The sequence below is a fragment of the Cnephaeus nilssonii genome (genome assembly GCF_951640355.1).
Source record: "Cnephaeus nilssonii genome assembly, chromosome: 13".
NCBI lineage: Eukaryota > Metazoa > Chordata > Mammalia > Chiroptera > Vespertilionidae > Cnephaeus > Cnephaeus nilssonii.
Genome location: NC_137084.1, coordinates 20,205,648 through 20,258,742, shown reverse-complemented (window position 1 = coordinate 20,258,742; position 53,095 = coordinate 20,205,648). Strand labels below are relative to the sequence as shown.

The following is a 53,095-nucleotide window of genomic DNA, read 5'->3' as shown; positions in this document are numbered from 1 at the left end:
AGAGAGAGGGAAAGACAGAGAGACTATTGATGTAAAAGAAACACATTGATTGGTCGCTTCCTGCATGAGCCCCAACCAGGGCTTGCACCAGGGAGGAGCCTGCAACCAAGGTATGTATCCTTGACTGGAATCGAACCCTTGACCCTTTAGTCCACAGGTCAACATTCTAGCCACTGAGCCAAACTGGCTAGAGTTAACTTACTGGTTTTTTACTTTAACCTACTTATGATTATTTTAGGTAGAAAGGAAAATGGTGGTAATTTTTACTTTATCACTCACTGCTCAAAGTCCATCTGAAGATCTTGTTGTAAAAGAGTGAAAAACTGAATGTTAGATTGGGTTTATGTTACCCAATAATGAAACAAATATAGAAAGAAATATGCAATCTGCCAGGAGTTAGCCCACAGAGATCAGATGCCACTCAGTTACTTCATTTGCTCAAATCATCCTCAAAGAGGAAGTTTCATGACAGGAAAGACATGGGGATGGAGCAGTGAGGACATCAGAGAAATCCCACTGTGTTTCCAGTCGTGCTGTGTGTGAGGTCCCCTTGTCAAGCTGTTTTCAGCTGAAGCAGAATACAAGAGGCGTTCTTCATACTAGGCTGATGTCATTAGGAAACCTGAGGCAGAGGGGAGGACCTTGGCCCTAACTGCTCAGTCTCTATGGGACTCAGCTTGGAGAGTAGATGAAAAGGGAGGGATGGCTTTGAAGGCTTATTCAGTCAACCAGACTTTTAAAAGAGCATTACATTTGACACTGGGTGATGGGCACCCAATGCAATATACAGATGATATATCATAGAATTGTATGCTCAAAACATATATACTCTTCTAACCAATGTCATCCAAAGAAATTTAATTTAAAGAGAAAATAAAAAATAAAACTTGAACCCTGTGGGGGTGGAGGGAGAGACTAAGTCTTTGCCAGATCAGATTTCCTTCTTTAGTGCCGTGGAAGTATCACCTCAAATCACAAACTTGTATCCTCTGATCCTAAATACGGAAATGGGAAGAGAAAAGAGCAAAAAGGGAAGAGTTGAAGAAGAGAGAAAGAATTAGGACAATTGGGAGGGAAAAGTGTTAGTAGAGAAAAAAATCAAAATGGCTGAAAGCTGCCAAATTATGACCTAGCTTTTAATGGGAACATGCAGAATTTCACATGGGCCTTCTGTTTTTGGCCACAAGATTAATCGGAGTCAAGAAACCATTATGTTCCTATTTATGTGGTCAAGACACAAACAATCTGGATGGGAGAACAGTTTTTGAAGGGAAGAAGTGACAAAACAACTCTATCAGGTTAGGAATCAAGAGTTCAGAAAAAAAATATTGTCACTTGGTTGACTGATACCTCCTAGATTTTTCTAGAACCAAGTTAATTCCAGAGTCTATAAAAGTCATAGTTTTGTGATCCATTTAGCAATTGTTTTAGTGTAAGTTTTCATACTGGTTTTCCAGATTTATGCTAAAAATAAGAAAGGAAACGGTCCCTGAAAACACAACCAGACTCTCCCCCTCAACCCCCCCACACCCCATTTCAAACCACAGTGAAATGCGGAAGTAGGAAACACCTGGACCAGCTCCAAGCCCACACAGAAGTGAACCTCAGGCCTGAATCATGGCTTGGCTCTGCATAAGAGGATGCCAGAAGGTTGCACGCGCTCAAACTGAGAAAGAAAGCAGACATGGGACTTCCCTCTTGCCTCTTTTTGGAGGAAGTGAAATTATTATTCTGTAACACAGATGGAAAAAAGTTAGCTATTTCTTTTAGAGACCAAAATTCAGTTTTCAGACAGGGGCCCTTGAGGGTAGCCATCTGGAGAGTTTATGCGATTGCATAAGCACTTCAATACAAGAAAAAGTAGAGGAAATTTCTGGTGAGCAGAGTAAAGCAAGAAAGAAGTGGGGGTAACACTCAGGTCAAACTCTTTGTTCTGCTTCCTCACCCTTGACCATTGTGAGCAGCAATGCCTGCTGCTGGCATGCAAATTTAACTTGAATTGAAATTTCCATCATTTGCACTTCTCTTTTCATTGTTTCCCAGGGAACATAAAAGAACTTCCTTGAGCACAGCAATCACAGAGTCATAGGCTTTGGGTCATTTTAGATATATGGAAATGTCAGAAATAATTTCTTCTTCTTTTTTAAATGTATACTTGTCAGTTATTTTCTTGAGTACAAAAGTAATGATTACTCAGTACCCATCCCTGTGTTTGGTACTTTGTAGATTCCTAAGAAAAATTTGTCAAATGATTAAAGACATGCTCATTGTTGAAAACTCAAAAACCACAGAAAAGAGGAAAAAGTTTAAATAATTCTTACAACTATAAACCAAAATTAATTTTAGACTAATAAAGAATAAAAAGCATTTACTTGAGGCAAAAGGAGCTGTAGCCTGGGAGCCACAGATTCAGGTAGCAATCTAAATTGTGTTCCACTGAGACAAAGGGGAGGCTACACTTTCTACAGCGAAAATTTCCACCTCAGTTGTCAATTAGATTGTTTTATGTAAATGAGGTAGCTAAATCATAAAGTTCTGATTGGTCTAAATCAGTGGTCGGCAAACTCATTAGTCAACAGAGCCAAATGTCAACAGTATAACGATTGAAATTTCTTTTGAGAGCCAATTTTTTTAAACTTAAACTTCTTTTAATGCCACTTCTTCAAAATAGACTCACCCAGGCCGTGGTATTTTTGTGGAAGAGCCACACTCAAGGGGCCAAAGAGCTGCATGTGGCTCGAGAACCGCAGTTTGCCGACCACGGGTCTAAATCATACAGTTTTGATTGGCTGGTATAGGTGCAAGTGACTTGAACAGTTCTGATTGGACTGGGCATGTCTCATTGATAGAAAGACCAAATCAGTGCTTTCCTGCAGTGGTTGACTCAGATGGTATAAAGGCGGGTGGCGGGCATAGTGTGGGAAGCCAAAGGTCCAGTCTGAGGTTGTTCCTGGTATACAGAGTACATGAGGAACCCCTGTCAGTAAGTAGCCACTAGATTCTAGTATTTGTAAGACTGGGGTCCTCGGTTGAACATGGGGAGTCCACCTCAGCCGATAAACTTCTTGGTGGGTCACATCAAATGATTCTTTTATCTCAGGGTCCACAAAACTTACCAACCAGATATAACTACTGTCAACAGGTATATATTTATACACAGCTGAGATCATGTTGAATGTATACCATGTTTTTTTTTTCACTTAACATTATGGCATAAGAATTTCTCATGTTATTAAAATTCTTTGAATATTTAACTATGCTGGCTATAATATATTATGTCATATGAATGCAATATAATTTCACTCCTATTAGCTCTTTTAGCTATTTTCAATTTTTGCCATGATAAAAATGAAGAAGAAAGCTCTCTAAAAAATGATAATGACTGGGTGTGTTAGGATGTGGGAATACCTGAATATAGAATTATCGATATTCGCCTTACTTATATTCTCATTGCAGAATGTTTATTAACAGGATTTATTAAAGGGATAATAAAGTACAATATTGTTAGCATGTCTTCAAAACTGTATGAGAGAGTTTTCTGATTATGATGAATTAACCCTGAAACAGTTTGAAGAAAAGTGTGTGGATATTTTAACAGACTTATTGGAAGTACCAAAGGGCATTTAATTCTACTTTTTCTAATTCTTGGATTATTCTACTGAGCTATACATTTATAACTGATTTGGAAATTGACCAGGACATCCTGTGCATAGGTTTGCTTCTCTGGCCAAGTACATACTGGGCACTAGTTGATAAATTAATCCTTCTTGGGTATAGGTGAATTCCCTGAAGTGTGATAACCAAGGCATGAATAGACCCAGAATGTCTGTTTCTAGATTTACAGAACACAATATAATTATTATTTTAATAATAACTAGTGAAGCTCACCCTGTGAAACTAGGCAACTGCCCTCAAGATTTCTGAAAACACGGTGACACTCTGAGGTAATTCAGTTCCTTGAAACTGCCTTTTCAGGATGCATACAGGTGATAGTATAATGATACTTAACAAATCAAAGCATAACTTTTTCAACCTCAGCACTGCATCTCCTTCATGGTCTGATTTGGGGAGCCATGAGAGTGCATTGGGAATCCCATTAACTCCACTGGATTCTCTGGCTACCACTAAACATCCTAAAATGCACCCTAGTTGTCCCAAAGAATTGACAGATCTGGGCTTTAGTTAATCCTGGCGCGAGATTAATGAGCCTAAACACACTATTCTAAATTGTGTGCTCTAATGCCCTAACATTAGTATACTAAAAAAAATTTGTGAAGTTGTGTTCTAATGATATAACAAATGAACTGTTGCTTTAAAAAATTGAGTAATGAAGACTTGCATTCTTTTTTTGGGCACCTGTACTGATTACATGGACTTAAGAATGGAATGAGAGTTATAACAGCAGTTACCAAATTATTGCCAGCTACACACACACATACACACACACACGGTGTATAAGTGTGTATATACATACTGTATATTCTTTGGCCACTGTCTGCTATTTCTAAATCAAAATCTAGATTATAGTGTGGATTTTCTCTTTGTTTAAACATTTCTATCTGAAAAGAAACAACAGTACAGAGTGGGACCCCTCACCTTCACTCTGAATGCTGAGGACAATGCAGACTGAGGTTCCCAGTGTGTAGCAAGTGGAATTTCCTTCAGATCCCTTCAACTCTGCCTCAGATAATGCCACCTCCAAAGCCGGGACTATTAGGGCTTATCACAATGAAACTCCACAGGACTTGTGTCTAAGATTTTCACTCCTTTCTTCTGTGGGAACAACCTTCACCCTCAGGTGAATGGGAAACCTGGGCTTTGGCCATGACCTACCTCTAGGCTAGGTATGGAGGAGTCCGTGTCTTGGCAAGAGTGATATTGTCATTTACCTCTGCATTTGCAGTTTGAAGAAACTAATATTGGAGCTCCAGGAAAGAGCAGTCAGAAAAAATTTGAAACATCAAGAGAATGAATCGAAAGCAAAACCAAAGCTTTCTTTTACAGACGGAAAACGCATGTGGAGGAAACAGTAAGGTGTGTGTTTGCACTTCTGAGTACCCTCTACTGCCATAGCGTAACCAACTGGGGGGTTATGGGGGATAGTTAGGGTAGTTAACTGTTAAGGTTATATAGTACACCATAATGTTTTCAAAGTCCTGATGGACCACAGTATTCCAATCCACTCATTTCCCCATTTTGCAATTACAGTAGTCTAAAGCGGAACTGCTGGCTTTAAGAGAACTACTGAATTTTTTTTTTTTTTTTTAGTTTCAGCAATTGCTCTTTCACATTTGGTTCAGCTTGCACCACACTTGCTGGATGCTGCTTAGAGCTGGCTTGCTGCTGAGGCTGTCTGAACCATGACCAGCTTCAGGGGTGCCATCCTCTTCTGGACATTGGCAGCATGGGCTAAGATGGACAAGCCTCTGGGAGAGGCAGATGAGGCTGGATTTCAAAAATGCAAGAATGCCTTAAATCTACCTGTTCTGGAAGTCTTACCTGGAGGTGGCTGGGATAATTTACGGAATGTGGACTTGGGACGGGTGATGGACTTGACTTACGCCAACTGCAGGACCACGGAGGATGGACAGTACATCATCCCTGATGAAATCTTCACCATTCCCCAGAAACAGAGCAACCTGGAGATGAACTCAGAAATCTTGGAGTCCTGGGTGAATTACCTGAGCAGCACCTCCTTCTCCATCAACACGGAGCTCTCCCTTTTTTCCAAAGTCAATGGCAAGTTCTCCACAGAGTTCCAGAGGATGAAGACTCTTCAGGTGAAGGACCAAGCTGTAACCACCCAGGTTCAGGTAAGAAACCTGATCTACACAGTCAAAATCAACCCAGTTTCAGAACTAAACTTGGAGTTTAAGAAATTGCTCTTGGACATCTCTGACCGTCTGGAGAACAACCAGACACGAATGGCCACCTACTTGGCAGAGCTCCTGGTCCTCAACTATGGCACCCATGTTATCACCAGTGTGGATGCTGGGGCTGCTCTCATTCAGGAAGACCACATCAGGTCCTCCTTCCTCCAGGACAGCCAGAGCAGCCGTAGTGCTGTGACTGCATCTGCTGGAGTTGTCTTCCAAAACATCGTGAACTTCAAATTTGAGGAGAACTATACCTCACAGAATGCCTTCACCAAGAGCTACCTCTCAAACCGCACCCACTCTAGAGTGCAGAGCATTGGAGGGGTTCCATTTTACCCAGGCATCACCCTCCAGACTTGGCAGCAGGGCATCACCAACCACCTGGTGGCCATAGACCGTGCTGGCCTGCCTCTGAATTTCTTCATCAACCCTGACATGCTGCCTGACTTGCCAGGGCCGTTGGTGAAGAAGTTGTCTAAGACGGTGGAATCTGCTGTGAGGCGCTACTACATGTTCAACACCTACCCTGGATGCACAGATATCAACTCACCCAACTTCAATTTTCAGGCCAACACCGATGATGGCTCTTGTGAAGGGAAAATGACCAACTTCTCCTTTGGTGGGGTTTATCAGGAATGCACTCAGCTGTCAGGGAATGGGGCTGTCCAAGTCTGCCAAAACTTGGAGCAGAAGAATCCACTCACTGGTGATTTCTCCTGCCCCTCTGGCTACTCCCCAATCCACCTCCTTACCCAGATCCACGAGGAGGGCTACAATGGCCTGGAGTGTGTCCGGAAGTGCACCCTCTGGGTCTTCTGCAAGACGGTGTGTGAAGATGTGTTCCGAGTGGCAAAGGCCGAATTTAGGGCTTTTTGGTGTGTGGCCAGTGGTGAAGTACCAGAAGACTCAGGACTACTTTTTGGGGGCCTCTTCAGTGCTAAGAGCATTAACCCTCTGACAAATGCACAGTCATGCCCAGCTGGCTATTTTCCACTAAGACTCTTTGAAAGCCTCAAGGTATGTGCCTCTCAGGACTATGAGTTGGGATATAGGTTTTCGGTCCCCTTTGGTGGGTTCTTCAGCTGTGCAGTTGGGAACCCCTTGGTGGATTCTGCCATATCCAGAGATTTAGGGGCACCTGCTCTGAAAAAATGTCCCGGGAGCTTTAGCCAACATCTAGCCCTCATCAGCGATGGGTGCCAAGTATCCTACTGTGTCAAGTCTGGGCTTTTTACAGGAGGGTCTCTGCCCCCTGCCAGGCTCCCACCTTATACCCGGCCACCCCTTATGAGTCAGGCTGCCACTAACACTGTCGTAGTGACTAATACTGAGACTTCAAGCTCCTGGATTAAAGACTTCCAGACCAACCAGTGGAGGTTGGGAGAGCCGTTAGAGCTTCGCAGGGCCATGAAGATCATCCATGGGAATGGTAGTGGTCTGTCGGGGGGAGCAGCTGCTGGGGTTACAGTGGGGGTCACCACCGTCCTGGCAGTTGTCATTGCCCTGGTAATCTATCGCATCCGGAAATACAAGAAGAGGGGATACCAGGCAATTGAGGACGAGAGGCAGAGTTTGGCTCCTGGCACTGCAGGGATGGAAGACACTCCCGAACAAGAGCAGGAGCAATGTCCAGCTTAAATCTCTCCTGAGAAAATGCTTCATTTGCAGGCAGAGCTTCAAGCATTTCTTTCATTCCTTCTCTCTACATTTCTGCCTTTGTAACTATTGAAGTGGCAAGTGTGACCAAAAGCAGGTATACCTTTGGTCTCTGGGCCAGGAAATTAATAGAGCTACATGGGTGAGTTTGGGGTGAGGACTGGGGAGGAGTTGTGACTTTCTAAGCAAAAGTCATTCTGGGGATTAAAACATGAAGGGGTATCTTTTCTCTATGTGCACCATTAACTATTTTCACCTGAATGTATACATGTAAAAAGTCGGGAATAAGGTGGGAGAATGTTGATATTTGAATTTGGAAATGATGTATTTAATCTGAGGTTGGCCGTGGTTTCCAATTCACGAGCTATAAGAATTTCTGTCTTGAGAAAAAAAGAAAAAAAAGAGTTTCTGCCTTTAAGTGTTACCCTCCAGGTATTTTGTTTTTAAGACATGTCTGGCCCTAACCAGTTTGGCTCAGTGGATAGAGCATCGGCCTGTGGACTGAAAGGTCCCAGGTTCGATTCTGGTCAAGGGCATGTACCTTGGTTGCGGGCACATACCCAGTAGAAGGTGTGCAGGAGGCAGCTGATCGATGTTTCTCTCTCATCGATGTTTCTAACTCTCTGTTCCTCTCCCTTCCTCTCTGTAAAAAATCAATAAAATGTATTAAAAATAATTATTTCTAAAGAGATGTCTGGATCTTATGTTCCCAGAGGCTGACAGAGCCCCCAGAGGACACAGGAGTCCTACTTGGCCACAGCTTTTTAGCTTTGAGGGCTCTGCATTGATGGGCTGTGTCATCTCCTCTGGGTCATCTCAACATCATCTGAACAGAAACATGTTGCTTATACCAAACCTATGTTTTCCAACTTCCACACAATTTAATGCTTACTTAGACCAGACCACCTTTGGACTAGTTCATAAAGTCCTCAGAAAATATTTTAACTTTTAACTTCTATTAGGATGTCAAGGGAGAAGGAATAATATGTAGAAAAGGAGTGAATGAAGAAAGGATAAAAACTGGAAAAAGGTCTGGTACTCAGGGGAAATTGGAATTCTTACCCACAACCCACTACCTACCTTCTTTCTCTTAGCTCCTCATAAACGGGGCAAAGAAAAGAGCGTAGCTTTGGGTGGATTAAGTATTGCAGTTTCCTGGTCTATGTTACCAAAGTACAACCCCTTCCTCTTCCATGAATGGTCCTTGTCTTTCCTGACTCCTATCACATGCACCCCCTGCCTCACACACCACATTCCAGCAAGAAGTTTGCATTTTTCTGGGGATGGGAGACAAGGAATAAAGCAAAAAGTCAAAGTAAGCCCACAGCTAAGTTTTTCATTCTCCTGAAAACCAAAACAGACTAGACACCACATATGTGCCCTGCCTTTATCTTAGCAGAAGCAAGGGGGCCAGCGTGATCAAATCCATGCTTTTAAATGAAGTGAAAAAGGTATTCAAGAACATTTGTGTGACGTATTCCCTTCAGTTCCAGGCTGACCTCCTGGAGGCACCCGACAGGATGCATGCCTGTTACCTGGCACTTGAGGCTTTGCCCAGTTTTAGTACCAATGTCACCTAATTACAATGATCAGGGAGACTCTACCAGTGTTCCTCCACAACATTTTAAAAAGTTATACATTTCTCACCAAATCAAATGTCATTAGTGAGTGATCTTCTGTGGAGGATAGTTTGTCCTCCCCCGGTTCACATTCACAATTAGGAGCTTAGGTTTACAATTGGTTCTTCTTCGGAGGGGCTTGGAGCATTCCAGCCTGTGAGGCCGTAAGAGGGAGGATCAGAGAAGTGACAGAAGTGGAGCCCAGCCAGGGGCACCAATGTCTACAACCCCTTTACTTGACCTCGTCTCTTACGCATTAAAATGTTCCTCTAAACTTCTGAGTGTTTTGTGGGTTAGTTTCAGCCAAACTAACCACTTTTCTGCACATACTGCCTTTCCCAGGAATTCTTTGAAGATGACTGAGTCAGAGAGACAAAGTAGAACTGTGGCTTCCAGACTTTCAATGCACTAACTGCCCATGCAAGTGAAAACCTTGGCTAACTTATTTAACTTTACTTTTTCCCCATCACCATTTATACCCCCATACCCTTTCCCACCTCCCCCGTGCAATCATCACACTGCTGTCATGTCCATGTGGTCTCTCTCTCTTTACAAACTTATATTTCAACTAACAAATTGGCACATAAATAAGCATTGAAATATGTACTTAAGGAGAACTCTGTCTGATTGTTCCCCCAGAGGAAATTGGAACTCGGGAGTTCTCAGGGCTTTTACCAAGTCAGAGCCCAGAGAGGAGGGTTCCCAGGCCTGCTTTCCTGCTGGTGAGCCCAGGCTGGGATCTGTGGGAAGGCCAGTCCAGATTTCAAGAAAACCACACTTTGTGAACTCTCAGAAATGCAGACAAAGGTGGCTTTGGGGAACAAAGGTGGCTTTACTATTGCATTTTATTTCTGTGTTCTTGTTAATATCAGGATGATTAATGTTAAACATTTATTTGAAAAACAACAGCTTGTGAACTATTGAAACATACAGTCTAGTGTGGTCAGGTAAGGGGAACTGTAAGAAGTGAACATTCATAGTTGTTAAAAAGTCTTCCCCTCAGGTTCATTTACTTAATTCCCCTGTCATGTGGTCTGTTTTCTTTAAAGGAACAAGAAGTCAAGCCAGGTCCCTTGGGCAAATGTGTGGTTAGAAAAGATGTGAAAAAAAATAGAGAAAAGGGACTCCCCCCACTCCACCCAGTGGGAGGGCTTATGTTTATTTACAGGCTCAGGGAATTACCCCAATTGCCTCACAGATAGGCACCTGATCTATAGAAAGGAGAAGGTTGACAATTTGTGGTTGGTTGTTCGTTTGCCATTTATTGTTCTGCATGTACAGCTCATGAGCACCAGGTGGCGATGTCCTCTCACAGAGCAACACCAACAACTTCAAAACACAGCAGTTACAAAGATTTACATTAGGACAGTCACCTGCCCTCTCCCAGAAACCCACCCCCACTCAATGCCAGTGACCACAGACAAAGAAAGGGGACAGGACCCTTTCTTGTACCACAATGGGGCCTTCCCCCACTCTTCTCATGCACACAACAGTGCAATACCAGGACGAGTACTTTTGACCAAGTCTAAAAACCACAGAGGAAAGGAATGAAAACATAAAGGCACACACAACCACATATGCACAATTAATCTTTATGGGATGACCATCTGACAGGGTTTGTCATCCCTGGAGACCCAGGGAGGGAGGAACTGGGCTGCTGGTGCTAAGACGATGAAAGGAAAGGCATGGAAGTCCCTGCGTGGGCCAGGGAGTTCAGCAGGCCTTCAGGTGGGGACACACTTGTTCAAAGTGCTGGATGCCCAGGGCCTCTGCTGGCAGGGTCCTCACTGAACCCAAGACTGTACCTTTTCAAGCCAGCTCCAGAGAAAGGGCAAAAGGAATGCTTCCCACCTTGGCACAGTGTTAGAAAGGAAATGCAAGATTTCCTCTGCCCAGAATGTCCCACAAGAAGATGAGGATGAGGTAGCCCCAGCTGAGCATCCTCAGAGAGGAAGAGAAATGGGGCACAGATAACCAACGCCCCAGGGGAAAGGCTTGAAGGTCTGAAGACTTACTCTCAAAGTGGCATTTCCCCTGGCATACATCCTGCCTTGTATACTGTCTGGAGCCCCTTTCCCACCCACACTTTCTTCTGCCTGATGCAGGAAATCAGTTTCTCCCCTTTGCCCATTGCCAGTTGTCAAAGCATGTCTTCTTTCTTCTCCTTCTCCTACTGCACAACTGTGCTTCTATCCACTGTCCCTCGTCTGATTCCTCATCATTGTGGGTGATGAGCCCAGAAGACACTGGACAAGGGTGAAGGCGGAGATGGCAGTGGCCCATGGTAAAGCTCTCTAATGACCTCTCCTATATGGGAGCTTGGCGAGGGCATGGGGAGGGACATTCAACACTGCAGGGATGTCTCTTCCATTGAGTTTGGGTGTTTCCTTCCCAACAGCGGCAGGAAATGACTCTGTGGTGCAGTGAACTCAGGACCAACCACCCAGTTTGCTGGTGAGATAAATGACTGCTGACTTATGGGAGAGACCAGAACCAAGATGGCAGACAAAATTCTCCCCATCAGAACTCCCCCTGCTACAGCCTATGACTGTCCAGACAGCCAGTGGGAAAATGATGAAAGGCTCAGCACCAGCGTTTCCCTGGGAACTGGGTGATACTTAGGTAAATCCACTGGTCACAGCTACAGGCCTAACAACAGCAGCTCTGAAGCGGACTCTCGGGAAAGCTTGGTTTCTGGTTCTAATTTTAGTACCATTTTTGAAGGTTCTTTTGTTTCAAATTTTCTAGCATCAAAAACCTCCCAAATAGTATGAAATATATATGCATATATATACGTCAAACCCCCAAAACATGAGGTATATAAATTCAAATTAGTATCCAGAGGAACTTCCCCCAAACATATAGTTCAAAGAACCCACTTTCAAAGGGGAAATTGGGTTTCCCTGCTTGATTCCCCCTTCTCTACTCCCTGACCCCCAATTCATTTCATAATGGGAGCGAGCCAAAGGCAAGAGGAATGTTGGGGAGGAGATAGATAGGGTCTTGGGACACAACCCATACACAGGTTGGACTAGACCATAAGATGGTGCTAACCCTGTTACGAATGAGCTAAAGAGGCTCTCTCCATGTTCTAGGTCAATCTGCAATAGACTAGAGAAATGGGGGGCCCAGTACCACCCCTGGGCTCTAATTAACAAATTTGCATGGACAGAGATTGAAGCTCTCAGAGAAATGAGGCTGGATGGAGATTGGCTCAGATCCAATCTTGAAAGAGACTGAAAAAGGGGTCAGTCCAGCCCTCACCTTACACATCTCCCCAAACACAGTTCTGACTCAATCAGAATCCAAGTTTACTATGTGATGGGTTGGCAAAGGGTGAGAGAAGTCGAGGGGCCATGGCTGGGCTTTCTGATCCCCATCAGAATTGGGGTTTGACATCTTGCAAAACAGACTGAGAACATAATGGGACTCTCCACCAACCTGGCCCAGTGGTATGCACATGAATGTGCGTGCGCGCGCGCGCGCACACACACACACACACACACATGCATATAGACACGCACATATGCACATACACAGATGGCACAGAGCCCAGCACAGGCTCTACTCACAGTGACTTGATGAAACTCATGGAATCTTTGAGCTGATCTCGGATGAGTTTGGAAGAAGACTATGGACTCCTCTCCCTGAGGACAGTTCAGATGCTAAATGGGATGCAGGCTCTGGTCTGATCAGTTAGTGGCTGGAAACACCTTGGAATGCCACCCAGAGAGGAATCCCAGAGCCCATCCATCTGCATGAGAGAAGCAGATGCCTCTTTGGACCGGTCAATGGTGTGAGGAGGGAGGGCCCAGAGAAGCCAAGGACTCTTATGAGAACTGAGTGTGCTCTTAGAGGCCTTTGCCTCCTTGACCCTCTTGGCAAGATGCGCTTCCTCACTCTACACTGAGGCATTGATTTCTGATGTCACAGCATTTTAGCGGTTCACCTCTTTGCCCCCCAAACTTGCACAGTGAGAGCTCCTCGCCTCCAGCAGAGGAGAGAAAAGCAGAAACTCCACTTTTGGAAGTGGAAGCAGCAAGAAGCCATCTGAGGCAATGACCCTTAGGCTTCACGAGGCCAGGATATGGAGTGCCCGTGCACTGTCCACACCCTAAGTGTGCTGACCATGCCCCCGACTCAGGGGGTGAGGGGCGGTGTTTTTGACTACCCAGCACCGAAAACTCCATGGGAACAGACTAGGGGTGGCCCTCATCTCATGTCCCTTTTGTAATGGATGAGGTTTACGAATGAAATCCTCTTATTCAATCTGGCTCCCCTCTGTGGCTGGGAGGAATGGGGACTGGAGATAGGACAGGAGGGGAGATGAGGGAGTCTGGAGGGCACTGCACCAACTTCTACCTTGACTCTCCTCACTTCCTACCCTGTGGTCCCCACAGCCCCTCTCCCCCAAAGCCCTTCCAGTTCAGTCCTTCTCCTGGGCAGTGCTCTCTTCAGAAATGCCCTGGGCAGCCAGTTCAGCCAGCACATTATCCAGGTAATTGGCATCTGGGTAGCCATGGCCAGTGAGATTAGAGCCAAACTCTGTCTTGTGGTGGACCTCATTCCAGATGACGGTGTCTGACTCGCCCGTTGTGCTGGAGGTACCAATGGCAAAAATGAGGCGGCGATCCCAGGCCACCAGCAGCAACTTCAGAACCTACAAGAGAAAAGGCAGGAAATCAAAGTCAGACATTTAGTGTTGATCAAAGGCTATCATTTGGATGGTAGAGAGTCCTGTGAAGGGCCCCACCCCTTCCTGCGTGGTGACGCCCTAAGTGAAGGGAAGATTTGGATGTGGACTCGGGGACATGCAGGTAAGTCTTGGCTCTGTCACTGCCTAACTGTGTGACCTTGGACAAGTTAGATCACCTCTCTGAGATTTAATTTCCTTATTTATAGAACAGCAATGGTATGAGCTGCCACTAAAGGCTGTGAGTAGTTTAGCAGGTGCTACATGAAAAGTAGCTTAATAACAGTGCCTGGAACACACTATTCAACAAATATTAGCTACCAATATCACAGCTGCACTTTAAAAGTTAGGACCTAGGAGTTCAAGGCACTTCTTTTTTTAAAAAATATTTTTTAAATTAATTTCAGAGAGGAAGGGAGAGGGAGAGAGAGGTAGAAACATCAACGATGAGAGTATCATTGATTGGCTGCGTCTTGCAGGCCCCTTACTGGGGATCGAGTCCGCAAACTGAGCATGTGCCCTTGACTGGAATCTAGCCCGGGACTTTCCAGTCTGCAGTCCAATGCTCTATCCACTGAGCCAAATCAGCTAGGGCTCAAGGCACTTCTGATCTGAGACCTTCTGAAGTTGTGCCCGCCACCCCTACTCCACCCCACCCCCAAGTTTTGCTTGGGTCCCTAACATAGACGTAAATAACCTGACACCCCCACATTGATGTGGTATTCATTTACCCACAGCTGATGTTGTGGGATATTTCTGCAATGACAAGGTTGAAGTGCTTTGACCTCTTCAAGGCCAATTCATATTTATTTGCTCATCTCGTCCTCACATCCACACTTTGAGTGAGGTCTGGCTGGTGTTTAATTGTCTCTATTTTACAGGTGAGGCCCAGAGAGGTGTTAGGGCTTGCAGAATGTTCTAATTCAGCTAAAATTTAAAAATATATATCTTTGTTAAGCAAGACAAATAAATGCCTAACACTATGTCCAGCATGAAGAAGGCACCTGATAAAAATGCATTGGGTTAAAAACTGAACGACCATAAACATGGTGTGGGCTGAAGGTGGGGAATCGTAGTAATAATAGTAGTAGACATGAACACTATGAGCCACTGTTCCCTGCCTCAGAGCACTGCTTCTCAGGCTTTAATGTGCTCTCAGATCACCTGGGATCTTGTTAAAATGAAGCAGGTTCTATGGTTCTGAATTTCAATCGAGCTTTCAGATGTTGCCACTGGTGTTGTCCTAGGACCAGCTGTTAAGCAGCAAAGTCCTAAGGGAAGGATTCTAAAATAGGTTAATTATTGCCACCCCCACCATCCTAAAAAAAATTTCTAATCATATCCATCCTTACCTATGGTTGACTCAACTATGATCTTGTGACCATGTGCATCTGGAGCTAAGAGAGACACAGTTCTCTTTACCTTGGAAGCAAAACTTGGGTCCCTAACATAGAAACAAATAACCTGATACCCGGGCTCTTACTTTTCTCCCTTTCTCGCTGTCTGGAAGGTAACAATGTCTTGGGAAGCCACGGGCACTGAAGCTCTTCCCAGGATTTGGGTGTTCTGGTCCCTGAAAGTAAAGAAAGAAAACAAAGGGCATTTAAAAAAATCATTTTTTATATATACATATACATACATATATATACATACATATATATGTATGTGTGTGTGTGTATACACACACACACACACACACACACACACACACACACACACACACTAGAGGCCCAGTGCATGAAATTCATGCACGGGGGTGGGGTGTGTGTGTCCCTCAGCCCAGCCTGCACCCTCTCCAATCTGGGACATCCCTTTCACAATCCAGGACTGCTGGCTCCCAACCCCTCGCTTGCCTGCCTGCCTGATTGCCCCTAACCGCTTCTGCCTGCCAGCCTGATCACCCCCTAACCACTCCCCTGCCAGCCTGATTGACGCCTAACTGCTCCCCTGCTGGCCTGATTGCCCCTAAGTGCCTTCCCCTGTCAGCCTGGTCGCCCCTAACTGTCCTCCCCTGCAGGCCTAGTTGCCCCAAACTGCCCTCCCCGCTGGCCTGGTAACCCCTAACTGCCCTCCCCTGCAGGCCTGGTCCCCCCCCAACTGCCCTCCCCTGCAGGCCTGGGTCTCCCCCAATTGCCCTCCCTTGCAGGCCTGGACCCTCCCAACTGCCCTCCCCTGATGGCCTGATCACCCACAACTGCCCTCCCCTGCCGGTCATCTTGTGGTGGCCATCTTGTGTCCACATGGGGGTGGCCATCTTTGACCACGTGGGAGTGGCCATCTTGTGTGTTGGAGTGACTGTCCATTTGCATATCACTCTTTTGTTAGATAGGATAATTTCAGAAAGAGGTAGGGAAAGGGAGAGATAGAAACATCAGTGAAGAGAGAGAAAAACTGATCAGCTGCCTCCTGCACACCCCCTACTGGAGATTGAGTCTGAAGGCTGGGCAAGTGCCCCAATCGGGAATCAAACCGTTACTTCCTGGTTCCTAGGTCAAGGCTCAACCACTGATGCATACTAGCCAGGCAACAAAGGGCATTTTTCAACATATTTCTGATAAGGAGATGTAGGCTGGGACTAATGGAGATAATGAAGACAATAATAATGGTCTTAGGGTCTAGACAGAGAACAGACCCCAAAGGCAGCAGGAGTGAAGCCCTGGGCTTGGACCCAAGCTGCAGCCTCCCAGCTGTGTCAGCTGGAGCCCTCTCTTGGGGCGTTGGTTTCCCATCCATTAAACAGGACGGATGTAGAATCTCATCTTGTGTGATTGTTATGAATGTTAAGTGAGCATGGCGCCTGCTTGCATACTAAGAGCTCAGTACATGTTTAGCATCACATCTATTCTGACTGGTTTTACAAAAGAGGAATACAGCCCTCACAGGAGAAATGACTTCCATAGTGTTAGTGGCTTTGCCAAAACTCAAGCCCAGGATCTCTGAGGCACACTCTGGACTTTTTACCTCCAAACTGCTCAGAACAATACAAGTGCCTCTTGCTCTGAGCTACACAGTCAGAATGATCTGAATGATTCTTGTGCATTTTCTCCTTTGTCCTCATGGTTGTTTTGTTTTGTTGTTGTTTGTGTGTGTGTGTGTGTGTGTGTTTTTTTGGTTTGTTTTCTTGTTTAATACTATGGATTGGGAAATTCATGACTAAACATCTAACAACATTTCAACTGTTGTCACCTAGTCCCATGAAGCAGTCTCAGGCCACTGGGTGGAAAAGAAACTAAAGCAGAATGTAGCCAGAAACCAGGATGCCCAGTCAGGGTCCACAGGCCCCTTTGAGAAATTCATCAAAAGTGAGGCATTTTTGCAAGTAACATATTTTTTTCTTTATATACAAATGTTTGTGTATTGTTTCTGATTATCCCAGACCCCTTCAGAATCTGTGAAACCTGTTTTAACATCTCGTCCAGATATAATATAATATAAAACCAATATAATCCTATATAATAAAAGGCTAATATGCAAATTATCCCCTCAACCTGGAGTTTGACCAGGGGGCGGGGCCGACCAGCCCACCGCCCACGGCCCCACCCCCAGCGGCCCTGCCCCCCCCCATTCTTCCTTTCCCCCCACCCCCCATCGGGGAAGGCCAACTGCCTGTGGCCCCTCCCCCTGGCTGGCCCTGCCCCTGATTGCACCCCCACCCCAATCGGGGGTGGGGCCAGGCAACTGCCTGCGGCCCCTCTCCCTGGCTGCCCGGCTGATCAGCCGGATTGGGGCAGGCCGGACCCCACCAATATAATATTAATAATTCCATGCTTGTCCTGGTACTGGCTCTCCACAGAGATAATTGGTGAACGTGTCCTGGTGAATGTAGGAAACTACAAGAAATCACAGAGTCTTTGTTTTCTTTTTTGATGCACAAGGATGATTCCAAAATGATTTTAAAATTCTGGAATTTAAAATGTTTTTAATGGCTTGGTTCAACCTATGACTTTGCAAATCAAACGGCATTGTAAGTGTGTGGGCTCTCAGAAAGAGCTACCGTGCCTTCTTGGAGATGCAGGACTGCACGGTCCTGAATTTCATATTCACATGAAATCACTCCACATTTGCCACATCCCCATGGCCACGCCTGTTTCTGAGCCAGTTTGCCTTACTGAAGGTCCAGTTCCCAGCAGGGCTCTGCCCGCCCCGCTCCTGCCTGGGACAGGCCCGTCCTGCGAAGGCACAGACGCTTGCTGGCGCTGACCCAGCAAGGCTGAGTGCTCCTGGTGCATTGCTAAGCGAAGCAGTCACGACTGGGCTTGAGTTTCTCCCCCAGGGAACTGTTCTCTGCAGTGAAGGCCGAGCTGAAGGTCTCCACTCTTCACGAAAGCCCAAGCCTCCCGGGGCTGAGAAAGGGCAATGAAATCATGACCTTAACCAGGGATGCCCCAAATGAAACACTTCCTCATGGCCCTTCAACACCCCCACCTTTTCTCCTCTGGGACTCTATGGTCGCCTCCTACTAAAATTTCTGTTTTCCATTTCTTCATGTCTTTCAGAGCCTACTAGCAACTGCCCTGCTCCAGAAAGTCTCCTCCGACCCTCCTAGTGAGCCAGACACGGGCCCTCCTCCTTACCCAGACAAGTGGGATACTCCAATAATGAGGATACTCCCATAACGGTGGTGACCAGGGATTGGGCACCACAGTGCTGTGCCCAGCACCACAATATGCACATATAATGATAGCTCCCATCCTCTGAAAACCCCTGCATAATGGGTTCCTGGCTGCACAGATAAAGAAACTGAGCCAGGAAGGTCAGGTGGCTGTCCGAAGTCCCCAGCTGGTGAGGATCAGCAGGAATTGGAAGCCGCCCACAGCTTTTACCGATGGCGCATTTCCTCTTTGCTCTGTAGCTTGGTGATGTACAGTTAATTGCCCCCCTGACTGGTTGGTAGGTCCCTTGAAGAAGTACTATGTTTTTCATTCAATTCTTTTACAGGCTATCACATCCCCTTGTTTTGTTTCTCCCAGATCAAGTCTCACTATTTGAAAGAACCTTGTTTATTTATCTGTTTACTTTATTGTTATCCTTCTCCCACTAGAATGGGGACTTCAGGGGAGCAAGGACGGTGTCCATCTTGCTCACCATTGTTTCTCTCGAACATGCCTGGCTCATAACCCACACTCAAATGTTTGTTAAATGAAAGAAAAAATGGAAAAAGGCAAGGAGGAGAGGGAAGGGGAGGGTGAACTAATAAATATTTACTAACAAAATGAATCCAGTAAGCACCCTAGAGCATTTAGAAAAAGCTTTGATGTGTGACAAAGGAATGCGCCTGTATTGACTGCCAGGAAAATTGTTCAATTTGTTCCTTGGGACCGTCTTTCAAAGAATCAAAAGAGGAAATAAATGCCCACAAAAATCAGAGCCAAGGAATAGCTATCAAATTACAAATGCTAATACCATTTGACAAGGAGATTCCACTTCTAGAAAATTATTCTACAGACATACTCATATGCGTACAAGGTTATTCATTACAGCATTATTTGTTGTAGCAAAAGATTGGACACAATCCATATGCCCATCAAGTGGAGACTGTTGAATATGAATTACGGTAGCTTTATACAATGGATTATCACGCAGAGCTGAGAAAGAATGAGGAAGCTCTCTCTATGCGGACAAGGGAAGATATACAGTCTACATTGTTCATTGAAAAATGCAGGGTGCAGAACAATATGTCTAATATGTCACACTTTGTGTAAAAATGGGAGGAGAGGATGCAGTCTGTTGCATGTGCACAAAGAATACGGGAAGGAGAGAAAAGGAAGTAAGCACAATGGTGGGGCGTGGGGGAGGGGGAGACCCCGTGGATCGGGGGTGAGAGTGGAAAGAAGAGTATTCAGGGTATAACAATATTAGTCAGTTTGGGCTGCTCTAACAAAATACCACAAACTGGGTGGCTTTCAAACAACAGAAACTCATTTCTCATGGTCCTGGAGGCTGGAAAGTCTAAGATCAAGGTGCCTGCAGACTCAGTGTCGGGTGAGGCTCGACCACATAACTTGTTTGGTTTCACAAGTTCACAGCTGGAGAAGAACTCGCTTCATGAGGAATTGTACCTTGAGTCTCATCTCTACCTGATTTAGGTGCTATTTAGACGAGACTTTGGATTTAGACTTTGAAGTTGATGCTTGAGTGAGTTAAGACTTTTGAGTTTGTTGGGATAGAATAAATGTATTCAACAAGGACATGAGTTCAGGAAGGGCAGAGGTGGAATGCTATTGACTGAAAGTTTGTGTCCCCCCAAAACTGATATGTTGAAACCTAATCCCCAACAAGATGGTATTAGGAGGTGGGGGTTTTGGGTAGCCGATTAGGTTAGGAGGGTGGAACCTTCGTGAATGGGATTAGTGCTTTATAAGAGAGACCCCAGAAAGCTCCCTCTCCCCTCCCACCGTATGAGGTCACAGCAAGGAGACCAGGAAGCAGGCCCTCAGCAGACACTGAATCTGCTTGCATGTTGACCTTGGACTTCCTAGCCTCAGAGATAAATTTATGTTGTTTCAAAACCATCTAGTCTGTGGTATTTTTGTTACTGCAGCCTGAATGGACTAAGACAAACATTTACTTACAAACATTTAAAATGATAACAGTTGATGGCTGAGGATGGGCTCACCTGAATGCCAGGGGGGATGCTGTAGATGATCCGGATGGTTTTGCAGTCTGGGTGGCCAGGCAACGAGTGGGGGATGAGGTGGTACTCCATCTTCCCTGGAGGCTGGGTGCCTGTTTTCACCCCATAAATGGTCTTACAGGTTGGACACTGCAAACTGCCATCCTGAGGAGACAAGGCCAGTACAACCAGACTGGGAAACAGTTTTGGTAATGACCTCCCCACTCAATCCCCAAAAGGTACCATAGACAAAGGGCCTGGGGGACAAAATACACCCAAATGAGTAACAGGCCTTAGTTGTCCTACCCCCACTTGGCTACCAAGGCTATTTTTGCTTTCTCTCAAGTAGCAGGAGGCAAATTCCACCAATAGTCCCGTACCCTATACTAGGGACATGTAAGAGAAACCCTGTCCTTGAGAGGGAGGCCAGGCTTTGCACTGCACCTCAGGGCTCTGTTGGGGGTTTTGTGTGTGTGTGTGTGTGTGTGTGTGTGTGTGTGTGTCTCTGTGTGTGTGTGTGTAGGGAGTCCGGCTGCTGTGATGTGAGGGGTCACTGTTTCACAGCAGGGACTGGTGAGGTGTCATCTGAGGGGAAGAGAACCTGGACAGTAAATTCTATTCCCAGATTCCCAAGAAGAAATGGAATGAGAAGAAGGAAGGAGTGAGTGCACAGGGAGTATGTGTGTAAAAAATGCTGCTACACAGCTGGGACCAAAGCTCTCCAGGACACCTGCATCTCGTTGGGAAGGGAGGAATCCTCTGTGGAGCTATTTAGGGATATTTCCCTTCAAGCTCTACTCATTTAAAGGCATTGCTTGTATTCATGGCAATTACTCCATGTGATCAAGGAACAGGAACCCAAGGCTTGGGGTTAGGAAGGGTCCCACTCTCTGCTCTGGCCTTAACCTGCTTCATGACCTTGTGTAAAGAAACAACAACAGCAACAACACACCCACATGCTTCAAAGTATTAGTGCCAAAGAGAATAAAGGATACTGTCTAAAGAAACATTTTTAAGGAAAACAATGCAAAGCAGTACTAGATTAAATCTTGAATATAGTCATCAAAAGGAAAGTATATTAAGAAATCCCTTTAAGCCCAAAACAACCTCTAAAAATGCAAGATCCCAAAGAAACCTTTTACTTTAGGGTCAGAAAAGTGTACAAGGGTTCCAGATATGCATCACCCATCAGTGACTGAACATACACTTGCTAAGACATTGAGAAAGGTCCCTAGCACTTTGAAAAATCAATCATAGGGTTACATAAAGATGAAGGGAAAAATTATAGCCATAGTTAACACAAAGGAGGAATCAATTTGAATCATACTAGTAATAACACCCCATAAACTAGGCATTGTTTTATCTCCATCTTCCAGATGGAAAATGAAATCTCAGTGTTGAAAATCTTGCCCAAGGTCATTCAGCTACTAAGCCAGGGTTCAATCTTGGGTCAGCTGTCTCTCTTGCCTCTACTCTTTTCCACAGCAAGAGAAGCACACAGCTGCCCCCAGAAAGCCAGACATTTTTTTGGATGAGTTAAGAGGTTGGAGGAGATCTGGGAAATCTCAGATCTGAAGCAATCCAAGCTGGGCCTGGAGAAACAAATACAGTTTGAATTCATGGAGATGGGGGTTAAAGGTTATTCCAGGTATAGGAAAGAACACTAGAAAAGGCAAGGACTTAGAAAAAGCTGGGACTTTGCAAGGAGAGAGTTATCATCCAAGGACATTCCCAGATTCCCAGAAACCAGCTCTAATGGGGGGACTACCACACCACCTTCAGTAGTGGGTAAGATGGGCATCACAGCCTCCCTGCCTCCAGCAGGGGGATCATCCAGGCTGACCTTGGCCACAGTCCATAATGCCTTTGAAGGGGCAATCAAGGGTGTTTGAAAATGTCCAAAGAAAGTGAATTATAAATGGAAATCACTAGTCTTAGAGAAGGAAGGATGATTGGGAAACCCATTAATGCCAGTATGAATGAACACTCACCATGGGCCCAGTGCTGTGATGAGAACTTCCTTCTCCTTCATTGATGGGGCTTATTTCACCTAGCAATGGGCCATGACAATGGACCACTCCCCTCAAAAATCTCAGGGACAGAAGTCTATATCTCTCAAACCACCACACCTAGTGTAGATATTGGGGGGTTGGGTAACAGCCCACAGGGAAGGAAAAGACAGGTGTTTTGTTTTTTTGAAAATTTATTTTAATTGATTTTAGAGAGGGGGTGGGGTGGGGAGGGAGAGAGAGAGAGAGAGAGAGAGAGAGAGAGAGAGAGAGAGAGATTGAGAGAAACATCAAAGATGAGAGAGAATCATTGACTGGCTGTCTCCTTCATGCCTCAGACTGGAGATTGAGCCCGAAACCTGGGCATATGCCCTGACCAGGAATCAAACTGTGACCTCCTGGTTCATAGGTCGACACATAACCACTGAGCTACGCCAGCCAGGCTAAAGACAGGTTTTGCAACATTATGATTTTGTGGAGGACGGATCCTACTGAGAACAGCCAAGATGACCACTCCTGATGCCCTGGGATGCCTTTAAGACTCCCTACATCACCTGGAGCACAACTCCAAGAGAGCCTTCATGCTCTTGCTCCTCCAGGGCCCAGTGCAGAGGTGGCAGTAGCCCCACAGGCTGGCACTCACCTTGTTGCCATTGTTGTACATGGCAACCAGGCAGTAGATGTGGTAGATGTGGCCGCATCTGGACAGCTTTCCCACCAGGTCAGGCTTGACCGTTGGCTGCGGGCCCTTGTAGCCTGAGGGAGCTGTGAGGCGCTCCATACAGATGGTGCAGTCCTGGGGGTGGCAGGGGACAGAGCAGACAGGCCGTCAAGCCTCTCCCAGCCTGGGAAGTTGGAGCATCCCCATGTTGGTTCCTGAATGATCAGGTGAGCTGTTACTGGTCCTCCTCTAGAAAGCCCACAAACTAGGGTATAGGTGCCTTTGGGAATCTAAATATAGTTTTGTCTTGCTTTATACAACAGAATTCCCGAAATAATTCCTGGTGCCAGTACATGTTAACTTGGAGCTGGCCAACAAAATTACAATCTCCTTGTGAGCTGGGACGATACACTGTCCTTCTTTGGTATCCATCCATGGCTTGTGAATGAAATGAATGTCTGCTGACAGGCCCATTGATAAGCTTTCTTTGAGCTGAAATTGGGTAAAGGAATTGTAATTCTAGTGTACTAGAGGGAGTGCTATTTAAAGAAATCTATAACAGGGTTTCTCATCCTTGGCACTATTGACATTAGGGGCTGGATAGTCCTTTGCTGCAGGGGCTGTCCTGGGTATGGGAGGGTGCTTAAGAGCATCCCTGGCCTCTACCCACTAGATACCAGTAGCATCCCCTCTGCTCACTCCCAAAGTTGTGCAAAACCGCCTCTGGTTGAGAACCACTGATCTTCATCCAGCCCATTTTAAAGTCAGTTCCAACTACTCATCACTCTGCTTTTCTTAAATTCAGACTGTTATGTTAATGTAGTTTAGAATCAATCAGCTCTTTGTTGAATGGGGAGATGAGAGAGATTAAGCTGCAGCTTGGAGCCCAGATGGGAGTGCATCTGACCAGTTCTGGACCTGGCAGGACTTAGAAAGCAGCTCTTGCCGTTTGGTGCAAAAACTCTGGAGGTGGAATTGCTGGTGGGTGATGGAGAAGGTGAGCCCTGACCTGCCTCCCCTGCACTCACCTCATCTGGTGGGTGCCGGACCTTCTGCAGATACTTCTTCAGCACTTCTTCTGGGGTTTTACCTGTGAGGACAGGATGGTCAGTGTGCCACTGAGACTGAGACGAGGGATCAAATAGCCTCACCAAGCTGGACATACCAGAGGAGAACCTTATCAGCTAGGCTTACAGCAGGAGAGGAAAAAAAATCATTCGGATTTAAGAATTTGAAAGGGATCAGGGGGCAGAAGAGGCAGAGAGGTGGCCTGAGGAAGTAGGAAGTGGTCCCACTTGCCTTTACTTCCTGCATCACTTCCCTGACATCCCCCTGCCTGTTTGCAACAAACCCACTTTTTAGTGAGAAAGACTGAGTGGGTTTCTCTTCCATATAATCAAAGAGCCTGGACCTGCCCAAACAATGTGATGAGAGCAGAAATAAAAGATCTCTGTACACTGTTACAGGTTTGAAAAAAATTAGGTAGAATGTGCCAAGCACTGTCTCAATCTGCAATGTGGCATCAAAGTGATATTATTTTCATGGGAAACCAGGAGGTTGTGACCACAGCTTCACAACCGTCTTCCCTGGCTGTTGACAGTGCTGTCGCTGCCAGCAGATGTAGCCCCGCAGCAGGGAAAGGCTGATGCTCTGGGAAGGACCCTGCCAGGTGCAATGATGGTGGAATTTCTTTGGGGACTGGACCCCTTGGAGACAGCCTAGCCTGAAGGCAGGGAATGAGATGATCCGGCTTCACAAGCAGGCAGAGAAGGAAAAAGGGTCAGTGCCTCCTTAGGCGACTCTCTTAACTCTCTAAGCTTCCGTTTCTCACTTATAAAATGGGGAGGAGCAATAGCATCAACTCAAAGAGCAGTTTAGACAATTAAATGAGCTAATGGACGTACAGCCCTTTTAGCACATTGCCAGCTAAGGATCCGATATGTGCTATTAATAATAACAGGAAGAGTGGGAAAGTGCAAATTCCTGTCATTTCCTATCATATTATGAGCAAGGCAATCGAGTTCATTTAAGCAGAGAAAGTCTGATAGACTAGAAAAGTAGGACAAGGGTTTGAGGAAGTGGACCGGGCAACAGCCCAAAGCTCAATGCCGGCCCTTCCTTCCCACTGTCCTGCTTCATAACATGTTTGCAAGGTGGGGGCTTAAGGGTGACAGTCAACACATTGAGCCACCAATACCAGTGACCAGAAAGACCAGCCACAGGGCGGAGGCAGGATCCTTTGGTACCAGGGCAGGCACAGGTATTGATCCCTTAGTTGTGGGATTATGGGCAGGTAGGAAGGAGCTCCTGAATGGAGGTTCAAGTGGCCAGAGCGTCTGGGGGCTTGAGAGGGACACAAAACCGTGGCCACGTCCCAACTGCCATGGATGCATTCCAGGACATCCTTGTTGGATACTGGTTGTGACTGGTTTCACTCCAAGTAAAGGGGAAAAAAAACAGAGGTTCTCTGAGGTCATGACTTGCAAGTGACAAAGTTGGGACTTGAATTTAGTCTATTTTAGTTCCAATTCCAAAGTGGTCTTTCTCTCTAGCATATTTCATTTGTGTCACACTTCATATTTTTATGTTTCTATAATTTTGCTCTGCATTGCTGTATTTCTTAAGAAGTCTCCACCGGATCCATACACACTCCACTGTGGTATAGTCACCAGAACAGGTACGAGTTAGGCCTGCTTAGCCTATGCAGAATTTAAGGCCCAGAGTGGGTAAGCCATGGGGATGACTCTCGGTGGTGGAGGCAGAGCTAGGGCCAGAAGCCATAAGCTAAGGAGGCTGATACCTTTCTTGGCTTGTTTTTTGGTGGTCTTGCGGCTTGTATTGGAAACCCCTGGGATGGATTTTATTTCGCTCTTGCTGACGGGGGGTGGGTGGAGGACCAGCTTTGGTGGCCTGGTGAGACACACAGGCAGCCCCGCTGCACTCATGAGGATCCCAGTGATGCCTGGAAGGGCAGAGCAGGAGTCAGGAAGGACTGGAGCGTTAGCTTCCCAACACCCCCTCAACTCCTCCCTCCCCATTAACCTCCTCTCCTCCTCTCCATAGAGTTTTCATAACTCAGAGATTCTCTACTTATCCCCCACCTTTCCCAGAAACAGATTCACTCACTCCGCTTCAACAACGTGCTTTCCTTTTAGCCATCAATTCTCCCCAAGTTCTTCCTACTCATCCAACCCAACTCCTAAAACCCCCATTTGTTTAAATTAACATCCAAATGCTCTCTTTTTTTACAAATGCTCACTACCTATTTCGTCACTCATTTTTTTTCTACCTTCAGCAAGACTAGCCCAGGGTTTCTCTTACCTGCCAAGGCAGGATTGACAGGACTGGACCCATTTAGGTTCTTCACTGGGACGGTGGGGACCCTGTGGAAGGAAAGAGCAGATGCGTTATGGTTTTAACAAGTGGGACAAAATGAGTCAGTGGTGGGACCTCAAAATTTCCCCCAGTGAAGTGCTCCCCTTTCTTACAGAAACGAATCGTCCCTCCTAAAGATGCAGCAAGTTCTTAGTGTGACCAGTAGGGAGAGGTCCTCGTCCCAGCCTATTGCTAGTGGGGGTGGATTTCTTGCAATATTCTGAGAAAGAATTTTCCGAGACTCGCACATGAGGATGAGATATTGTAGAAAATTTTATTCCCCTGGAGTTTCCAAGGTCCCATTTCCTTCAGTCCAGTCATAGAAGAAGTGTAGCTGGGGCTTCAGCAGAGCTAAAATTAAAGCCAGTGTCCAGAGTTTCCTCACCATGTTGGAACCAAGTCCAGTCCAGCATCAGGCTAGCTTGGTTTAGGTTTCCCGCTTAGTCCATTGTGTGTGGGACCCGCATGGCCAGGGGCCATACAGTAAATGCAAGGAAGCCAAGAACCAAGAGTCAAGAACAACAAGAGAGAGAACGCCTTCGTTTAGAGCATTATGGATTCCAAAATTTTCGGGGGCTTGCATTGGTTCCACCCATTCTGGCCAATCCATGGTTCCCCAGTTTTGATTGACAGGCAAGTATCTTCTCTAGTCACCCCCAGCTTTACTGTGTATGCGTCTATCTCCTCTTTGTTGGAACCCTTCCCCCAGTAATCTTCAGGGAATGGGCCAGTGGTTCCCTGGGGAGTGCAAAGTTGCAGCTTCCTAGTGAAGCTGCCCATATGACCATGTCTATAATGTCTGGCCTTCCCTTTGCTCCTTTTTTATTATTAATAACGAGCTAATTACAAGGGCATCATAGCCAGAGGTGATATCTTCAAAACTAAGTCAGACCATGTCACTCCTCCACTCAGAACCTTAAAACTCAGAATGGCTCTCCTCAGTTAATTCAAAGTCCCAGCAAGGCCTAATAGCCCTGAATGTTCTGTCCCTGCTCCTCACCCCAATCCTCCTCTCTCTGCTCTTCCTCCTATAACTTGCCTCTTTGCCTGTTCCTCCTACATGATTGGCACTTCCGGCCTCAGAGCCTTTGCATGTGCTATTCCCTCTGCCTAAAATGCTCTTCCACCAGATACATTCCTGGCTCCCTCCTAGAGCTCCTTCACTCTTGGCTCACATCTTGCCTTCTCAGTGAGGTACCTGAGACCATTTTATTTGATACTGCTATCAGCTCATCCTTCTTACCCTGGGACCTCCAAACCCTCGTATACTGCTGTGTTTTTAAATCCCCCCCCCCCACCCCAGGGAACTCATAATATTTTAAAATAAGTTGTTTCTTATTATCTTCCCTTCTAGAATCTAAGCTCTACAAGGGAAAATTTCTTTGTCCATTCGTTCAGAAGCCTGACACTAGTAGGCATTCAATGAACATTTACTGAAGGAATGAAAGTATAAAGAAACAAGTCCAAACCTTGGTGGACATCAGAGCCACCTAAGAAGCTTTGAAAGAGCCAGAACCCCAAGCCTGCACTGGGGCACAAGAACTTGCATTTTGACACGCTTCTGCGGAGAGGACGCAGATGCCGCCAATCCCCAGTCCAACGTTTGGAAACCATTGCTCTAACAGCTGTTACTTCTCCCACTCCCTGAGAAATATAAATATCAGGCAAAACCTCCTCCTCTCTCTGTTCCTCTCCCAGCAACTCAAGCCAAGCTGGAGAGGAGACGGCACAGCTGCATGGGAAAGACGAGGTCTCCCGGCGCCAACTAGAAAAATCGGGGACATGTGGGGCTCAGTCTTGCACCATCTCTCCCCACCCCCTTCACCACCCAGGCTTCCACAGCTGGGCTTGGAGGAAGATGTGGGCTTGGAGAGGCCAATGCACTGGGTCACAGATGACTCCAGGAGCCAGACAGCCTGAGAAGCCGGCAGTTCTGCTATGGGGGCAGGGTGGTGCTGGGAAAACAGGAGGAGGGAAAGAGATCATGTTGATTCGTTTACTTACATTGTTTATTATTTGTTTATTTGCCCATTCATATTGAGCCAGGGACACAGCAGTGAACAAGACAGCCCATGAGCCTTTATCCTTGTGTTATAATCGCTAACATGCACAGAGCCTGCCTTGTACCCGACACGTCTCATTTCTCACAATATGTAAGTCACCCAATCCTTCCAGCAACCTACGCAAGAGGTGTTATTATGATCAACCCTACTTTAATAGGCAGGGAAGCTGAGGCACAGAGCGGTTAAGCCAACTTGATAAAGATCACACAGCTAAGGATCTGAATGCAGGAAATCTGGCTCGAGATCCCACTGTTTCAGCCGCCTATGACGCTGTGCTCTTATGTCTAAATCATCCGGTCACCTGATACTGCAGACAGAGTACATGAAGCTCAGAGAGTGAAGGAATACACACACATCTAAGAGGTGGCAGAGTTCAGAGGGACCTGAGGCTGGGCAGTGGATCTGTCTGAGCCCCACATGCCTGGGGGTGCTTCCCCGGTGATGCTGAGTCTTCCAGGGCCCTTGTTACTGCCCAAGGACCATGACATGTGCACAGCATTGTGAGAAGGATGTGCAAACAACAGATGTGGGAGTATTTGTGTCTCAGCAGGCCACTAAGGGATACTTTTCCCCAGAAACTGACCCTAGGATAAATCAAACCAGATGAGGGGGAGGGGAATTCAAAACAAGGGAATGTAGGCCAGGAAAAGAGCATGGTCTAGATTCTGGACCCTGTGACCTGCTCCTCGGGGACAGGCATGATATGGTGGACCGGGAGCCAGGAAAACTGGGTTCAAATCCCAATCCTGCCAGTAACACCTCATACAGTCCAGTAAGTTTTCTGAGCCTCAGCATCATTATCTATAGACCTGTGAAGATCTGGGGTTAGAAGTTGCTAAGGAGATTTTCTGACCATTTCCCACCCCAGTACTCAAGAACTCAGTCCTCCACCCACAGCTGAGTCGCTTCCTCACAGGGCCTGCAGAGGCTGGGAGTGGAGGTCTGGCCTCCTGTGTCTGTCCTGCTCCCCACCAGGGGGCAGCACCCCACCCAGCCCCGCACCTGCCTGACCCCTTCACCACTCCAAGGCCCCCACTCCCGCTGATAAGTAGTTGTGATCTGGGTGACAAAAGCTACCTTTGTTCCCACAAACTGGACTGGCAGGTTTCCACACCCAATCTGCTTAACCAGGAAATATTCCAACCTGCACAGCAACCCCCAGGCAGCCCAAGAACTCTGGGTAGAGGCAAGGTCTGGAGAGAGGGAGGGTCTGCACGTGAGGCCTGGGACTCCTGTGAACACTGTGGGAGAGGTGGGTGTCCCTGCTATGCCAGGAAAAGGGCAGCATGGCAGAAGGGTTTGTCACTGGATTCTGGTGGCACTGGGGCTTGGAGAAGAAGGGGATATTTGTTTATGAAATACAGAAGGGTATATAGGAAGGAGCCCCTCCCCCAGCCAAGGGGCCTGAAAGTCGCCTTCCAATCCAGCTGAGCAGTGACATGTGCCTTTGGGAGGGCCACCTCTCTGCTCCTCCTGGCTGGGGCACCTGTGAGGATGGAGGATCTGGAGCAAATACTTTGTAAATAGCCAAGCCCTATGCAAATTTGGGTGATTATTTACATTTTTGTTTCCCAACTGTAAGAGGAAGTTGGGCTTGATACAGTCTTCTCCTGCTGTGATAGTCCAATTTTCTCAGGTTCTTTTTTTAAAAAATATATATATTTTATTGATTTTTTTTACAGAGAGGAAGGGAGAGGGATAGAGAGTTAGAAACATCGATGAGGATGAGAGGGAAACATCCATCAGCTGCCTCCTGCACTTCCCCCCCCCTGGGGATGTGCCCGCAACCAAGGTACATGCCCTTGACCGGAATCGAACCCGGGACCCTTCAGTCCGCAGGCTGACGCTCTATCCACTGAGCCAAACCGGTTAGGGCTTTTTCAGGTTCTTGAAGGCATCAAGTGTAAAGTGTCAAGTTACGTGTTGGGCAGTACTTAGGATTGTCCAGTCAGCAAAAACTGGCCATCCCTCCCCCACTGTTATTGGTTAAAATGAGAACCACGGAGACTGGCCCATATAGTCCACACAGGTCACACCCTGTTGGGGCTCCAGCTCCACATGCTTGAACCCTCCTTCTGGAAATTAGCAGCCCCGTGCTTTCTCGTCCTCCAGGCAACTCAGCTCAGCCAAAGGTGTCTGCCTAACTACTTGTTGACCAATCAGAAGACAATTCCTCTGCCCCCATTTTGTTTGGTTGATCCCAGTTATGGAGGGTGCAAGTTTTAATTTCTGTCCCTAAAATATAAAACTAGGAAAAGAGAAGAGCTGGTAAGGTGGCAGGGGAGGGGAATCGAAGACGGGAGAGCAGCTCTGCAGATGCCCTGGTGAGAGCCAGTGTTTCTCTTGGAGTCATGAGCCAACCCAGGAATCCTCAGGCAGAACAATGGTCTTGTCTCTCCAGCAACCATGGCCTCATTGGAGATAGAGAAGCCTTAATTCTGGAGCAGAGGGCCAGAGGGGCGACTCTCGCCCGCCCCTGTACAGCCCCCCCTTCTCTTTAGAAGCCCCCTGCTTGTGTCCCTGAATAATTCACAGGGTCTTTTGTTCCCCCCAAACCCTTCTCTTCATCCCACCTCTCCCACCCTCCCTGGTCTTTTTTCCGTGGGAAAGTTTCTTGAAGAGGTCATGGGCAGCGAGGGGTGTGGGGAGGGGCCACTGGACGACAGAAGGTCGATGGCAATGCCAGACAAAGGGAATAAACACGCTAATTAAATGGCCAAGAAAGACTGGAGCAGAAGATGGTAGTGGGGGTGAGGGAGGTGGTAAGAGGTGAAAAGAAAAGGGCTGGAAGCTAGGGAGGGGCCTCCCTTGTCAGGAAAACAGAGCAGAGAAAAAAACAACTTGTTTCTATAGCTCTTTTGAAGCTGCACTGGCCGGCCCTCCAGCCTATTCTCTCACTCCAATTCTACTGGCTGGCAGAGGGAATAAAGCAGAGAGATAAAGAGCTGCCGACTCCCTCATTGGGATTTAAAGCGATCTGGGGTTCCTTTCCCTCAATTATGGCATGGGGTCACTTGGCATTTGTCAAGGGCGCCAGAAATGAGGTAAGGCTGCTCAGCTTTGACTTCAATTCAACAACTACATAGTGCATATTCAATAGATACCCGAGAATAATTGTAATAACAACAATAGCAGCTAATTCTGACCCAACTCTTACTGTGTATCAAGCATTGTGCTAAATCTATACACCAAATATTTCACTTAATCCTCATGATAACCCTATAAAGAAGGTGCTATTATTACCCCCATTTTACAGATGAGCAAAATGAAGACAGAGGATGCAAAACTTACCCCAAGTTACAGAGCAAGGAACTTGGGTTCAAGTCTAGGCAGTCGGGTTCTGGAGGCTGGGTTCTTACAAGCGCCAGTAATCACCCTGAATTCTGTTAGAGGCCCCGAGGATGCTACTGTGTGACAGTGAATAGAAACTGAGTGGAGGCACTGTTTAGGTACCCAGTGCCCTCTCCCACATACTTCTGCCCACTCAGAGGAAGTCATATGAAAATCCCATGCATCTGACCAGTCTTTGACTATTTGTTCATTGCTTTCGCATAATTGAGGAGCCAGACGTAAGTAAAAAAATAAAAATAAAAAGAAATAACAACACACCAAAACAACAACAACAGTGGATTAGGAGACTAAAACCTAGGTTCCCAGCCCACTCTGTGTAACACACAGCTGTGGGGCTCTCCTTGGGGAGTTAATGCATGCCTGACACTTGCATCACAGGGCAAGGGAACGGGATAATGCTGGGGAGTGCACGTGGTAAAGGTTTTCATGATGACCCATGGGGTAGGCAGGGCAAGCATGATGATCCCCATTTCACACTCGAGGAAACTGGACCTTGCTGAGATTCTGTGGCTTGCCCAGTGGCAGAGGAAGGTACACCCTCCGTCTGTGGTATACTCTCCTGCACTCCTCCCAGGGCTGAATATCCATGTGCAGAGATCACCCTCTGGGCAGCCTGAATTTCACACTCAGGTGTCCAGCCTAACCCTCACCATCCCTACTGCCTGGGGCTCCTGGGCTACAGGACAGGTGCCTCTGGAGAAAGGGAAATTGGGTGACTATGAGAAGCCAATCTCATAAGAAACCTGGGCTGGTAGGCAGAGGCTGTGGGCACTGCATGGCCCTGGGTCTCTCCCATGTTATGGCCAAACAGACCAGGAAGATCATAAAAAGCAATACTCATAAAACATACGCCGTCACCAGCTTGACACAGGAGTAACTGAGACAATGCAGGGAATGTGTCCAGCACATGGTAAGGACTCAGTAATTATGGGCTGTTATTCCAATCCGAAGGCACCCCTCCAGCTGCCAGCCAGACCAGAGGAAAGGGACAGGCGCTTGTTTGGCACCTACTGTATGCCAGGCACTGGGGTGTAGAAGGGGCCCCTCAGAGTCAGAAAGAGTCTGGCTCTGCTGTCAGACTTTCTAAAGTGTGAATCCTGGTCTCCCACCATGATTAGCTACCTGCCCTTGAGCAAGTTAACTGGTAGTGTCTTCATGTGTAAAATGGGATCAAGCTGCCTACTTTGCAGAGCTGCTGTGAAGGATTAAATGAGGTAATAATCTACCCCCCTCCCCCCCCCCCCCCAAACTGGAACACCGAGGGTGCACAATTAATGTGGCCTACTATTACAATCACACCTGATCTCTTTAGTCCTCACAGCACCCCCGATGTGGGTCTGGCTGCCAGAACTCACAGAGGAGGAAGTGAGGGCTGTGATGTGAGGGACTGCCCCATCTCAGGGCCAGTAAGAGGCAAAGTCTCCATTAGAATCGCCTCCTCATCCACCTGCAGCCAGGGTGGTAGGACAAGAGGACAGGGAGCGGGAAGCCCTGGCGGCCCCTCCTCCATCTCTGAGGGGATGTCAGTCGTTAGCTCTGCCCGGGGCGCAGAGACTCAGAGGCAGCCATGCAAGCACCTACCCAGAGGCGATCAGCACCCGGGACTGCGCCATGGCCAGCCGCTGCAGGTTGGTCCGATTCAAGGTCGCCAGGGCCACCCTTCCTGTCTTGCCGTTGGCTCCCGGGGGGCTAGCCGGAGAGCCCCCAGCCGCCCCTGCCGGAGCGCTGGCGGCCTGTCGCTGGATTGCCTGGGATGGGGCGGTCTTCACGGGGCCTCGGATGGTGCCCGTGCTGTCCAGGAGCTTGGGCCCAGGTCCTGGTGGTGGTTGGGGTAGCTTGACCGCTCCGGGTGGGGGCATGTTCTTGCGGGCTGCTGGAGGCTGCGGCGGCCCGGCTGCCTTGACGCTCATCACCAGGACGCACTGCGGGCAAGAGCAGGGCGGGCCTGGGGGTGAGGCCACTGATCCCGCGGATCCGGCGGATCCGGCTGATCCCGGGCTGGCCGGCCAGGACTGGGCCTTGGGCAAGGTGCCCGTGACCATGGGGTAGATGAGGTCCAGACGCCGGCGGACGCGGCGCTGGCGATGGGTCTGCCGGTTGATCTGGCCCATGGTGCTGAAGTCAATGACGTAGCTAAAGCCGATGGAAGTGAGGTCGATCCAGGGGTGCTGCCTCTCGTAGGCGTGTTGGATGGTGATGCCCACTTCCATGTCGTAGGGCGTCCAGGAACCGTTGTCGTTCTCCCACTCCCACACCACGCCCTTGCCGGGGGCTGAAGACGGGTCGTAGTAGTTTCGGCGAACTGGGCGGAGGGTCCCTGCCAGAGGGGGATAGAGGAGAGGGTCAAGGTCAGCAAGGAAAGAAACGGAATTCTGCATCATTCAGAGGCAAATATTAAATGAGTCCTACTGTGTGCCAGGCACTGGGCTGCCTGTTGAGATATCAGCTTTGAATGAGACTCATTCCTGTCTCTTAGGAGTCCATAGTCACACCAGGGTGAAAACAGATGAGTTATAAGGCAAAGGATATGGGGAGGTAGTGTGCTGCCAGAAGGAGCAACTCCTGGCTTGGAGTGGGGACACCTTGATCTGCAGCCAAGTTTGTTCCTTTACTAGCTAATCTAGACCCCTCAGCCTCCTTTTTTCCCCTGAGAAACAGGATGATTCCTTTGCTGAGTTTTTGTGAAAAGTTTAAGTGTGACTCCTCATTAACTCAACAAATACGCACCTGTGCATGCCAGGTTCTGCATTTCTCTTGGCCCTAAGGCACATAATGCCTTCGACACCCAGTAGGTGCTCATAAATAGCATATCCTTTCTCCCCTAGACCTCTAAATGTTCCTGCCTCTAGGGTTATGGACGAAAAGAACACAGGGCCATGGAAACCTAGAGGACAGAGGAAGACTCTGCCTCGGTCAGGGAAGGCTGCCCAGAAACAGTGGTCACTGAGCTGGCCTGTTATTGTAAGAAGAGAAAGGAAAATCAGGTTGAGAGCACACTCCCCAATTTCCCAGCATTAACTCTTATAGCGACAACAATAATGGTCATAAGAATAATTTTCTATGTATCAAATGTCTTTTGTTCAAGAAACTCAAGCCCTCCTAAAGAGATCATCTTCATTGTTACAATCTTGCTGTGGGTAGGGGTTAGGGATAGGGATGAGGCCAAGGTCATTGCAGGGGAACAGTACAGCAGAAACGAGCCTGCAGGACAAGAAGGGTATACTAAGCCTCTAACTGTTGCCTCTTTCTCCCCTACCTACCCCCAACCTGAGTTCAGACTTCATTTCATGGGTATCATTAAGACTGCAGATACCCAACTCAAGGCAGGGTGGGGAAGCTGGTGAGACCTCCAGGGTGGCTGGAATCGCCAAATCTGTCATCTTGAGCCCTAGATATCTCAAAGTGGTGGGAAAAGGCTCCCCTTCTCGGGCCTCTGACTCCCCCTCCTCCAACCCAGAGGAAGACACCAGGACTTGGGACAGAATCCCATTCAAGGGGGGAAGAAAAGGAACAATGGCTATTCAGGCCTTTGCCAGGGTCATAACCCACCCCCCCTCCAATCTCCAACCCCCTTAATGACCCAAAACATCAACATTCAGAGGCAGGAGGGAGAGACAGAACAATTCCCTATTCAGCAGCAGGACCTCTGCTGGGGGACATGGGGTAGCTAGCAGGACAGGAGGAAGTGGGGAGGCAATAGTCCCCTGGTTTGCCTCTATTTCCTTCCTAAGTAGCCAGCTCGCTGGGGAACAAAGAACACAGGCTTTGTGTCCAACAGCAGAGGACCCACCCCCTCCAGCTGTGTGATTAAGCCTCAGTTTCCTCATCTGTTTGGAATCTGGGGAAGCTACTTCAAAGGGTGAATTTGAGGATGAAATGTAGAAATAAATATAAAGCACTGAAATAACACCTGTCACATGGCAAAAGCTCAAGAAAAGTTGGTGATTATTATTATTTTTCTACTATTTGTCTGAACAGGATGGAGGAGGAGGAGAAAGAGAAATTTTATATATAACTCATATTTGTACAATCCATGCGATCTTTATGGCAATCCTATAAAACACCTTTTAGAGATGAGGAAATTAAGTTTAGAAAGTTTAAAGATACTCTTTTGTATTCCTTCCAGGTAGCAGAGACAATATACTTGACCAATTTTCACAGATGCGCTTAGAGGGCTTTTTTTTTTTTTTTTTTTTTTTTTTTTTTTTTTTTTTTTTACACCAGTGTTACCAGTCCCAGAGATGCCTGGGAATTGCCCCAGAGCTTCTGGAGATCCTGGCTCCCGCACAGTCCCAGGTTTGTCTTCTTCTGTGCTTGTATTGCCTCCACTCCTGATAAATAGATACCCCTTTTACCCTCATGGGTTCCCTCAGAGTTCCTGGACCGCCTCCCCTACTATTCCTTTCTATTGAAATGCCCCCCTTTGCTTTTTTTGTTTTTAAACCTATTGAAATTCTCCTATGCCATTTACCATCCATCCCTTGAAAGGTTCTCTTAGTTAGGAAGTCTGGGGTGCACCAGGGTCTCTTTTCATGCCGGCGCCTTACGTGGAAGCACAGACGCACAGTGTAGGTCTTTGCTTTCTAGTGCCCACTGCAGTGCCTGGCAATAATGAGGGCTCCATAATGTGCTGTGATTGATTGACGACTTCTGGCTACTTTGGCATTTCATTATTTGCCTCATCTGCTGAGTACCCACTAGTGCTGTGAGGAATGCCAAGACCTAGACACTCCTCAAATAGCTTACAGTCTAAAACAAGACAGGTATGCTAATGACTATTTATGAGGCAGAATAGCCACAGGAAGGGTGCCAACAAAATGCATGTTGGCAGAAAAGCTGACCACATCCTTAATGCTTAAATCCTTTTCATGACTTCCCCTGAGTTCAGCACTGAGATCCCCTCCCCCCACTCTGCTCACATTTCTGCTACCCCAGACTCCTTCACTCTCTGTCCACTGCCAGGCTTCTCTGGACCTTTTCATAATGCTGGTCCCTCCCCCAAACACTCAGGCAATCCTCCTCACTGCTCATCCTTCAGATTTCCTCTGTGCTGCCTTGACCAGGTCAAATTCCCACTCCTATTTTTCTTATAGCATTTATCTTGATGTGCAATTACACATTTATTTGTGTGATTAATTTGATGAAAATCTGTCTCCCTCCACTGGACTCCCAACCCCACAATAGTGGGCATCTAAGTGTTTGCTCAGAACTGAATCCCCCAATGCTTGGAATATCCTAGGGGCTCAATAAATATCAATTAAATATTAAATAAAGGAATGATGGTTTGGAGAACATTTTAAGAAATGGATGATAAATAGCATAAGACCTGCATATAAGGAGAATTTCAATAGTCGGACATGACAAAGGACTGCTAAGCTGTCATGGATTTTATTTGTTCACAATAATGAGCCAGTGACACAGAGAAGTGACAAGTGCAGAGCAGGTCTGTTAATTGTGTCTAAGTGAGAAGTAAAGAGGATGTTGGCAGTGAAAATGAAAAGGAGGTGACCAGTCGGAGGGACCCTACAGAGAGGAAATGGGTAGGACTTGACCATGAGAAGCTGAATGCTTTCCTAGAGCAGTTCCAGGATCACCTGCTTCAGAATCTTTAGGGGTACAATGCCTTCCAGTCTTGGGGGGAGGACACCCTGAGTTCCCATGCACACTAAAGTTCCAACTGCTGGGCCACATGGTCTATGTGTCTGCACATGCCTAGCACCCGAGTATGACTCTGAATGACAGAATGTGTCGAACAGTCCTGGGGTTTTGACCATGGGCAAGTGGTAAAATGGAAGCACCAGTAACAGGCAGAGGGGTGTCAAGATGAAGAGCTGGGTTTGGAAGGAGAAAATGTTGAGTTCAGTTCAGTCCTAGCAGGTTAATTACAGACAGAAGGCAGACCTCAGAACCAAAGTTGTGGGACAAAAGAGATGGTGGGATTTAATTCTCTGATTATTTTCTGAGGCCGTTCCATCTGGAATGGGCTAGTCCTGGACCTTCTATAATCAGGACTGTGAACTAGATGATCTGAGGAAATCCACTGGGTCCTGAGGTGCGGTGACCCAAGGAAAAGACCTCTAATGGGATAGCGATAAAGGATGTTCCCAGACAAAGGAGGAAGAAAGAGAAAGAAAGTCAGTTTTTCTTGGCAACTCAGACACCTACTGCTCAAAGCACCCAAGATGTTTCAGCTTCTGGAAAGTGGGAGACAACACGTTCTAAGAATGACCTGAGGTCTCTAGGGCATTTCACCCACATCTATGCAACACTGTGTTAGAGTATCTACTTTGTCCATGAAATCCCAGCACCCCTCACCCTTACTAGAATGACCCACGAGGGCAAAAACTTAGGTACTTAGGTATTTGTTACTGCTACACCCACATGCCTAGAACAGCACCTGCATGAAGCAGGTGCTCTATACGTGTTCACCACATAAAGGAGTAGAGCATAGAACACTTGATTTGGAACCTCAGCTTCCCCATTGACTGGCTATAAACCTTTTATAACTTAATCTCCTTCAACTTGCTTCCTTTCCTATAAAATGGGAATAATAGGTCTTTCATAAGGCCCTTGGAGAATTAAACAAGATAATGTGTGTCATGTGCTTGGGGCATCTCTATATTGTAACTATCATGTGGTCATCATGCCCTTTGCCTCCTCCATTCCTGTGCTCACAGAGGATGCAGGGTATTGTGGGACCCTAAAAATCAGCTTCATCAGCTTCTGTCAACCCTTTAATCTCTCTCCATCTGACCCTCTCACCACATGAAAGTCATAAAAGAGGCCACAGCTGCACAGAAATCTCTGAGCTGGAAAGATCCCTCCCTCACACCACACAGCTTCTAAGCAGCAGCATCACTGGAGGAGGGGCCAAACCCATTCACATGCTGATCTGCATGATGGGAAGAAAGGAGCCACAAGGAATCCTAAGCCTGCTTTTCATTCTGCAGAGGAAAATGAGGCCTGAGCAGTGAAGAGACTTGCTCAAGGTCACACTGTAAGCCAGTGAGTCTGGGGTGAGAGCCTGAGTCATGTCTCCCCCTCCCCAGTCTGGGTGTTCCCCTTCCATTCTGCTGCCTGGACCTTGAAGATGGCAGCGATCAGGTGCATTGGAAGATGCAGAGGAAAGTGATGCTGAAGTACAGAGCTCCAGTCACTGTCCTACAATAGGAGGTTAGCCCAGGCAAGGCAAATGACTGTAGGTGAAGAGGACCCAACCAAGGCCTTTGGAAGCAGCCAAGACCCAGCCGCCCCATCTCTTCCCTTCTTCCAGATTCTCTAGCCCCAAATGCTTAGAGGAGACCAGCATGGAATGCAAATAAGCTCCTTTTTTTTTTTTTTTTTTTTTTTTTTTTGGGAGGCTGTCTGGGGGAAGAAGTGTCCAGGGCAAACAGAGGCGGCAGAGGGTGTCTGCAACCTCCTAGGAATCTCCTTGGAGACAGGCTGGGTGAAGTCGGAGCCCAGGAAAGCTGAGAGTCTGAGGACTCCCTTGGCATCAGGGCAGGCTACTTCTAAAAAAACAAAGCTCCCATCTCAGGAAATGTCCCCACATAGAGGCGCCAACAAAAAAAAGCGAGGAATCGCCTCTACACAGGGGACTTCCAGCTCTCCTTTGTTTATGGGGATGTTTCTGGTTCCCAGCTTCAAACTATGGCTTAGGGGACAGTGGGTAATTTAATTAAACATTGCTAGGGCTTGGCCGAGGTTGCCTGGGAGCTGGTGGTTTAAAGTTCCTACCCTGTCATGGCCTCATCAATGAGCTATATTGAGAGGAACTGTGTGTCTGTTGGTGGGGAATGGAGAGGAGGGGGCTCCAAGTCCAGAAACCCAGAGGTCCTATTCTACTTTGACAAGCTCCCTGACAGACCCAGCATTCCTGGGAATTCAGCCCAGTGCCTCTAGCACCCAGTGCAGGGCCTGGCACTGAGGAGACAGACAAGAATGCGAAACACACCCTGAGGCGGTCTTTAAAAAAACGATCCAGGGCCAGCTCTCTGCCTCTGGTCTAAAGTCTGCAGAGCACCAGCAAACTCTTCCCCAAAAACAGGCCGACCACCACCTGGTGCCTAGCCTTGGGCTAAAGTGAGCGCCAGGTAGTGGTCAGCCTGTCCTTAGGGAAGAGCGATCAGACCCGGGGGAGGTGGCTTCTGTCCTTCAACCCAGTTTTCTCCAGAACTTCACTTCTTCAGGCCATGACCCTTTCTAGGTACCATGTCCTTAATCACCGATTAAACTTTCTCCTTTCCCAAATGTGAGACAAGGGCTGGGACCTTTAGGTCACTAGGGTGGCTCACCATGTCCTGCAGAGACTTAAGTTTCAAAAAGCTCACACCTGCCTGTTTATTTTGAGCAGAACTGGAATTCCCTGTCAGGTGTCTTAGCTGCTGGTCTTCCTGGTCCCATCTCCATGGCTCAGCTGTCCCCATCTCCAGACACATACCCACCCCCCAACCTGAGGCCTCTGCTCCCACCTCCACAACCTCTGCCCAAATTACACAATTACATTCCCTCTCTCCACCTCAGCCACACTTAATCCTCTTTCTCAATCTCCCATGTCCTCCTTACTCCCTCTTCCTCTCAGCCATCTGAGCTCCACCTCCCTCCCTTTCCCACCAGGGTTTAAGCCTCCTCTCCCCTCCCCCCATGGTAACACTTCTGGAAGACTTTCCCCCTGAAAACTTTACTCACTGGGCTGGTGTCTGCAAAGTCTTTGGCAAAGAGGTTGTTGGGAGTCATGACTAAAGATGGGACAGGAGGGTGGAAAGCTACCTCTTTCCCATGAAAATCCTAATTAGCACACAGGATGTGGGGCTTTCCGAGGGGGCTGAGATGCCCAGCTCCAACAGCTGTTCTCTGGCCTTCTGGGACTCTCCCAGTCTTCCTCTCTAGTCCCTCCTCCGCACACCTGCCTCTCCAGGCTCCTCTGCCCATTCTTGGGAAAGCCCAGCCAGAATTCCAGAAACAATCTCCCTCCCCGCCGCCCCCCATGAGGAGACAGACTCGTCCCAAGTCATCAACTAAGTCTGGACACACTGGGCCAAGCAAAGAGGCAGCTCTGCCCTGCCCCTCCGCCGAGGACCCGCCACCCTGACCTCCTCCCTGCCGCCTCTCTTCCTTGCTCTGATGGGAAGGCTGGCCAGCTGGGAAGTGAGATTGTGGTGGCCACAGTGGCAGCTTGCATCTCACGAGAAGATTGTTTGTGGTCTGGGAGGCCGGAGTGTCCCTCACAGTCGACGGTTTAAGGAGGAAGCTTGGGGGGCAGTTTCTCCTTAGGAATCCTCCTCCTCCTCCTCCTCCTCCTCCTCCTCCTCCTCCTCCTCCTCCTCCTCCTCCTCCTCCTCCTTCTCCTCCTCCACGGACAAAGGGAGCGGAGCGGCTTCCCTGCCAGGCATTCCGAGCCCGGTCCCCCCCCCCCCCTCCCCCCCGCCGCACGTCTCCATCTGTTCGGCCTGTTGCTTCAGCCCTGGGACTGCACGAGCAGCCGCACCGGCGGATGCCACAGCATCCAGGGCGCTTCAAGCCATGGAATCCCTCAACTCCAGTCTCCCCTCCCAGGGAGCCCAGCCCTGCCCAATGGAGACTACCGCTAGAGCCTCCGGGGAACCTCTGCTGCCGTCCCCAGTTCCCACACCCAGCACCCCGCTGTGGGAAGGCAGCCCACACAGGAGGGGCAGAGGCAGTAACGTGGGTGAGAAGGGGGATGTGCGGCAGGCCCAAGGGTGCCCGGGGCAAAGCAGGGTCAGCCGAGGGGTGGGCGATGCGAGCAGGAAGCCTTTACTAGGGGCTGGAACTGCTTGTGGCCGAGGTGGCGCCACAGCTTCCCCAGGGGAGGACCGGGGTCCACCGAGCGCTTAAAAGGGGGCGTAAAAGAGGAGCTGTTAGGGGCTAGGGTGCAGCTGCATAACCAGAACACTGACACTAATTGCTTGGGGTTTATTGCAGGGGGCATCTTAGGGTCATGGGCAAGAAGCACCCCCTCCACGACCACCTCTGGGAGACACCCCAACACGGAGGTGCAGACTGGGTGGGCCCCTGTGGGCTCGCGCAGCGGGAAACCTCAGGGCGGGGAGGGGAGGTGCGCGCGGGCGGGGCTGGGGCGGCCGGCTCACCCGTGTCCTGGCGGAACTGGTTCATTGACTGCAGGTCGATGATGTAGGGCGCGAGCCGGCTGTCCACCTGGCCCAGCACCACGCTGCCCCCCGCGCGGGGGCCGGCGCGGACCACCGCCTCGATGTGGTGGCTCACGGCAGGGCTGTAGGGACGCCAGCGGCCGTGCTCGTTCAGCCATTCCCAGACCACCACCGCCGAGGCCAGGAGCATGGCGAGCCCGGGGCTGCGGCGGCGGCGCGGCGCGGTCCCTCTCCCGGACTCGGTGCGCCCGCCCTCCTCCGCTTCCTCCTTCGCCGCCGCCTCTGGGCCTCGACCGCGCACCCCGCCCCGCGCCCAGACGCCCCGGGCAGTCTCGGCTCCGGCCCGTGGGCCGCTCCGCGGCCGCGCATCCACCGGGGCCCGTAGACCGGGGCCGCCTGGCTCGGACCGCGCGCCGCCTCCGGGGTCCGCCGCTGCCGCCGCCGCTGCCACTGCTCCGTGGGGTCGGGTGGCTTCATGCAAATGTCCGGCTTCCCGCAAACAGGCCCCCGCCTTGCCAAACCACCCGGCGGGCGCGAGCTGGAGCTGACTGCCAGGCGAGGACCGAGCCCTCGCACCAGTTGCGCCTCGGGCTCTGCAGTCGCCCGGGTGGGATCTCGCCGCGCGCTCGCGCTGGGAATGGCACGCTGTGCTCCCCTCCCTTCCCTACTCTTCGCCGCACGAATTGCTGTCTCCGCCTGGGCGAGGGCTCCCCCTCCCTGTGGCTCTGCTCAGTTGCTTCCAGAATGAATCGCTCCTCCCAAGAGAGACACTAAGGCAAATCCGCGCCCGTGGGGGTCACGCCAGCCCTAGACGCTGAAAAGCCACCCTCCACGACACGGCCCAAGGACCGCAGTAGTCGCTCGGCCTCAACTTTGCCACCTCCCTCCCAGGACTGAATTGTCTTCTTTTTCTTCTTCTTTTTAAAAAATGCAGCGTGATCCGTGTCAACAGTGTCAGCTTTGAGACACGAAGTGTCTCCCGCTTGCGCACGCACCCGCACCCGCACCCGCACACTCACACTCGCACACACAGGTGCCCATACCCCAACGCCCTTCCAGTTCGGGGTGGTATTACCTCATCTTCGCCAGCATCCTTAGCTGTCTGTCAAGGATGCATTGCCACGCCCCCCCTGACTGCTCGGGCCGGTGCCTAGGAGCTCACACGCCCCCTACTGGCCCAAAGTGACGCCTGCCGGCCAATGGCCACACACTAGTTGCCATTCAACTCCAACCACTGCTCAGGAGACTCAGTCCAAAGGGATGCAGCAATTTGGTGAATGAAGGGTTTATATCGTCTATGATCAGAGTAGAAGTGGTTTTTCTGGCCTGCTTTGACGTTGCTTGAGTTAAGAAGACACATGCTAAATTGACTTATTCTTCAGGGTTTCTGTGACCAAAATAATGAGACATTAAGACAGACACAAGCTAGACTTGGTTATTATGGTCTTAAATAATTAATGTGGAAAATAATCTAAAAGGTCAGATTGACATCAGGATTACATGTTAATTTTGCCCGAGAATACAAACTTTGTTTTTCTGAGGTTGCAATCACACAAAACACTAAATTTATAAGATCAGGATCCAGGATAGGATATCAAAAAATAAAAATTATGTGTTAGGGACTGGGATTATGAATTTTTTGAAGTAATAATTTTTCATAATATCTTATAGTCATTTTTTGTTTGTGTCCCTCTCTCTTTCTTGTGCCCTCTTGAATTACAAAGATATTATTAATATTATTATTTGTATTTCCTTAATATTATTATTTGTATTTCCCACATCTCTTTCATCCTTTACCTTGTTCTTCACAGAGTTCCAAATGCAAAGAAAAAATATACACACTCCTCTTTGAGTCTCCAAAAGCGCCAGGTTCCAGGCTACCTCTGAGCTTTTTCTTGCTGGTGGTGCCCCTGCCCAGAAATCTCCCTACCATGGCCTCCGGAAACCCCAGTATCCCAATCAAACTCAATCAACAACATTCATTAAAACATCAATTTTTAGGATTTGAAAGATGAAAGGGACAGGAGTAAAGGGTACCTCAATTAATCCTACCAAGAGCCACTTATTATTCCTATTTCACAAATGACAAGGCTTATGGAGTTTATGCAATTTGCCCCATAATATTATTTAGCCAGAGGGGAAATTGGTATTCAAAATTCAGTTGGAATCTCCTCACAAAACAAAACAAAACAAAACAAAAAGAACCCCACACATGTTATATGGCCAGGCATGTGGCAATGTAGAAGTGTCTCAATGTAAAAGAAGGGAATGGATAGTGTCACAAATGTCTTCCCCCCAAAATATATGTATATTAAAAGGAAGAAAGAAAAAAGAAAGGAGGGAAGGAAGAAAGGAAGGAAGGGAGGAAGAAAAGAAGGAAGGAAGGAAGGAAGGAAGGAAGGAAGGAAGGGAAGAAGGAAGGGGGAAAGAAAAAAGAAAGGAAGGGAGAAATTAGGTTAGAGTGTTCTGGAAGAACAAGAGTACACTTGAAAAAGTAATCTAAATTTTATTGAGCTATTTTTACTTTCAATCTTGAGAACAAGAGTATGAAGTAAGTCTGGAAACCCCCTTGTGGTCTGCATCAGTATAGATCCAGAAACTATCAGTGATGATGTAAGGGGATGCTAGAAGGTCAAGGGAGAAAATAGCACCTGCCCAGCTAAACCAGAAATCCCCAGGTGAAAAAGTTAAGGAAGAAAGTGTCTCTTAACTATGTCCAGCCTGATTTTGTATCTGGTCTTCTTGTATGTCATGTTAAACATAGAGAATTACAACAGAACAAAAATAAATGTCTAATCGCACATGAGAGGTTTGTGTGTAGCCTGATTCATTTGCAAGCAGAAGTGAGTATTTATATGCTTGGTATTAGTAATCAATTACAGTTGTAAAATATGTCTATTTTTGATATTGTATGTTAATTTATAATGCATAATAATCTATGTGGCAATCATAATTTATAATTATATGACAATAATAATATATTTCTATTTATATTTCTTAGATCTTCCAATTCAACAATCCTAATTTCAAATAATCTGTAGCATGCCTGAAAAACTCAGACATTTCATTTTAATATCCAACGATATCTCTTAAATTACCTCCTGTTTCCGCCCATAAGTGCCTAATAATCTTTAACCAAATGATGTGCCCAATTTTTAATTTGGGATATGACAGCTATAATTAAACTTCACTAATTAAGACCAATTGGAATGAAGCCAGTCTGTATTGTTCAAAGCTACAATTTAAAGCTACTTCAAAAATTGCCATCATTGCTTAACATCAAGATTCAAGAAAAAGTCATTGTCTTCTTTTTCTGTGGAACATTCATGGAAAAAAGTGATCCTCTCCCCCCCCCCCCCCCCCCCAGTTACCTATTGCTGTGTAACAAATGGCTCTAAAATCATGTGCTGACAACATCAACAAGCATTTATTTTGCACACAAATTTGCAATTTGGGAAGGGCTTGATGAAGACAAGCTAGTCTCTGCTCCACATGGAGCTCAAGTTAGCTCAAAGGATGCGTGGGGGCTGGAATCATCTGTGGGCTTGCTCATTCACAGGTCTAGTGCTTGATGCTAGCTGACACCTGGCAGCTCAGCTAGGGCTACAGCCCATGCATCTACACATGGCCTTCTATGTTGTTGATTGGCACCTTCATCACATAGAGGTGGTTGGGTTCCAAATGAGCATGACCCAAGAGAAAGAGCTGGACTGAAGCGGCATTGGCTTTTTGTAAAATTAAGGTGTTTTTTTTTTTTTAAAAAATTTGAAATAATTGTAGATTCACATGCAGTTGTAAGAAATAAGACAGAGAGATACCATACACCTTTTTCTCCATGTTACTCAGTGGTAACATCTTATAAAACTGTACCTACAAAACTGTAGTGCATCACTACTGATATTGACACGGTGAGGATACAGACTAGTTACAATTCTGCTGCTTATTGAAATAATATAATTGTATTATATAGTATACAATATATGTTATATTATTTATATATTAATGTATGTTATATTATAATAAATGTAAATTATACAATATTCATTTTGTGTACAAATGTATGCAATATAGTTTGTGTCACTACAAGGATGTTGCCCTTTGATAACCACATCCAATCCTCCCCACTATCATTTTGTCCTTAACATCTCACAATCACTAATATGTTCTTCATATCTGTAATTTTCTCAATTCAAGAATATTATTAAGTAAATGGAATAATAGAAAATGTAACCTCTTGTGTTAGTGTAGTACATTTGCTATAATTGGTGAGCCAATATTAATATGTTATTGTTAACATATTAATAAGTCTGTTTTTTACATTCGGTTCACCTTGGTGTACATTCTATGGGTTTTGACATGGACCCCATGGAACACAGGTAGTGGTATGTCATTGCTGCTTTAAGTTGCAATTTTCTAATGACATGTGACATTGAGCATCTTGTCAACTGCTTATTTGCTATCTGTCTTTGGTGAAATGTCTGTTAAGGTCTTTGGTGCATCTTTTTAATTGAGGGGTTTGTTTTCTTGTTATTGAGTTTTAAATGTTTTTTTGTGTGTATATTTTAGACAACAGTCCTTTATCAGATGCATCTTTCACAAACATTTTATCTCAGTTTATGGCTCATTTTTTAAATTTATTCTTTCTCTCTCCCTGTCTAACTCTCTCTCTTTTAAGAACAGGTACTTGCCCCATCTGGCTTGCTGCAGATGTCACAGGGCCCAGGGGTGGTAAGAAGTGTCTCAGAGTCCCAGTGCTCACATGGACTTTCTCTAACATTGCCCAGCACTTACCTCTGCGCCACATGACAGTGGGCCTTCATTCCCCTAACAGTGTCTTTCACAGAGCAGACATTTTAAATTTTAAATAAAACATAACAATTTTTTCTTCCACGGATTATGCTTTTGTGTTGTATCTGAGAAGATAACACCAGATCCAAGCCCACCTAGATTTTCCTTTGTTAGTTTCTAGGAATTTTATAGTTTTGTGTTTTACACTTAGATCTATAATCTATTTTGAGTTTATTTTTGTGAAAAGTGTAGAGTCTGGGTGTAGAATCTATTTTTTCTTGTGTGTGTATGTGTGCATGGAGATGTCTAGTTTGAGCAACATTTGTGGAAAAGACTATTTTTGCTCCATTTATTGCTTTGTCCCTTTGTCAAAGACCAGTTGACTATATTTATGTGGGTCTACTTCTGGGCTCTGTCCTCTGTTCTGTTAATCTAGTTGGCTATTCTTTCATCAACACTACCCTATCTTGATTATAACAGCTCTATAGTAAGTCTTAAAATTCAGTAGTAACAGTTTTCTAACTTTGTCTTCTCATTCAATATTGTGTTGGTCTCTCTGGGTGTTTTGCCTTACCTTATAAACTTTAGTATCAATATCCACAAGATAACCTGCTGTAATTTTGATTGGCATTACATTGATTATGGACCCAGCTGGGAGGAGCACACAACTTGGCAGTATTGAGTCTTCCTCCACTTGTACACGGAATATCTCTCCATTTATTTAGATTTTCTTTGATTTCTTTCATCAGAGTTTTCCTCATATAGATCTTGTACTTATTTTGTTATATTTATACCAAAGTATTTCTCTTTTTGGGGAGGGGTATAAAAATGGCATTATATTTTAAATTATATACACCGTTTGTTCATTGCTGGTATATAAAAAAGCAACTGACTTTTGTATATTAACTCTGTATCTTGTAACTTTGCTACAATTACTTATTAGTTCCAGGAGTGTGGTTTTTTGTTTTGTTTTGTTCATTCTTTGGGATTTTTCTACACAGTACATAGACAATCATGCCATCTGTGAACAAAGATAGTTTTTTTTTTCTTTCTTCCCAGTTAGTATATTTTTTATTTCCTTTTCCTATCTTACTGTATTCTCCAGGATTTCAGTATGATATGAAACAGGAGTGATAAGCACAGACATCCTTGACTTGTTTCTGATCTTAGCAGGAAAGCACCTAGATTCTCACCATGAAGTATGACATTAGCTGTAGCTTTTTTGTAGATATTCTTTGTCTACTTGAGGAAGTTCCCTTCCTAGTTTGCTGGGAGTTTTTATAAACAGGTGTTGGATTTTTTCCCCAAATGATTTTCCTACATCTATTGACATGATTATGTGGCTTTTCTTCTTTAGTCCATTGGTACGATGGATTGCAACAATACATTTTTAAATGCTGAATCAGTCTTGCATGCCTGGAATAAATCTGACTTTTTTGCTCATTTTAAAATGCATCCTTTCACTGTAATAAACCATAACCATGACTATAGTAGTTTTCTGAATTCTATGAATCCATTTATTAAATTACTGAACCTAAAGGAGGTCTTTGGGATCTTCTTGAACTTGTATGCTGAAACAGTATTGGCCAACAGGGAGCTCTGGAGTTAAAGTGGCCAATCAGAGATGCCCCACATTTTACCTTTGCCAAGTAACCTATCATAGCCCCAGGTTCCAGGAGTTAGGGTGTGGATGCTTTGCAGGGATGCTCCCCACATTGTTCATGGAAATCACTTGTGATCTTTTTCTTGCTCAGACTCAATCCTGGGTGCATCACCTCCATATTACAAGAGAGAGTTTTTGGCCTCGCCTGACATATGACTTGGTAAATCTAATAGAACCCACCACTTCATGGCAGTTCTGGATGCACAGTCACTTGGTGTCTCAAGGTCAGGTGCTCCATCTTTACTGAGCCAACAGCACACCAGGAATTGTCACTCAACAGGCATATATTGCCACTGCAGATGGGATGGCCTTGCTCCAGAGCCCCAAGAGGAGTCTGTACTGTGCTTCTTCCATATGGGCTTGCCATAAACTCCACCTCATATCTTTTCCCACATCTGATACCTCTAACACCACAGGGTCCCCTAGGCTACACTGCACAAGTAGTAGCACTGTTTCCACCATAGGCAGGATCTTCTTCAGACTCTTTCCTAATCTAGGCCTCATTTAAAGCTGGCAGCCTATTGTGTCACCTTGTACATGGACTGAAGCAGTATGTCCAGGTGTGGAATATGCTACTTTCAGAAACCAAAGAGCAGTGCACTTTCTTCTTCATAGAGGGGTATGCAAGATTCAATAATTTATCTTTCACTTTGGATGAGATGTCCTGGGCATGTACCTGATCTAGTGGGCCTCTGATTCCTCATAGGGTTCATCTCCGGTCCTCCCTTAGAGGACCATGACCTCTAGGTGTTGGCTACTTCTTGATCATCTAGCCTGATTACCATGTTAGTATTGAGAGGTGGTTCGCAGGAAGTACAAATAGTCCAGATTTTTCCTGTCTACTCCATCCAGGTTAGTTGAACTGGTTCTGATTATATTTTGTCCATTGATTTTTAGAGAGAGTGGAAAGGAGGGAGGGAAGGGGGAGAGAGAGAAATATTGATGTGAGACAGACACATCAATTGGTTGCCACTGTGGGAGCCTTGGGCTGGGGATCAAAACTGTAACTCAGGTACTGTTATGTGCCCTTGACCAGGAATTGAACCCATGACCTTTTGGTTGGTGAACAAATGCTCTAATCACTTGGAAACACCGTCCATGGCTGATCCCTTTTCTCATCCTGACAGCAAAGAGACATTCATCCAATCAATGTCCACACACCATGCACCTGAGGCAGTTGTAATTTGCTACCACATCTGGCACAGTGGCTGCAGTTGTACCTACACTTGGTTTGACTTTGTGGTAATCAACTGTTATTCTTGAGCACTTACTTGGTTTCTGCAGGGGCTAGTCTGATAAGTGAAATGCACATATGACAGAGATCATTATTTTTATGTCCTTTATATCCTTAAGGATTGCTCTACTTTTCATGCCCTGCTGCCCATTTTCACCCTGGTGAGTCAATGAAAAGTGAGGCAGAATTCCCTAAAGACATAATACTGACAAGATAAAAATTGGAGTTCAGGTTGGATAAGAGAGGGGGCTAGTAAACATCCCTCTTGGAGGGCTAAACTCGAGAAGTGAGAGACCAGAGGTAGACAGAGCCTTGACATTCTGTAATTCTCCTTCAAGTCACTTTCATCCCTGATTGAATTAGGATGATCTTATTTCAGTCTGTCTATCAAAAGACAGGGTGACCCCTTCCTGGAGGAAAACAACAAAATCCAGATGATAAAGTAGGGGATAAAGTTTCCCCCAGAAAGTCAACTGCCACTTTTTCATGTAAAATCTAAGATGATGCTAAAGCCAGGCTGGCTGAGCTCCTGAGTATACATAACATTTATATTTTACTACCAAGGCATTTTTTTGGATCCTTCTTTTGTTAGACAACAAGTTTAGCACCAGGTTAATAAAGGCTGCCTTTGTTTAGAAGGGGTGCACTGGTGGCTGCATCCAGCAGATGGCGATGTTGTACTGGAAAATGGCCTCTGGGTACTTGGCGGTTTTTCAGTCTTTAACTGAAGCTGGGATTTCCCTTTCTACCAGTACTTTTAGGATTTTATGTTATACTAGAGGCCCGGTGCACAAAATTTGTGTACTTGGGGTTGGGGGAGGGGGTCCCTCAGCCTGGCCTGCATCCTCTTGCAGCCCAGGAGCTGTCAGTCAGACATCCTTAGCACTGCCACAGTGGCAGGAGAGGCTCCTGCCACTACCACTGTGCTCGCCAGCCATGAGCCCGGCTTCTGACTGAGCGGTGCTCCCATGTGGAAGTGCACTGACCACCAGGGGCAGCTCCTGCATTGAGTGACTGTCCCCTGGTGGTCAGCGTGCATCATAGTGACTGGTTGTTCCACTGTCAGGCCAAAACCAGCTCTCCGATATCCCCTGAGGGGTCCTGGATTGTGAGAGGGCACAGGCCAGGCCGAGGGACCCCACTGGGGCCAGAGAGGGACATGGGAGGTTGGCCAGCCGAGGAGGAACTGTGGAAGAGTTTCAGGATGTGTCTGATAAGTGAAATGCACATATGACAGAGATAATTATTTTTATGTCCTTTAGATCCTTAAGGATCGGCCAGTCCTGATTGGCCAGACCCCAGCAGCAAGCTAAGCTACCTGTCAGAGCATCTGCCCCCTGGTGGTCAGTGCATATCATTAGCATATTACGCTTTGATTGGTTGAATGGTCAACTGGACGACCAGACACTTAGGCATAGAACACATAATTCCACAGCAGTACATTGAGCCCATCCAGAGGACCCCATCCACAAGGTCACTCCAGCTTTCTTTCCCCATGTCAACTCTTGCCTAAACCCCATCAACTGAATTAGGGGCATTTCCTCCTTTAGGAACACAATGCAAATCATAGATTTTCTCCAGGAGCCCAGGGAAGTTCAGGTGATGGAGACAGGCTAGCTAAGGGTGAGGAAGTAGAGTAAAGAAAACTTAATTGTCAGTCTCTTTCCCGCCTTTGTCTTCCTATCCCAGGCTCAGCACCTAAGCACAGTGCTAGTTCTTCTCCCAGGTACCTCTCAGTTTCTGGTGAGCACCCAGGCCCAGGAGCCTCCCCAAACCCCACCCTACTGCCTCAGCTCCATCCCTCAGTTCTTGGTGTCATTGACCACATCTGTGGCCAGAATCTTTTACTCTCATGGAACAGAGTAGGATGGTGATTTGGGCACCTGAATTCAACTGGGACAAGTTTGATTCCTTCCCTCCTATGTTCACACAAGTATATATGGCCTTTGGACCCCTTGGGGACAGGGATATCTCAGCTCCATCTCTAATTATCTTTCTCCAAAAGCAACTGACATTTTGGTAAAGAGGAAAGGAGGAATCAGGGGATGGGTGAGGAAGGAGACAAGAGTGACTACATGATTCTATTTTTGGTTTTGAGTGGCTGGGATGTTTTTGGTTCAACCAAATGAACTTTTAGGTTTTAGTTCACCCAAAACTAATCAATAGTTATTGCCATCAACTAGCATGATCAGTTGGTGAATATGTGGAGGTGCTAGGAGAGTGGTGGCCCTGGAGAGGGCATGGACGTTCCATGCCCCTTCTCGTATACCTTGCCCTGGTGACACCTCAAGTCTTAGGCTCCCAAATGCCTGCACCATGCAATGGAGACAGGGCCCCATTTCCTGTTCACAGATTCCCACATCTTTCTTTGCAGTGGGAGCTCTTGACAGAGTTCAGAAGTTTAGTAGAGGAAATAAAGGGATTGGAGAGACATGGAGGCTGGCAAATAAGTGACAAGGTTGGCTCCTGCTACATAAGAAGGTATGGGGTGTGGATCTAAATGAGGCACTGGCTTTGAAATAGGTAATAGCCTGGAAGGAAGCTGATGGGCTTCTTGGTTTTCTTTTTCCTCATCCCTTTGGCCTATCACACCAAGACATATTCAAGTCTTCCTCTTCTTTTTCTCCCCTCACCCCCACCCCCATCAGGCCTTCTTCTTGGTTTGGATCAAACCTTCCTCTTCTTTCCCTCATGAGGACACCAGTAATTGGATTTAGGGCCCACCAGAAATCCAAATGATCCCACCTAGAGATACTTAATTACATTGACAAAGACTCTATCTCCAAAAAGTCAAATTCGCACTCACAGATACTAGCAGCTAGGACTTGGACATATGTTTTTGGGGGACACAAAGAAGGAAATGAATGCGCTGGAAAAGAAATAAAGTATCAATGAGAAAAAAAAAGGACCACATTTAATGCTTTTGTGAGCTCATCTGGAATTCCCATGTAGAAAATAAGCAGACAGAAAAGAGGTGGGCAGTATGAAAGACCAAAAGGAAATAGGAGAAAACTTGTTTTTTTTCCTGTCTGTGTGGAATTTTAGCCTGATCTTTTACTTGATACTTCTCTGTGGCAAAAAATACCTGGTGGTAGGATTTGTTTATAGCATAATTTATTTTCAGACATAGTGAGTGTGAAGACGACTTGTAGTTAGTAATCTGCTAAAGTTGTGACATACACTTCATGAGAAAAACTGTATTACAACCTCACTGAAAATAATTTATGATTGTATACATGTTCATGTATTTTGTGTGTGTACGTTTGTGTGTGCTGGTTACCTAGCAATACCACTTCCTTAAAAAGCTAGAAACTATTTTTTTCCAGAATCCCTGTGTTCTATGGGTTAGCATTTGTCCATGAGA

General features: G+C 46.8%; 2 protein-coding genes across 3 annotated transcripts; one reads left to right on the top strand and one right to left on the bottom strand.

Moving 5' to 3' along the window:
- Positions 1-2,898: 2,898 nt before the first annotated feature.
- On the top strand, positions 2,899-8,219 carry MPEG1 (macrophage expressed 1). 2 transcript variants are annotated; one of them, XM_079789075.1, is made up of 3 exons: positions 2,953-2,983; positions 4,904-5,034; positions 5,269-8,219. In XM_079789075.1, the coding sequence occupies exon 3, from the start codon at positions 5,361-5,363 to the stop codon at positions 7,512-7,514; it is 2,154 nt and encodes a 717-aa protein (XP_079645201.1). In that variant the 5' UTR covers positions 2,953-2,983; positions 4,904-5,034; positions 5,269-5,360; the 3' UTR covers positions 7,515-8,219. The 2 variants fall into 2 exon arrangements, with proteins under 2 accessions (XP_079645200.1, XP_079645201.1); XM_079789074.1 differs by lacking the exon at positions 4,904-5,034 and having other exon boundaries at positions 2,899-2,983.
- A 2,286-nt stretch (positions 8,220-10,505) lies between these two features.
- DTX4 (deltex E3 ubiquitin ligase 4) lies at positions 10,506-42,698 on the bottom strand. Its single transcript, XM_079789077.1, has 9 exons — positions 42,026-42,698; positions 33,498-34,233; positions 26,449-26,510; positions 25,928-26,089; positions 24,156-24,217; positions 23,110-23,262; positions 20,461-20,622; positions 15,328-15,417; positions 10,506-13,811 (listed from the first exon to the last, which is right to left on the bottom strand). Exons 1-9 carry the CDS (start codon positions 42,234-42,236, stop codon positions 13,578-13,580), a joined length of 1,872 nt encoding a protein of 623 aa, XP_079645203.1. The 5' UTR covers positions 42,237-42,698; the 3' UTR covers positions 10,506-13,577.
- Between the last annotated feature and the right edge of the window lie 10,397 nt (positions 42,699-53,095).

Excerpts from the sequence above, each read along its gene's own strand:
- DTX4 (XM_079789077.1), bottom strand. The coding sequence starts at position 42,236 with ATGCTCCTGGCCTCGGCGGTGGTGGTCTGGGAATGGCTGAACGAGCAC. Across the intron at positions 26,511-33,497 it reads CGGGTGCTGATCGCCTCTGG|GGTCCCCACCGTCCCAGTGA; the intron begins GTAGGTGCTTGC and ends TTCCTTCCACAG. Across the intron at positions 13,812-15,327 it reads ACAGCGAGAAAGGGAGAAAA|GTTCTGAAGTTGCTGCTGGT; the intron begins GTAAGAGCCCGG and ends TTTCTCTTGTAG.
- MPEG1 (XM_079789074.1), top strand. The coding sequence starts at position 5,361 with ATGACCAGCTTCAGGGGTGCCATCCTCTTCTGGACATTGGCAGCATGG.